Source organism: Lontra canadensis, unplaced genomic scaffold (assembly GCF_010015895.1).
Source record: "Lontra canadensis isolate GAN:19392208 unplaced genomic scaffold, GSC_riverotter_1.0 scaffold176, whole genome shotgun sequence".
Taxonomy (NCBI): Eukaryota; Metazoa; Chordata; class Mammalia; order Carnivora; family Mustelidae; genus Lontra; species Lontra canadensis.
Window position 1 is genome coordinate 360,799 of NW_022631170.1, and position 60,948 is coordinate 421,746.

General features: G+C 50.0%; 3 protein-coding genes across 7 annotated transcripts; 1 reads left to right on the forward strand and 2 right to left on the reverse strand.

Moving 5' to 3' along the window:
• Positions 1–5,248: 5,248 nt before the first annotated feature.
• Positions 5,249–8,386, reverse strand: CLP1 (cleavage factor polyribonucleotide kinase subunit 1). 4 transcript variants are annotated; one of them, XM_032846477.1, is made up of 4 exons: positions 8,338–8,355; positions 8,087–8,163; positions 6,973–7,600; positions 5,249–6,367 (listed from the first exon to the last, which is right to left on the reverse strand). In XM_032846477.1, the coding sequence occupies exons 3-4, from the start codon at positions 7,576–7,578 to the stop codon at positions 5,696–5,698; spliced, it is 1,278 nt and encodes a 425-aa protein (XP_032702368.1). In that variant the 5' UTR covers positions 7,579–7,600; positions 8,087–8,163; positions 8,338–8,355; the 3' UTR covers positions 5,249–5,695. The 4 variants fall into 4 exon arrangements, with proteins under 4 accessions (XP_032702368.1, XP_032702367.1, XP_032702369.1 ...); XM_032846476.1 differs by having other exon boundaries at positions 8,087–8,386; XM_032846478.1 differs by lacking the exon at positions 8,087–8,163 and having other exon boundaries at positions 8,338–8,374.
• A 3,955-nt stretch (positions 8,387–12,341) lies between these two features.
• On the forward strand, positions 12,342–16,620 carry YPEL4 (yippee like 4). 2 transcript variants are annotated; one of them, XM_032846507.1, is made up of 5 exons: positions 12,342–12,625; positions 15,005–15,338; positions 15,486–15,529; positions 15,892–16,000; positions 16,223–16,620. In XM_032846507.1, the coding sequence occupies exons 2-5, from the start codon at positions 15,189–15,191 to the stop codon at positions 16,310–16,312; spliced, it is 393 nt and encodes a 130-aa protein (XP_032702398.1). In that variant the 5' UTR covers positions 12,342–12,625; positions 15,005–15,188; the 3' UTR covers positions 16,313–16,620. The 2 variants fall into 2 exon arrangements, with proteins under 2 accessions (XP_032702398.1, XP_032702399.1); XM_032846508.1 differs by having other exon boundaries at positions 12,358–12,625; positions 15,005–15,329.
• A 28,991-nt stretch (positions 16,621–45,611) lies between these two features.
• On the reverse strand, positions 45,612–57,546 carry SERPING1 (serpin family G member 1). Its single transcript, XM_032846452.1, has 8 exons — positions 57,432–57,546; positions 56,810–56,887; positions 54,948–55,380; positions 53,242–53,376; positions 51,200–51,403; positions 50,870–51,009; positions 47,129–47,348; positions 45,612–46,119 (listed from the first exon to the last, which is right to left on the reverse strand). Exons 2-8 carry the CDS (start codon positions 56,861–56,863, stop codon positions 45,866–45,868), a joined length of 1,440 nt encoding a protein of 479 aa, XP_032702343.1. The 5' UTR covers positions 56,864–56,887; positions 57,432–57,546; the 3' UTR covers positions 45,612–45,865.
• Between the last annotated feature and the right edge of the window lie 3,402 nt (positions 57,547–60,948).

Genomic DNA, 60,948 nt, shown 5'->3' on the forward strand with positions numbered 1-60,948 from the left:
GGGCGCGCGCGACGCCTCGCGCGGGGCACGTTTCTCTCATTCATGCGGCTCGCGATGCCGCGCCCGCCCCCGTTCACTCTCCCATTCACCCCTAGCCCCCACCCCCACTCCGCTCTAGGGCGTGCGCGCGATCAGGGCGACCGCGGCGACCTCGCGGCCTGATTGGCTGCAGGAGCAAAGCGCCGTACGCACGCGAGAGAACGAGCGCGCGCGCGCACGGCCGTCGGGTTCCGCAGGCCACTGGGCGAAGAGGACCGGCGTACTGCGCAGGAGTCAGAAATGGGGAAGTGGCTGGGCGGTCTTCCGTTTTCCTACGTCCTGTTTTCAATCCCTACAGTATCCAAGAAGAAATCCTCGGAAGTAAAATTAGTTATATGTGTGTGCTGGAGATACTCAAAAGCGAGGAGCCACCCTCACTCCTTCTCCAGACCCCCTCCAAGTAAGTGTGGTACGGCCCAGACAGGCTTCTGCTGTGGCCAATCATCATTCAGCCCCGTGGCGCATTGGCCAACCGCTTGGCGACTGAATAGCTTCACCCCTCCCTCGCCTCTCCCCTCGGCCCCCTGGCGATAACTTTATTTAAAGCGCTCCTAATGGAGGACTCCTCAGTGGAGGGAGCTCGGTGGTCCCCGCATAATAATGGGTTAATGGACCGGTCTGGCTGTGACTCCTGCTTGGAAGGCGCGCCAGGACTAGGAGGGTCGTGTGGGGCGAAGTTCCTGCCAAAGGCGCGGGAGGAAGAGGATTGAGAGCGGCGCGAGTTGCGGCCCACCGTAGGGCCACTGGTGGAAAAAGGCTCAGAGTAGGCGCCCCCGGAGGCGGTGGCAGCCCCCCGGAGTGCGAGCAGGCTCTTGGCTTCATTCCCTCAGTTTCTCACTGCAGTACAAGGGATGGACGTCCGTTTCGCTAGCCTCGCCGCAGGCCGGGAACACACTGGAATCCGGCTGTCCCTGGCGAGCTGCTGGCCGACTCTGCATAGATCGCAGCGCCACACTTTTTCCCTAATTAGCCCTACCCAGCTGTGAACCCAAGAGCAAGGCCAGGTGTTCTCTCCTCATTTAGCTCAAGGCCATTTCTCTTTTGAAAGGAGCTCTGGCTATTACATAACAGTCTTTCAAAAGTGTTCCAGCAGCCACTTCTCTGAAGCCAAAGTTGCTCACCTGTAAAGTGTGATTCTAAATCCTGCGGTCTGTCCTTAGGCTTGGTGTCAAATGTTGCTGGTTTAACTGTGGTCTAATGCTTCAGTACTAGGCAGCAAGGTAAACGGGAAAGGTCTACCTTCAGTTTTCTGGGGTCTCGTTCTCATACGTATACCTCCTCTGGCATGGCATATGTATAAGGGTTTGGTTCATTCTTGCTAAGGACTTCAAGCCACGATTTATTGCAACACACTAGAGAGTTCTCTTTTAGTGACCAGTGTGTATTAAGAAATGAAGTTTTCTTTTGTTTTTAGGGTTTTGTTTTTTGTTTTTAATTAAAAAACGAAATTCTTTAAAACACTTAAGCTCATATAAAAGGTAAAGTTATTATAGGAGATAGAGTATTTATAGAGGCTTTCTATCTGTAAATCAGGTTAATTTGTTTCCTTAAGAAATCAAATTTCAGGGGCGCCTGGGTGGCTCAGTGGGTTAAGCCTCTGCCTTTGGCTCAGGTCATGATCTCAGGGTCCTGGGATCCAGCCCTGCATGGGGCTCCCAGGGAGCCTGCTTCTCCCTCTCTCTCTGCCTGCCTCTCTGCCTACTTGTGATCTCTGTCAAATAAATATAATAAAACCTTAAAAAATAAATAAAAGGAAATCAAATTCCATTTTTCTATGGTATATTTTTCTTGGATTTTAAGACTTCCACTTCCCCAACTTCACAAGTTAGGCATCTTACCTTTCCTACTTTCAGCCGTCTTAACTTATAAACTGTCTTGTCTTTTGGCTAGACACTGCCAGATGAAAATAAAAATTCGATCTTCCACCAACCAGTCACACATAATAAAGCTCTCCTAGGACATTGGACTACTGGATGCCAACTTTTTAGCTGGATGAGCACTAATGGTGGCATAATCACTATCCCAAGGTTTAGGCACAATTATATTTTCTTGTCCATTTTATTTTAGGGTTATTTAGCAAGATATTTCCTGGAAAGGATGTTTAATAGAACATAAGGTTTAAACTACCAGCCACTTCTCAAAAATATTGCACAGTGAAATCTAGCTAAAACAAATTAGACCACCAAACTTCAAATAAATTACTTTACTATGTATATAGTATAACACCTTATACTTTTTTTCTGATGTGTACTTTTTCCAGTCCTCTTCACTTGTATCTTCACATGCCTATAGATGGCAAACCACAAGGTCATTTCAACATACCATAAATAAACAGGCAGACAGAACAAACTGCTACCCTTGGGTATAGGCACAGTGAAGTTTTTTAGTACCAAAATTGCCACTGACCTCTTTGGGTTTTTTTAAGTTTATTTTTCTTTTCTTTTAGTAATGCCTGTACCCAACATGAGGCTTGAACTCATGACCCCTAGGATCAAGAGTCGCACGCTTTTCCAACTGAGCTAGCCAAGTGCCCCAACCTTTTTTATGTTTAAATACCACTATGCATGGGGGCGCCTGGGTGGCTTGGTTGGTTAAATGTTTGCCTTCGGCTCAGGTCATGATCTCGGGGTCCAGAGATCAAGCCCCACATCTGGCTCCCTGTTCAGCAGGGAGTCTCCTCCCTTTCCCACTCCCCCTGCTTGTGCCCTAATAAATAAAATCTTACAAATACATACATGCATTCATACATGCCATTGCCTTCCTTCCTGTCCTTAGGCAATCTGCTTGTGTTAAAGCACTTTATCCCTTTGTGCTCTGGATCCCATCCCCTTCACTCCTTCATTTTCTTCTAGATTTTTTCTTTGATGTATTCTTTTTAAGATTTTATTTATTTGACAGAGAGCACAAGCAGGAGCAGTGGCAGGCAGAGGAAGAGGGAGAAGGCGGCTCCCCCCGAGCAGGAAGCTTAATTCGGGGCTCGATCCCAGGACCCTGGGATCATGACCTGAGCCAAAGGCAGATGCTTAGGCAACTGAGCCACCCAGGTGCCCCTCTTTAATGTTCTATTTGGAAAAATACAGAAAAAAGAGAATGATGTCAAGAAGATTCTCCTCCCCCATCATTAAATTCTCTCTCTAGTCTGTTGATAATGCTGAGGCATCCTACCTAAAAAACTAACAGCAAACCCTCTCTTGACCCTACATCCAGCCCCCCTCCCTTTCTTAGCAAAGTTTGTCTATGGAGGTTATCTACACATCTTCACAATAATAAATGTATTTCAATAGGACTTTTGTCCGTACCATTCCAAAACTACACTTGTAAGGTCAAAACTGACATCCATGCTTCCAGATCCATAGTCCAATCTCCTTGGCTAACTCCCACTACACTTCACCTCTTATGTTTGGAGTGCCTTTAAAGTCCATCTCTGTCTCCTGATTTCCACCTACAGAGTCCCTGACTTCATCCAATACTGCTACCTTAAAAAGCCCTCTATAAGCCAACAGCTCCCATGAACCTTCAGCCCTAACTTCCCCAAACCTAGCTTCTTGTTTCCACACGTCCACACAGCATCTCCGTTTGGATGACTAATAAGCACCTGAAACTTAATATTGCTAAAGTAGAATTTGGTATTCCCTCACCCCCTCCCTGAGTTTCTCCAACCTCATATCCAATCTAGTGACTCAAGTAAGAAATACAAGAATCAGCTTTGATTCCACTTTCTTTTCCTCACCACTCCCATCAGCAGGTCCCATCTTATCTCCAAAAGATCCCAACACAATCTCCTGCTCCACCTCGGCTAGTCTAATGCCCCATCAATTCTCACGTTGAAACTACCACAAGTCTCCTCACGTGTCCTTGCTCCTACTCTTCCTTCTATAAGCCATCTTCCACAGAGCAGTGATCTTTTCAAAATCAGGCCATTCCTCCATTTAACCACCTGCTTTGCTCTGGATTATGTCTCCCAAATTCATAATGTTGAATCCTAAGCCCCCAAGATGATGGTATTAGGAGGTGGGGCCTTTGAGAGCTACTTCGATCATGATTGTAAAACTTTCATGAACAGGATTAGTGCCTTTATAAAAGCGGTTCCACAGTGCATCCTTGGCCCTTCTATGTGAGGACATAGCTAGAAGCAGGCAGTCTGCAACCCCAAAGAGAGCCATCATCACGACACGACTATGCAGATGCCTTGACTTTGTAATTTCCTGCCTCCAGAACTGTGAGAAATCTCTGATATTTATAAGCTACCCAGTCTGTGGCATTTTTCATATAGCAGTCAGAAGGAACTAAGACACCACCCCTCTCCCATCCTTTGCCACTGCTCTTAGATTACAGAAGCCCAATATTATCTGGTCTCTGCTGCCCACCTCCAGCCTCAATTTTACCAGTTGCCCCTTGATAACACCACACCAGCCTTTCCCTTCATCAAATACATCATTTTTTTTTTTACTTTCTTGGGATTTTGCATGAAGATGTCCCAATTTCACACAGCCATTCAGGTCTTAATGTGAAATGTGTTCAGGGGAGGCCTTTCCTGACACCAATCTAAAGCATTTTCCTAGTCATTCTGTCTCAGACCACCCAATTTTAACTCCGTGTAGCACTTACCTTTTTTGTTTGTTCTATGAAAGCTCTGTAAGACTTTGTCTAACTTGTTCCCCACCTGGAATGGTTTCTGGCAAAAAAGATGCTCAATAAATATTTGTATTTCTTATATAAATTAATATTTGTGAAAAGAATAAATGGATGAAGGGCATTAGACAGTACTCAATTATCCAGTCTAAATTAGGAACACAAATCATTTGCAAGAAATCAGAGAATGGGGCTTTCCCAGCTTCTTACCACCTGAAAGCTCAGTTTACACTGACCTAGGGCCCAGTTCCAATCAGACAGACAATAGGAATGATAGCTGCAGCTGAGAGCAAATGGGCTAAGTCTGGAAAATGATTAAACCAGAAATCTCAATCCAAGTTTATCACCACCGCCTGTAGCTCCTCAGAGAAACCTGGCATTGACAACAGATTTAGTATGTTTACCTACGAGGAAGGCAAAGGAAAGCCATTATAAAAATTCACCTGCTTGGCTCACAGGTGGGCTCTTGGCTTTCCTCTCCTCTAAGGATTTAGCAATAACTCCTTCCAAGAATATTTCCATCTTGCTTAGGGAGAAAAAACAACATTTAAAAAAATTATACCACCTTCTCTGATATGGCAAAAATATTTATTAAAATTTTCCACATTTAAGCTTTATTACAAAGAGGCCTTCTGATTCATCCTTTCATCCTGGATGAGACAGTAAATGCTATATAACAGAATATAAAGCAGTAATGTTTTAAAAAAAAAAAAAATCCCTCCTAAAAATCAGTCCACCAAGTAGCACTGTGGAAGAAATGGGATTCTCCAGGACCTCAGAGAATTCAAAGTGGCACCTTCGGTGATCCAAAAAAACCAATTATATTCTCATGGTTGTCCTTTTGGTTCAAGATTAGAAGAGCTGGGTTTCCACCACCTGTTTTAAGAGGTAGCAATATGCTTTCTACTAGTTCACTATTTACTCCTCTGCGTGGCCTCAACAGAGTCTCATACCTCAGCCTATCTGCCTTTGGTGATGGCCAGAAGATCTTTAATGTCCAGGCAGCAAGGCTTCCTGCCAATCTCTACTTAAGATCCATGAACCGGATATCCATGATGAGAAGGAAGTTCTTGGGCAGTGGTCGAGGGGCTGGAGAGAGAACAGTAAACACCTGATGTTCCAGGTCCACACTGGTCACCACGATGAAGCCAGCCACACTGGTCTCGGAAAGGTTCTCCTCTGTGCCCTCAGCAGTGCTAACACTCAGGAGGTGGTGCACCATATCTCGGCCAGGTGTGACAGGTACTAGCTTGAGCTGATTGTCCTCCTGAGACATGCCCAAAGGCAAACAGGAGTCTGGAATGGTGGGTGCCCCAACTTTGTAGATTTTCACATCTGAAAATTTGACATTGAAGGCATGGGGATAGAAACAGCCCCGGAATCCATAGAAATACTCACGGATACGCTCATCCCTACATTCCCGCCGGAAGTCTTTGGAACGTTCAACCACACCCCCCGATTTAGGGAGCAGCACAGTGCGGACAAAGTGAGGCAGGTCCCGTTTTAGTTCATTGTACAGTCGTTCTTGATCCAGAACCACTACCACATCGACCTCAAAGGCTGAAGCTGCGTGCACCAAGGCCTGGTACCCAGAGCCCTTGACCCAGCCACAGGTGTTAATGACACAGCCACTCACAGAGGCCCTTCGGTTCACTTCACACCTTTGATTGAACACGTCCGCTAACCGAGATGTAATCTGCAGAAGAGAGCATCAAGGTGAGGAAAAAAACCACAAAACAAACAAACTCATAGCTACATAGAATAAGTGGCTATTAGGTACAAGAAAAAAATGACATTCTTAATGACTGTGGTTTTAACCTGTAACATGGATTTCATTTTTATGTTGCTTCTTCTACTGTTTCATGTCCTAAGTAGAAATTTAGTAAATTACTCAAGAACAGGGCCACAGGGATGCCTGGGTGGCTCGGTTGGTTAAGCGACTGCCTTCGGCTCAGGTCATGATCCTGGAGTCCTGGGATCGAGTTCCCCATCGGACTCCCTGCTAGGCAGGGAGTCTGCTTCTCCCTCTGACCCTCCCCCTTCTCATGCGCGCGCTCTCTCTCTCTCTCTCTCTCAAATAAATAAATAAATAAATAAATAAATAAAAAAGAACAGAGCCACAGAAACGTTTAACAATCTGAGGTTGACTTCTATTTGAAGCTGTCTTTTCCGAAATCATGTGGCCATCATACCAGCTGAGAGGGAGCAACGAAATGGTCACAGACGATTTCAATTAGCACACTTTTGCACAACTTTCTACCCTAATAGCAGCCCTTCCCTCCATCCCACCTTGGCTCTGACCTTATTATAAAGCTTGATGTTGGTGCCAGGAGTGGTGGAGCCAAAATGATATACCAGAGGGGCTTGGATAGAGAATCCCTCTTCAACATCTGCTGGCCGCTCAATGTAGAGGGCCCCCATGGTACCAGGGATGGAAACGGAGCCCTGGCCCACATCCAGCTCCACATAAGTGGGACGGCGGCCCAAACGCACTGCGTAGTTGAGCAGTAGACGACACACTGTGGACTTGCCCACATCAGTGGGGCCCACTACCATCACCCGGGGGCCTCGCTCTTCTTCCTTCTCCGCCTGCCTCCTCATCTGCTCCAAAGCTGTGTGAGTGTTGAGATAAAGCAACATAGGTGTGTCCTTGGAGACGTAAGCCACCTCGGTGCGGCCACTCAGCTGTAAAGAACAGCCATGCCAAGTGAAAACAGCCACCTTGGCACCAGCATCAAAGGTGAATTTCTTGTTTCGGGTCAGCTCTGTGCCAAAGATTTCTGCCATGCCGGCCAGCAGCTCCAACTGAACTGACTGAGATGCCTCCACCTCAAAGCGAAGTTCTGTTTCACGCTCTAGTTCAAATTTAGTTGTTGGCTTCTTGTCATCGTTGGCCTCCTCTCCCATCTTTTCTGTGTAGCTGCTGTACCTAGAACACAAATTAATTATCAGATCTAAACGGAAGTTACGACGCTGTTCAAGATCCTCCCATGGATAGTTTCCCTTACCTTGCTTTGTTTTTCTCCCTACGTGTCTCACTATGTATTTGTTTATTGTCTGACTACCCCCGCTGGAATCTAAGGGTTGGGCAGTCTGGTTTGCTGCTGTATCTCCAGTATTTAGAATAGGGCTTGACAACCCGAAGGCACCTCGTAAATTCACCGAGTGAATAAATGATTCAGACATAAAATTATTTCTACACATTGACCTAAGACTTGATTATATCACCTCCATAGCTCCTTTCGTCACTCTATTGGGATACTCCACTTGAGAGGGCAACAGAAGTCCACTCCCCAACTCTCTTAACAAGAAAGGGCGTCTGCGATCTGGATGCAAAGCAGAAAATACTGGGTTTGGACTTAGAGCAGTAACGCCCCGCTCAGCAACTGCCAAGTACCGTCGTTAGACAAATCACCTTATCTCTCTGGACCTCTTCCTCGGCTGTCAAGTGGAGGCACTTAGGCTTCCTCTCACAAAGTGTTGTTCCGGGCACTGCTGAAGGAAAAAATTACTTCGTGGTCTAGAAAACGCCGAGAAATAGTGAAGAATGATCTCCGATCGCGAATCGCAGCTCTAAGTCCAGTATCTGTCCCGGGACCCCCAGACGCCGAAATCCGTCCTGGCCCTAAGGGGGCGACGGTTGCATTCCCGAGCCTGTTATCTCACCTGTGCAGCCACAAACCCAAACCCGTAAATGGAAGAGACCCGAAGACACCTAAACCCAACAGCACTCCACGCTCGCCCAGACGAACGCCGGAAACAGAGGGGGTTCCGCACTTGCGCAATGGAGAAGCCGAGGTCGCGCGATGCCTCTTGGGATGTGTAGTTTTGCCCGAATGGCCTCAGGCTGCTGTGCTCGCGCAGCCGCTCGGCCTTCTGGGAGTTGTAGTTAGGGGATTGTTTTGCTCGTGACGCCAAAGGTGGGCGGGGCGGCGGCCGTCATTGTTAGCGAAGTTGGCCAGCAGTGGGTAGGAGGAGAGGCGGTTACGCCCCGCACGAGGCGGGGACCCGCCAAGGAGCCAATGGTTGCCGAGGCGCGGCTATGTGCGGACTCTAGCACCAGTGTTCCCGCTCACCTGCCGCGGGGGAAAGAGAAGGGCGGTGGAGAGGCCCTTGGTGGGTAGCGGGAAGGCGGGGGAGGAGGAGGGTGTGGAGGGGAGGAGGAGGGTTTGGGGGGCGGGAGGGAAGGGGCTGGTTAGGCTCGCCATCTGGGTCCCACGACCATCCGCTTGCCTGGACCACAAGCCAGGAGGTGGGGGGAAATCTGGGAGTAAGGAAAAGTGGAGGAAAACAGCCTGTCAGAGGCAAACCTGGGCTGTCCTCCCCTCTCTGACACAGCGCTTGGCACCTAGAGGGCATTAATTTTTTTTTTCTTTTAATAAAAGAATAAATATCCAAGAATTTCTTCCAGTCATTACCCAACAACGTCTCTCCTCTTGAGAGGGAATTTATGTTGGTGACTCGTTTTCCCTCCCTGAATTCCTGACAGTTCTACAAAGCCAATCATTTATTCCACAGGCGACAGTTTGGGCCACATCTATAATCTTCAGGAGCTTGGGCTTTGGAATCTTGTGCTCTGCTTTGCCACTTTCTTGCTGTGTGACTTTGGGCAAATCAGGCATAAATGCTCTGAGACCCAGTTTCTGGTCTGTAAACAAGGATAATAACAGTACCCAACCTCTTAAAGTTGTTTTAAAGATTGAATGGGATGATACTGTAAAGTACTAAGCACAGTGTAACAGGGCATCTGATGTTAGCTTTTAAGTTTTTATTATAGGCTGAGGAGGGGGAGCTCTAATAATACCGTCCATTTGTACAATAGTTTAAAATTTTCAAAGCCTTTTCCAGTATCTTCTTTCACAGCCAACCTATAAGGTCAGTTTTATCATCTCCAATTTCAGATGAGGAAGGAGACTAAGGTAGGTGAAGGGACTTGCCCAAGTTAGGACTCAAGCCCAAGATTTGGGATTCTGAGTCTAGTTATTATAGTAGCAAACACTTACATAGTGTTAGATGCCAGGTACGATTCTCTGAGTTTTACAGGTGTAAATTCATTTAATCCTCACAGGAGTCCTATGAAGCACATACCATAATTAACACCCCCCAGTTTACGGATGAGTAACTTCCTTCAGTCCAACTCCCATGGTTACTCTGGATCAAGAAGCCCAGGACGATTATTTTCTGGGTTGCGTCTTTCACACCCACCTTGCTTTAGCACTCATTCTGTCCGAGTGCCATCCTCACTTCCCAAGGCTTATTCCTTAATGGTTTGCTTGAATTCATTCATTCACCACACATGCATTAGTTCTCCAGCGAACTTTCAGGTATCCCATAACTTTTCACCACTCTTCAAAAACTCAGTTCCAGGTTTCTATTTGCAAATTCTCTCCCGGAATAAGCTCAGCCTCTCCTCTTTCCCTGCAGTCTATTTCCCAGATCTGTTTCTTCACCTCCACACTCTGTCCCTTGAGGCAATTTCTTCCAATTATCTGAAGGTCATCTTTATTTGGCTTATTTATATATCCATCTCAAGCTGAACTTAGGGAAAATAAACTCTTCTTGCCTTTAGATTATCTCCATTTCACTCCCCCCCCCCTTTTTTTAAGTAATCTCTGCCCCCCATTGTGGGGCTCTGACTCACAACTCCCTTCCCCCACCCAGATCAAGAGTCACAAGTTCCACCTACTGAGCCAGCCAGGCCCCTTCCAATTCACTTCTTAAACAGAGTGAGGACACAACATTTACAGCATGCATGCTTGCCTACACTCTCTCATCTTCCTTGTCATCTTTCACCAAGCGTTCCTGCCATCTCCACTCCCACCCCCAAAGAATACTGTCCTCATATGTCTTTTTCATTATCCTCTCCAGTTAAACCCTTGATCATTTTCTTCCTGAGTTAATTGGTATCCCCTTTTTTTTCCTCCAAACTTTCAGTCCTTGCCCTAAGAACTACTCACCTACCTTTCCCCCACTTCCCGATGTTTTCCTCAAGAATGGTTCCTCAAATTCCTCCCCCCACTTACCTTTCCTCTTTCATCTGCTGCCCAGACAGAAACAATTCTTTCTTTACCCAGTTATCCCTCTCAGTTCCAGTTCCAGACTTCTGGTAATATCACTCAAGACACTTGCACTGTGTTTTCAGAATTTATCTTAAACCCCAGAATCTTCCCAGATTAAATAGAATTACTTTTTTTTTTAAATTTTATTTATTTGAGAGAGAGAGAGAGAGCACAAGCAGGAAGAGTGGCAGGCAGTGGGAGAGGGAGAAGAAGTCTTCCTGCTTAGCAAAGAGATCCTGGGATCTTGACCTGAGCAAAAGGAAGAGGCTTAAGCGACTGGGCCATCCAGGTGTCCCTCCTGGTACTTTTTCATACCCAGCTAGCAATGCCTCCCATTACCCACATTTCCCTACTCCTCCCTTGCCTTACATGTGAAAAGACAAAGGACCCATGAGCTGTCCTTTCTGAGTACCTATCTCTGTCACACTTCATTTTCTAGATGGTAGCCTCTGTTAGAAATTGGGGCTTTTATCTTAGAGGATATGTTCCATATCCACACACTTCAGAGATACGCACAGGACAGCACTCCATGAGAAACAGAATCTGAGTCAAATGAAATGTAATTGGAAGCTGCTAGAAAAATAGCCCTGAAAAGTGTAAGTTCTTCATAAGGTATAAAGTTGGTATGTGTCTCTTGAGATGTCAGAATTTAATAGTAAATCCTCTCTGGGGTTCCGGGTATGAAGCTGAAAACAGTGTTTGGAAATAACTACAGTTTACTAAGTGTGGATCGTATGCCAGTCACTTTTTCGGTATTTACATGCTACCTCACTTTACTTCACATCTCCATGAGGTAAATCTTAGGAGGAGTGGAAAACTGGCGGCACAAAGATCAGAAACTTGTCCAGGGATTCCTGGTGAGTGTACTGGCCAAGATGGTACTCAAACTCAGGTCCCTTTGAGACCAAAGCCAGACCCCTGGACCTTGTCTGAAGATGCGGCTCGACTGCTGTTTTGTGATCATCTTCTCTGGCAAGGCTCTGCACTAGACATTGCAGTCTTGGGATGCAGAGAGGAGTTTCCCAGAGGACCTTTCTCAGAAAGTTTACAGCCCAGTAGAGAATCTTACGTAATGTGGGTGTCTCTCTTCCCGAAGCACAAGTAACTTGGAGGTAGCTGAGGAGAGGTTCCTGCTTGTGAGAGGTCATATTCTGTCTATGACTCCTTGAGGGGCATTAAGCTGAGGCTACGAGGCTTGGAAGTGCCCAGTTCAAGCTTGGGGAGCACAATGTAACCATCAGTATGTCTTCTCCCTGTGTCAGGGCTGGTGTCCGGGCTGAGATGGGAAATATATCCTCTTGAACGTGTGCACACGCCTAGTTCTCTGCATCCATCTCTCACTGTCACTGCCTGGCCACCTCCTTCCCTCCAGCCTGCCACCCGTACTCCATCCTTGCCCAGCCCTGTCCTTCCCCCAGGTTCCTTCTGTCTCCTTGGCCACACTGCCTTCCTCCTCAGCAACCAGCCTCTCCTCTAGCATCCCTCCTCCCGTCCTATCCGTCTGCTCCCACCCCCCTGCTCCCTCCCCTAGACCCATCCCTCGACGCCTGCCCCCTCCTTTCCTCCCAACCCGCCTCCTGTGTCTCCCAGCCCTGCTCTGACGTGGGAGGTGAGGGGGTGGGGGGATGGATGACTCACAGTGTTATGATGCAGTTCCACAACACACAGCTACATTCACCCACAGACCGAGGTACAGACGAGAGACAACCTCTGGCCCCCCCAGCAGCTGGCCAGCTTGGCAGCCCCAGTCTCCAGCCCCTAACTACCTTCCCCCGCCCCCATCCCCTTCCCAATTGAAGGAGCGGAGAGAGAAGAGAGAAGAGTGAGCAGAGAGATTGAGAGAGAGAGAGAGAAAGAGAGAGAGATAGACGGAGATCTCTGGAGCAGACCTCAAGGTGAGGGGGCAGCCCTTCTCCAAATGAATTTTTTTCCCTTTCGCAAATTTCCTCCTCCTGCTGCGTGTTGCTTTCTCCCCATTGCAAAAGCATTATTCATCCACCCTTTGTCCTCCCTTCCCCCTCCCCGCTGCCTCCGCTCCCTTCTCAGCTCCTCCATCCCTCTCAGGGCTCTGACGGTTCCCGCACTTATTTTCCGGCAACTTTGGCTGCTGCATCAGGCCTCACTGTTTATTGTTTTGCTGCTGGTGCAGACCCCCAAAGCCCGCCCGGAGGCTGGCTGCGCTGCTAATTATTTGGACCATACCATGCCGAGAACGCCAGCCCGGGAGGGGGGGGGCGGTGAAACCTCGGAGCAGATGAGAAAATCCATTGTGAGCAGGTGTCGTGTCCCCCACCCCCAACCAGGCACAGGATTCGCACCTGGTTCCTCAAGTCTCCGCCTGGGCGCCTCTGCTGTCAGCGCTGGTTGCTCAGCACCCCCCTTCCCCCAGCGCTCCCTCTCCCCCACCTCCCACGGTCCAGCCCCATCTCACTTGGGGGAATATCCTCTCCCCTGCACTCAGCTTGCCTTTGTTTTTTCCGTCATTTGCCCAACTTGATTCTTCCTGTGATCTGAGCCAGGGAAGCAATGACCCCAGCTCCCCCTCCTGTGAGTGAGTCTCTGGCCTTCTGTGCAGCCTCTCCTTGGCCTGATGGGGAAGCCGGGGAGAGAGAGGGAGGGAGGTGTGTCGGAGGCCCGGGGAGGAGATAGAGAGCAAGGACCCAGCCTGGCCCCCTGGCTTGGCCCCTGGCAGGTGCACTAGGTGGAGCGCAGCAGAGGGGAGCTCACAGGCAAAGTTGAAGGCAGACCCGGGAAGTGGGCGCTGAACAGTGGACGCTGGTGAGGAGGGCCCCTCTTCTGCGGCCAGAGCCCAATGTCACCCTGAACTCAGCTCAAGGTGTCTTTCTGGGGCCCAGCCAAAGGTAGAGGACCTCAAACTGATGATGAGCTCTGTCCGGGGTGGGGGTTCTGTGGGGAGACTGGCCTGGTGGCCCCAGGAAACACTGGAACGGCTGGGGCGCCAGTGGCCACCACAGGGCACAGGATGAGAGCCTGCTTGCCCAGGCTACTCGCAGTCATGCCACTTCTGCTCTGCTTAGTGGCCTTGTGTTGCCAGAGTACCCAGCTGGCACCTCGGAACCGGACTTGAGCTAAGTCACCCACGGCAGGCCTCAAGGCCCCATGGAGGAGAAGGCAGAACCTCACCCGTTTATCAGAGCCAACAGGGGGCCCCTCCCTTCTTATCCGCTGCCTCTAGCACCCTCTGCCACTTTGGGGTTGGAGTCTGGGCGGATACTGACCTCTCCCTCAACATTCCTAATCCAAACCCAGCAATTTTATCTAATGTCACCCACAGAGTCACTGCTGTTTGTCCCTACTCCAGGGAGAAGGTGGAAACGTTCTCCTCATTGTACCCCCACACCTAGGTTTTGAAACTAGGAGTCCCCCCCACTTCTGCAGTGGACGTCGATCCAACACCACACCACACAGCCCAGGAGGGCAGCCATCCCTGCCGTGATCCCCATTACCCATTGCTTCCAGCTGTTAGATTTGCCTGAAGGAAAGATATTTTTCTCTCCTAGGGCTGGATGTCCAAGTCTTTAACTGAGGCTAAGGCAACAGTGAGCAAAGAGCAGTAGAGACCAGAGGGGCTCAGAGGCTGAGAAAAGAGCCAAATCGCTGTTTCTGAGCAGGAACGAGTGGACCAAAGTGCAGGGCTGGCAAGCGGCCACGTCTGAGGTCTTTGGTACCAAAGGAGACATCCATGAAGTTCTAATTCCCAGAGTGCAGGACCCCAGCCCCAGGACAGAGCTAAGCAGGGTGTGTGTGCCTGCCTGCCTGCCTTTTGGGCCGGCTTCTCCCCTACACAGAATGTATGAAGGACTGATTGCATTGCAAATGGAGGCCGCAGAAGAGAAAAACCGCCAGGCTTCCCCAACTTGTCAAAGGCTCTGAACCCGAGCCTAGCAGCACACGTGGGGTGCAGACCCTCACAAAAGGGCTGAAACCCAGGAGAGAGGACACTTGCCAATGACGATGCTCCCATGGCAGCGTTGGTACCAGCAGGCTGCTCTCAGTGGAAAACGGCGAAGGCTCCTCCTGCCCCAGGAGGGAGAGACACCACCTCTCCGGCTGTGGCATCAGAGGCCTGGAACAGCTGCCAGTGCAGCCGGGAATCCAGGGGACTGGGCGATGGCGCGACTGGCACACTGAGGGTCCCTGGTGGGGGGGGGAAGTCAGGGCAGGGCGGAGCGGAGCCCATCTTCCCCATTCCTCCTGGGGAGGGGCTCTTCTGGAGGTCAGGGCTCTCCTGATGCGCTCTTTCCTCTTCCCAGGTGACTTCCATTTCTATCTGGTTCACGTCTGGGGGGGCCCTGGCCGGGCAGCCCCCCCACATTTCTCCTGCCCTGAAACACGGCTCTAGCCAACCTGCTCCGCTGCTTCACCTGCGACCGTCTGTGCGGGGGCTGCACGGCACCAGCCCCTCCGGCCCGCCAGGGCATTGTCCTCCAGCCTGTCATGCCCAGCTGCGACCCTGGCCCGGGCCCTGCCTGCCTCCCTGCCAAGACGTTTCGCAGCTACCTGCCCCGTTGCCACCGCACGTATAGCTGCGTCCACTGCCGCGCACACCTGGCCAAACACGATGAGCTTATCTCCAAGGTACGCCAGGTGGGGCTCCGCCACGTCTCTCCCACCAGGACTCACCGAGGGGAGAGGCAACAAAGGCTGTCCGCCCTCTCCCTCGCCCCTGGGGGGGGCTCAGGCAGTGGGGCCAAGGGCAACCCAGCAGTCACTATCTGTCCTATGTCTCCACAGTCTTTCCAAGGGAGCCACGGCCGAGCCTACCTGTTTAACTCCGTGTGAGTCTACCTCTCTCTTTGTGTGTATGTGTGTTCGTGAGTCCGAGCAACTTTCCATTGCGGAGAAAGGGGGTGAGCCATCAGCAGGTGGCCTTGCACCTTTGGCTCTTGCCTCTCCTTTTGCCAAGGGGTCCAGAAACTCAGTCCTTGGTTCTCTCGTGGAGAGTCTGGGCAGAACTGGAACCGCTGCCCTGGAGAGGAGAGGCCCAGGCCCTAGGCATTCAGGGGTGGAGTGTGGCCGGCCAGGGCTTCCCATGGGGTGGGCTAAGTGCTCTCCAGGCGGAAGTTCCTTTGGGCTATTTGGGGGCCTAACTGACAGAATGACTCCACTGGTGCCGGGTCCTTCGTGTTTCCTGAGACAGGGTCAACGTGGGTTGCGGACCCGCTGAACAGCGCCTCCTGCTCACGGGGCTCCACTCGGTAGCTGACATTTTCTGCGAGAGCTGCAAAACCACCCTGGGCTGGAAGTATGTAAGTACCTAGAGAGGGGGCCACCCTCTCACATGGACGCTCGTCATGGCCCCCTGAGCCCTAGGGACCACTGCAGGCTTTTGCATGGTCCAAAGAAGCAGGGAGCTCGTTGCTGGGCCAGACTGCGCAGGGGCTTTGGGGGGGCAGGGGTAGGAGCCCTGGTAGGAGGAGGACCTGGAGGGGGTTTGTTTTGTCCTACATTCACTGCTTCCCCTCCACCAGGAGCAGGCTTTTGAGACAAGCCAGAAGTACAAGGAGGGGAAGTACATCATTGAAATGTCACACATGGTGAAAGACAACGGCTGGGACTGAGGGGCTCAGGCAGGCTGTGCCCTTCCTCCGCATGCCCACCCTCCCCACACCTGTCCCCTGGCCCTGCCAAGCAGTCCATACCAGCATGAGTACTGCCCCACCCCTGGGGGGGAAGCCGGCTCCCACCACCCCTCCCCCCCTCCACCTCATCACCCCCAGGCCCCTTTGGAAGGGTGGTCTGGGGTACCCCAGGGGTGTTCAAGGCTCAGGAGTGGGCAGCAGTCAGGGAGAGAGAGCTGGGGAAAGAGGATAGTTGTGGGTCCTTCTAGCCCTAAGGTCCTGAAAACGGAGGTGATGGCAGGGCATAGGTCAGGCAGAAGACCATGGAAGGACCCATTTTTGCCCTAATCTCATGTTTGAGTGAACGGAGGACAAGCCTTAGGCATGGGGCTGGTAGGTCCCAGGCCACAGGACAGCAGATGAGAAGGGGCTTGAATTGGAGTGAAATTTTGGCCTCAGACACCGAGAGACACCAGTCTCTGAGGGTGAAGTTTCCCGCCCCCATTTGTAGGAGAAAGGATTCGGGGGTGTAAGGGGAGAAAAAAAAAATCCCAGATCCCAAGCCCTGGGAAATAAAAGAATCACAGGGGTTTCCATTTCACTCCACTTTTTAGTTCATCTTGGCACTAAAGAGGCACTTTCGAGTATCTTCGCCAGTGGGTGGGGTGGGGAAAGCTGCTCCTGTAACAACCCCCACCCCAGCTGGCTGTTTCCAGCATGAGCAGGCTTTCTGGGCGTTCTCTGAGGCCCAGTCACTGCTCTCTGGGACCCAGTCCCTTGGAGGGGAGGTGGGACATCAGTGCCACGGGGTCAGGCTTCCTCGTGGCTGCCACCAGCGAACGAAATTTTTGTATGATATATAAAGTGTTTGGGTCTATTTTTAATAAAAAGGGGAAAAGCAACTGTGAGGGACTCTGTCCTCTTGACTGTCCTTCCCGTGTACCTACCATATACTATTCTGTCACCCCCCCCCCCCCCCCCCCCCGCCCCCCAGGGGCCTGTCCCTTCTCACCACTAGAGGGCAGCAACTGCTTTGTCTGTATCAAGACCCCACTTGAGCTTTAACCAGGGGTTGGGTCTTCAGGTGAGGTCTGCTTAGTGAAGAGGGAGCTTTTGCAAGCTGTGTTCCAGCGGGAGCGTCCAAATCAGCTCCTCTTCCAGAGCCCTTGACAATGAATCCTGTTTTTGCCTGGATCCGGGACTGGGCACCTGGAAGGGTCTCTTCCCTGAACAAGGGTGTCCTTGAGTCCTATTGCTTTTCAGCCTGGTTTTGAAATGTCTGGATCAATTCGTGGCCACACTTACAGCTGAAAGGAAAATCGATGAACGCAAGGTGTTGCCCCAGCACAGCAGAGACCAAGTGGAACGAAATGGCTCAAAAACCGCAGCATCAGGGCCACCGTGTGACCCACGCGCAATTTCTGGCAGTGATATGAAATTCCCATTGTTATTTGCTGGGTCATTGACAACTGCGGGGAGGACTGTACACATCATAAAAATACTTTTTTTTTTTTTTTTAAAGCTAGCTTGTATCCAGATTCGTTCACTGATATCGCCGATCTTTGTAGAGCACCCGTGACCTGCCAGGCATTGTGTTCAGCACTGAGGGGGCAGTGGAGAACAAGGCAGCTGTGGCCTGACTTCGGGGGACTTTCAGTCCTTCCTGCTAGGGAAGACAAACAATATCGAGCCAATTCTAGGAACAGGGGACAAGGGCTCTGGGCAGCATTTTCTGGAGCTCCTAGGAGAGGCTTAGCCTAGATTTGAGGAGTCAAAGACAGAGGTGATGACTGATGGCACGTGGAGGAGGAGCCCTCGGGTGGGCATAGGGGGAAGTGGGGAGGGGGACTGTTTCAGACACAGAGAACTTTGTGTGTCAAGCGGCTTAGCTTAATTTGAGGAGGGAATAGAAGTTTCCCAGCGCTGGAGTGGAAATGCCAGTGGGTGAGAAAGAGGACACAGGAAAGACAGACCATTTAGGGATCTACATTTCATCCCAAGGGCATTGGGAAAACACTGAAAAATTCTTGTTTTTCTAACAAGAGTGGCATGACATCATCAAATGGCTGTTTTGTGCCCAGAGAAGAGGCTCAAACAGAAACGTTAATACATGGAAGAAAGAAAGAAAGAAAGGAAGGAAGGAAGGAAGGAAGGAAGGAAGGAAGGAAGGAGAGGCTGTCTGGGCAAAAAGGTAGGAGGGAAGTAGAAGATGCAAGACAAATGCAAGCCACGAAAGGATGATGTCCAGCACCTCCCTCTGGGAGGCCTCAGAGGGCTGCCTGCAGGAAGGGATCCAGAAACCCTCGCAGTCCCACTTCCCGCATCAAAGTCCAGGAAGTCTTCTCTTCTCAAGCCCCAAGTGCTAACCCTGAAAATCAGGCACAAATTAGCAACCTTCTTAAAGTTCCCCAAATCAGCCCCCTTTCTGTTTACTTTCACAAATGTACATTAAGCTAACTAGACACTGTGGGAAACAGAGAAGTAAGTGGAGTACTCACTGCCCTCAAGTTCTTTGTAATCTCTCTGGAAAGAATCATTCTGTGGCCTTGGCTCCAGGGGTGCTACTTACTCTTCAAGGTCAGGCCATGGGCACTGCTGTCTAAACCTGGAATGCCCAGACAGGTGTACCCCGGAGAAGTATCGTTAATTGCCCTGTAGTTCCCATGGGGTCATGCTCGGAACTGCAGGTCTCCCTTTCATGCCCTAAAAGCTGCAGGTGTGGAATGCCAGGGGGCACACAGGTCCTTGTCCCTGGTGAGCAGTCCTTCCAGGTTAGCCCTTTTTCTTTGCTGTGTATCCACTTTTTGTCATGGAGGTCTACTCTGGTCCTATGAGCGATCCTCCCAACTTTCTCCACCCACCCTCCAATCCCAGCTTGAGCCTGGGAACTCTTCCTTCTGAGACAAGCCACCACTTTTGTCCTTAAAGGTTTGAGGTTTTGGAAGATACCCTCATACAACCAGCAGGTGGCATCAAAACTTTCCAGCCCTCAGCTCAGGCAGCCTCCCAGGGGACAGAACCGACTCAAATCTCTCCAGATAAGTCTACCAAAAAATGGTTGAGCTGGCAGCCTTAGGACAGGGTTACATCCAGGCTCTGCAGTCTAAAAAGCTGTGTAACCATGGACACCGTGCTTAAGCCTGTCTGGATCTCAGTGCTTTCATCTGTAAAATGGGGGTGTTACTTGCCAAGAAGTTCATTGGCTTCATCATCGAGGATGAAGTGTCTAGGACATCGAAGTGCTTCCGTTCATGTGAGCTGTTAGCATGGCTACTAAGAGGCTTCCCAAACTCTTACCAGGAAGATAGCTGATTGGTGCCCAGAGGGGAGAGGAGGTCTTGATGCTGAGGAGGCAGCCGGCGCTGGGTAGCACTACGCGGCCAATGCCCTTTTAACATTGCACTGCTAGTGGTAGGTGCAGACAGTAGCACAATGTGAAAAGAGCTCCGGCCCGCAGCAGACGCATGCCGGCCCTGCCCCCTCGTCCCTTCTCCCAGGCCCCGGCCCACTCAGCTCTCTTGGCCTCCCTCGGCCCCTTCTCATTTTTGAGACCCCTTTCCTCCCAACTCAGTGCTAACCCTCTATTTTGTGTCCCCTTCCTCCTTTGGCCTCCTTCCTCACATCCTTCCCATCGAGACTGCCTTTTTCTTAAGGTTTTGGGCGGGGGGGGGGGGGGAGACAGGGTCCATGGAGGGAGCTAAAGTGGAGACCTTAAGCTTGGCCCTCAGGTGGAAGGGACTGATAGCAACCACAAAAGTCTGGGGGCCATTCATGTGAAACTGTGTTGCCCTGGACGTGATCTCGGTCAGCTTCTCTTCTGGAGGAGCTTGCTGACCAGGACCACAGCACCATCTATTCTCCCCTACTCGAAAGCTCTCCCTCCTTAGTAGATAAAGGAGTTCTGGGCCTCAAGGGAACCAGTTCAGATGTACCTCCAGGACCAGAGTGTGGAAGAGCAGAGTCAGAGGTCCCAGCAACACCATGAAGCTTTCAGGTCTAAGGGTGGAAGCCGCAGGGGGAAGCCCCATCCATGGTCTTCAAATCCACCATATGCATTCAACACAGAACAAAATCGTGAGGGTGGTTCCCTCTCTCGTAGTGAGCATTAGGGATGGGCTTTCATTGGCAGTGAGATCAAAATGTGAGCTGTTCCTGATTTTACCCAGGGACTCCGCTTAGAGTCTTCAAGCTCACTCACAACTTCGCCATCCTATCCTATTCAAGCGGGCTTCAACATTGGATAAACAATCCTGAGACTGATCAAAACCCAAAACCAAAGGTTCAGAGCTCCAGCGTGGCCCATTCCTGGCTAAAGTGCTGGTCTCAGAAGCCTAACTCCAGTTCTGACCTGGTAAACAGTGCGCTCCCCAAAGGGGCAGAGGCTGGGGGTGGGGGTGATTCCTCAGGCACACCAATCAATGAAGGCCTCCATGGGATGGAGCCTCCTCTGGGAGATGCTCTCCTCCCCACTCCACAGCCAGCAGGAGGCCCAGAGGGCAGGCTTCCAGTTAGGAGCTCTTCCTCAGGGCTTCCCCTCCAGCTTCCTCCCACCCCCCCAGGAAGCAGGAGCCTTTGCTCCTGTGATGTGCAGACACGGGGCCCTGTCCCACAGTTTGCACAGTTGCAATGACGGAAACCAAGGCCCCGCTAGGGTCAGTCACCAGGACTTTGTGTTAGGCAAACCAGCCCCAGCTGGGAACTGGATCAGGCCAACAGGGAGCAGAGAGGAGTAAAGGCAGGACTGCCCAGTCTGCTTCAGGGAGGCTGGTGGAAGGTTATTCACCAAGGAGTGGCCAGATCTTTTCTTGGGCAGAGCAGGGAGAGGGGGCTAGGGCCCAGATCCCCTCAGCTCTCACACCCACCTCCTTCCAGAGCGGGCCCTGCGATTCACCAGCCAGCAGGGCCCCTCCCCCACCTTGGGCCCAGGAGCCATCCCCCAGCTCCTTCCAGAGGCGGGTGTAGAGACCGAGGAGGAAATGGGGGAGGGGAGGCCCCGGCTCAAGTTCTCTCCACTCCCCCTCCTCATTGGCCACCATCTTCCGGCCCCTGCCCCCCCAGAGCAGCAGGGGATGGGGCCCAGCCTGTGGAAGGGAGAGAAAGGGCAGGTGGAGGGTTAGCTGGAGCAGCAGGGGCAGGGGCTGGCCCCAACTGTCTCCTCCCACCCCCTCCCCGCAGCCATGGCGACAGGCGGAGGAGACCAGGAGGGTCGTGAAAGCCATGTTCTGTGAATGGGATGAGAGGGGCAGGGGGGAAGTGGAGGGTGAGGGGCTCTCTCCCTCAACACCCAACTGTGCCCCCCCCACAACACACACACCTCCAGGCTGGACCACACACGCGCGCACACAAACTCCCAGCCATACTTGCCACACAGCTCAGCCCTTACTCCACACTTACCCAAACAGCGAGCTCTGGAGTGTGAGCACACAGCTCCCCCACAACCCTGCACCCCTTAATACCGCACACTCTGAGCTCAGCAGCGGGCCTCCCACCCACTCACAGCCCCTTGGCTCACCCCACAACTTCTCAGGATGCAGAACTCCCTGCCCGGCTCCAGCCCCTCAACCCCTGCGTTCCCCTCCCCGCACACCCCCGCCAGGGCCCCCGTGCCCCGCACCCCCACACCCTCCCACACACGCTCGAGCACGGACAGATGGCCCAGCCTCAGCCCTGCCCAGCCGGGCCCCCCGCCCCTTCCCCACCACACCCCCCGCTGGAAAATGACAGGGAAGCCACCCCGGCGAGACATGCCCAGTGCTCCCCAGTCCGCCGTGGTTTCGAAAGGAGACCCCAAAGAGATGCCCACGAGTCGGGGAGCGTAAAGGGGGGACGAGAAGACGAGAGAAAGCCCAGACCAGCCCCTCCCCGCCCGAGAGAGAATAAAACCGAGAACCGCCGGCGTTACCCTTCTGGGAGCTCCCGATACCTACACATTGCTCTTCGTTACGTTCCTCTGCCTGCCACCTCCTTCTTCCCGGGCTCTTTCTCTGCCCTTCCCTCCCTCTCGGCTTCCCTCCCCGGCCTCGCTCCGCGTCTCGCACGCCCTCCCGCAGCCCGCCTGCCCTTCCCCCGGCTCGGACTCCGGGCCCCCGCGCCCCCGCGCCCGCCCCGCCGCCCGCCGCCCGGCCCGAGTCCCGAGGCCGGCCGGCCGCGGCGCCCTCGCCTCTGCCCGGCTCGCTCTTGCCCCTCGCCCCCTTTCTCCTTCCACACTCCCTGCCGTCCATCTTGAATACTTGGGATTCTTGAATGGAGTGAGCAGGATCCGCTCCCCCAGGCTCCCATTGGCTGTGGGTTAACCCTTTTGAAACGAGATCCTCCCTCCCATTGGCTGCCAGGCTCCCCTCTTCTCCCCCAACCCCCATCCCCTCCGCCTCCCAACAGCCGGCGGGGTCAGGGCGCTCCCGGGCGCCCCCTCCCCTGGCCTCTCACCCCCTGCCCCCGCCCCTGGACGCCCCTCTGCCCGCTCTTTCCATCACCCCCCTCCCCCACCCACGGGGTTGCAGGTGGAGGCAGGTCTGGTTCCCGCCAAATGCGGCCCCGAAGCTGGGGTGGCAGAAACCCTGTTCCCAGATGCCCCTTGTGCTGGACTTGGAGACCTTGTTCGATGTAGGGGTGCGATTTCCTGTCCCCCTGCAGCCCCTCCTGGAGCAGAAGTACCTCTCCAACAGGGAATCCGTTCAGCTTTCCGCCTCGCCCGGGAGAGCTGAGAGCTCCTGAGCCCTCCCTAACTGGGCAGCCCCCTGGGCTGGGCAGGAAGAGATGGCAGCCCGGGAAAGATCTGAGGCTCTTCGGAAAAGCTAATTCCCTGAGTGCCGCGGGGCAAGGTCTGACCCTACCAGGAATGCGCAGCATCTGGAGCTCTGCTCAGTCACAAACATCCCCTGGGACCAGCCCGGCCTGGCCCACGTGCTAGGCCCACTAGGGGCTCTGAGTTGGGGGAGCCCAGAGAGGCATAGAGGAAGGAGGCAGCAGGGAGTAGGGTGCGGATCAGACCTGGCAGTGGGGAACCTTTGTTCTAGGCCCACATGTACCCATAACAAGCTTGCGGATGTCCTGTTTGCTCGCTGGGTCTCAGTTTCCTCATTTGCAATAAATTGGTCTGGCAGAGCATGGTCCTGTAGGAGTTTCTGTGTGAAGATGGAAATGTTCTATATCTGTATCACCTGATATGGTATCCACTAGCCACACGTGGCTATGAGCTCTTGAAATGTGGCCAAGGTGACCGAGAAACTAGCTGTTTAACTTCATTTAATTGTAATTACTTTTATTTTAAGATTTTTTTAAAGTAATATCCACACCCAATGTGGGGTTGGAACTTACAACCAACCCTGAGACCTAGAGTGGCCTACTCTGCTGACTCAGCCAGCCAGGCACCCCTGTAATTACTTGTAAATAGCCACATTGTAGCCCACTGGCTATCATATTGGACAGCATAGGCCTAGAATCCTGGTCCTGCTGGTAAGTAACATTCCATGATTCTTGTTGGGTGGGGGGTGGTTTGGCAGGGGGATTCTTTCTCTTCATCCTCAGGTACAAAATCCTCTAGATTCAAATCATGGATCACCAAGGCCATCAATGTCCAGGAACCGAGGTTCAAATCCCAGTCACCTCTCTCAGGAATCCTTTCCTTATGTTAATCTCTTCCTGACAAGGGAGATGAGATATGGTGTGTGTACCCACCATAACAGGGAAGGTTGGGGCTAGCGGGGAATTTGCAGGTTGGCCCCACTGTCTTGTTTTTTCAGGGATAGAAACCAAGATGGGGATGGGGTGATGGTTGTAGATGTCCCTGGCCCAAGGGCAAGCCGCAGGTTATTTTGCTTACAAACTAACACACATCCATACATTTAGTACATGCCTTTGGGCTTCTGCAGGGCCCCTCCACACACACCCTCCATACCCCCACCCCACCCACATACATCATTAAGTTCACTCATTAAATGTACTCTGACCCAGGACAAATGTATGGCTGATATCAAGGGATAGCCAGCTCCATGGGAAGGCCAGACTGGCTCCTGGGTATGCTGGGTTTACAAGAACCTAGGTAGCCACCAGATCCCGCTCCCTCAACCAGTGTGACTGAGTGACTCCATGGTGCCATCGTCTACCATGAGGAGAAAAAGCTGTGGGTCAGGAAAGTGAGAGAAAGTCATCCTTGGGCTGACCAGGAAGCAGAATGAAAGAAGGGCTGGGGCTTCTGGTGGAGGAGGGGTGCAGGGTGTCCACAGGCTCAGATTGGCACTCCAAGCCCTAACCCAGCAGAGGACGAACCGGGGCAGGGAGATAGTAGAGAGCGATTAATCTGCTTTGTCTTTATCCACTTCCCATGGCAGAGGGCCTCTGCTTCTGCCTGGGTAACGTGCCACAGGCAAACAGAAGACACGGTTGCCTGGAGAATGGCTTCTGTCTTCGATACTCCTTTACTTCCAGGTGAAAATTGCTAAATGGCTTCCTTGGGTAACAGACAGAGAAGGAGTTCAGAGGAAGAGGGACGGCCTCCCATGGAGAACGGAATCTCAGAAGGCTCCCTGGAGGAAGTAGCATCAAAGAACAGAAAAGATGTAGAGACAAGAAGATGAGAGAAAGGAGGAGTGTTCGGGGTGGGTGGGAAATTTAGTGAGAACCTAGGATGGATGAAGGGGAACAGCAAGGATGGAAAGGCGTGCTGGGACGGATCACGGAGGGCTTAGACACTTGCCTTTGGCCTCTACTCAGCTCCAAAGATACTGTTTTTCTTGAAGGTGCTCTTCTTCTTTTCCCCACCAAGAGACGCCTCCCATCTCTTCCTCCAACTACCCCACCCTCAGCTCTCGCTGCTCCCACTGTGGTCTGCAGGCCCCTTATTTATGTTCTACAAGCGTTCTTGCTAGGACAGAGTGGACACCAGGTCCCCATCAGGGGAGAAACTGTCCTCTGTCCCTCTCGGCTCAGTCTTCAGTCTTTGGATTTCCTCTGCCCAGGAATGGACGGCATGGAGAAAGCCTCACTTACCACCTTCCAAATCCCTGCTTGGCCCATCCGTCCTCAGGAAAGAGTTGAAAAGGAAGCCAGGAACAGCCAGACATGGTCCAACTTGTTATAAGAGTGTTAAAAAAAAAAAAAAAAGGATCCAGGAGCTCTTTGGCTCCTAGCCACCCCACTGCACTTCCACATTCTTCCCTCCTCCTCTGGGAGTTCCAGAATATCCCATGGCTTTGTAGTGGCCTCCCTTCCCCACTGTCCCCGCAGCAAGTCTGGGACCATTCTAGGTGTGCCCCTTTGTTTTCCTTCCTAACCCCCAGAGACCTATCCAGGGCGTACCACATGGAATTCTGCAATTGTGAGACGGGGAGACCATCTGCCCCAATTCTCCACCTCTTGGAAGGACTGAATTTGAAATGTTTGGGAAGTGGCTCCTAATTCACTGGACTGATACAGGCCTTTCTGTGGGAACCTCTTCAGTTTCCCCTCCTTCCAGGATAAGGGGCCTCTGCCTTTTTACCATCCTGCTTCTCTCTACTACTTATGTGTCTGAGTGCTTCCTGTGTGGAAGACTCTGGAATCATTGCTAGGACACATTCCTGGCCACAGGTGCTTCCCGTTGAGGGGTACCAGGCAGACACACAAAGAGGAAGTCAGACCATAACAGGTGCCCAAATAAATGTAAGAACTTTCTTTATGAGGCAAACCCATTTCCCTGAGGTCTTAACCCTATTCTTGCTTCATCAGTTGTCCCATGTGTTGTACCTCCAATCCCTTTCTGTGAGCCTAGGGCGAGGATCGGCAAACTCCAGCCCACGGGCCAAATCCTGCCCTCTGCCTGTTTGTGAATAAGGTTCATCAGAACCTGGCGGTGCCCATTTGGTTACAGACAGTCTCTGGAGGCTTTCACATTATAGCAGCAGAGCTGAGTGGTTGTGACAGAGACCACATGGCCAGCAAAATCTAGAATAACCAACTCTGTGTAACAAAAGTTTGCCAACACCTCATTCGCAGGCCGTTTTGGACCCTGGTGTCTCAACAAGCCATAATGGAACTCAAGAAAGGCAGCCAAGAAGGGGGGTAGTGCAGGGACATAGCCCAGACTTTTGTCCTTAGCGTACACAGGTGAGCAGGTCTCCCACACCCTCCTGGAAACTCCTCACTGTGCCAGTCGGCTTTTGACCTCCTCCTTACTAATCCTATGCTTCTCTCAATCCCCATCACACACAATCTCTCTCAAGCTTTTGACTCTCCGGACTATGTCAGAAATGCTCGTGGCTTGTGGAAGACTGGTCTCTCTTGGGTTGCCTCCTACTTCTCCAACTATCCCATCTCCTGTCCCTTCCCATGGTCCCTACTTCCCCTGCTCCCTACATACACACAGTCTGCAAGGATTTGTCCAGCCCTCTTCTCCCTCCATACTCTGTCACTCAACAAAATCATACACATGCCTGATTTCAGTAGTCAGAGAGAGAGCACAAGCTGGGGGTGGGGAAGCAGAGCCAGAGGGCAAGAGAGAATCTCAAGCAGGCTCCATGCCCAGCTCAGAGCTGCATGTGAGGCTGGATCTCACCACCCTAAGATCATGACCTAAGCCAGAATCAAGAGTCCGCCGCTTAACCAGCTGAGCCCCACTAGGCGCCTCAGTAGTCACTATGGCTAAGCCATCTATGTGGATGGCTTCCCAATGTACAACCTCTGAACTGAAGGCCAAGATTTCTTTTTTTTCTTTCTTTTTTTTTTTTTTAATTTATCTGACAGAGAGAGAGATCACAAGTAGGCAGAGAGGCAGGCAGAGAGAGAGGGGGAAGCAGGCTCCCTGATGAGCAGAGAGACCGATGTGGGGCTCGACCCTGAGACCATGACTTGAGATGAAGGCAGAGGCTTAACCCACTGAGCCACCCAGGTGCCCCAAGGCCCAGATTTTTTTTTTTTTAAAAGATTTTATTATTTATTTGACAGAGACAGAGATCACAAGTAGTCAGAGAAGCAGGCAGAGAGAGAGGGGGAAGCAGGCTCCCCGCTGAGCAGAGAGCCCGATGTGGGGCTTGATCCCAGGACCCTGAGATCATGACCTGAGCTGAAGGCAGAGGCCCTAACCCACTGAGCCACCCAGGTGCCCCAAGGCCCAGATTTCTAACAGAAGTCAACTTCAGTGCCTCCTCAGATGCATGTCTCACTGACCAAAGTGACAATGTCCAGAGTCAAACATGTCTTCCTCTACCTCTCACCTCACTTTTTTTAAAGCTTTAATTTATTTATTTGACAGAGAGAGACACAGCGAGAGGAGTAACACAAGCAGGGGAGTGGGGGAGGGAGAAGCAGGCTTCCCGCTGAGCAGGGATCCTGATGTGGGCTCCATCCCAGGACCCTGGGATCATGACCTGAGCTGAAGGCAGACACCCAATGACTGAACCACCCAGGCACCCCCTCTCTTCTCACGTAATCACCTTTGCTCTCCTTGCATCTGCCCCTTCACGGTTGCAGTTCCCGAGATCTGCCCTTGACTCTTCTCTCTTTGGGGGCAACTACATCCATTCTTACAATTTCAGCAATCACCAATGCATGAATCACTGTCAAATCTCCATGTCCAGGTATGTTTCTAGCTGCTTCTCTACATGCCCAAACATTTGCAAGAGGTAGACATCCATGCTTTTGCCTACGCAGACTTCATTCCCCTTCTGGTAACTACATCTTAGCTTTCCTTTGTGGAAACACCTATTCTCTACTTTCCATCCCCATGATCCACCTGAGGCTGACCTCATCTACCCCTCCAGGGGCAATCACACAACCCAGGTGTTACTGTCTGTCGCTGTGTAACCATTTAGCCCCAAATGTAATAGCTTAGGACAACACTCATTTACTTTCTCGCAGTTTCTGTGGGTCAAGAATCTGAGCACAGCTTAGTTGGGTCCTCTGGTCATGATGTCTCATGAAGCTGCAGTAGAAGTGTCCCCCATGGCTGGTTTCTTCTGAAGGCTCCGTGGGTGGAAGAATTGCTTCCAAGCGCACTTTCACAGTGGTTGGTAGGATTCCATTCCTTGAGGGGCTCATTTCTTCGGTGGCTGTTGGCTGGAGGCTACCCTCAAGTTCCTAGGAATGTCTCTGTGTCCAACATGGCAGCTGGCATCCTCGACGCCAGCAAGAGAGAGAGTCTGTTAGCGAGAGGGAAATCACAATCTTTTGTCAGCTAGTCACAGGAGTGACAACTCCTCAGGGAGCCTGGCTGGCGCAGTCAGAGGAGCGTGCAACTCTTGATCTCGGGGGGGTGAGTTCAAGCCCCACATTGGATTGGGTGTAGTGATGACTTAAAATAAATAAATAAAATGAACTTAAAAAAAAGTGACAACCTCTCAACATTGCCATATACTGTTAGCTAGACGTCTGTTACTCCAGAGGAGGGATTACACAAAGGTACAAATACTAGGAAGTACTATCACCAAAGGGCGAGCTTAGAGACTGTCAACCACAGCCAACTTAGTCAGTTAAATGACAGTAATTGATTCAAGGATGGGTATCCAGTCAGAGTCCATCAGCAGCAGGCCAGAGATGTTGGCTGGAACCTTTGGGACAGTGGCATGGCCGGGGTTATGCGGGTAGCAGGGAAGCTTGAAACTGCTGGTAGTCATAACTGTTACAATGTGGAGGAGAATCTGCCTAAAATGAAAACATAATAGGGGCACCTGAGTGGCTCAGTGGGTTAAGCCTCTGCCTTTGGCTCAGGTCATGATCTCAGGGTCCTGGGATCAAGCCCTGCTTCGGGCTCTCTGTTTGGCGGGGAGCCCATTTCCCCCTCTCACTCTGCCTGAATCTCTGCCTACTTGTGATCTCTTTCTCTCTGTGTCAAACAAATAAATAAAATCTTGAGAAAAAAAGAAAACGTAATAGAGAAAAAGAAGGCAAGAGATGGGGAGAGACAGATGCCTGATGACATCATTTGAGAACCTGAGACAGCCTCGCCTGCAGAAGGACCTCTTGAGTGTTTATTTAGGTCAGCCGACACAGTCCCTCTTCTATTCACATAGGTTTCAGGATCCTGTCACCCATAATCAGAAGATTCCCAGATGATAAAATATCTCAGAGATACCTTGGGGGTGCCTGGGCAGCTCAGTTTGTTGAGCATCCAGCTCGATTTCAGCTGAGGTCATGATCTTGGGGTTATGGGATCGAGCCTCGAGTTAGGCTCCGCACTCAGTGGGGAGTCTGCTTGAGATTCTGTCTCTCCCTCTGCGCCTCTGCCCTCTCCCCCTGAAATAAATAAAGAAGTCTTTTTTAAGAAATGTGTCATCCAAGATACTTTGGATTCATTTTGCCCGAGCCCAGTTTGATTATCATACCCTCACCTTTCCCACAGACCTGCCTCTCTCCCTACGTTCTGTTTCACCATTAAAATCATAATACAATGGTTCCAGCTGAAAATCTTGGAGTCTTCTTCACCCTCCCTTATCGCTATAGAGATTGGAATGACCTGTGCCCATGGCTTGACTCTACAGAACCAGAGGAGAACCTTCGGCTGTATTTACAAAGGTGGGGGAGGCTCAGAGGTCACCCACTAAAGCACCATGTTCCTATAGGTAAACAGGGAACTCTAGGGCTTTTGCCAAGCCATTAGGATCTTACAGAATTTCTGGATGTGAATCACATGATGTAGAGGATGAGACTAGTGTATCTGGCTCTCCTATCAAAACACACCATAGGCTAAAACGAAATTCTGGCCAACTGCCTAGTAGCTTGTGGTTTGGAAGGTACCCTGGGCTGCATTTGTGAAAATATTCCTTCTGTCTCTAAGACAGATTAAAAGAAATCGTGCAGACGGTGTGTCAACTATACCTTAAAAATAAAAATAAGTAAGGACACCTGGGTGGCTCAGTCCATTAAGCGGGTACCTTTGGCTCAGGTCATGATCCCAGTGTCCTGGAATCGAGTCCCGCATTAGGCTCCTTGCTCAATGGGGAGCCTGCTTCTCTCTCTGTATCCTTTGCCTGCCACTCTGCCTTCTTGTGCTCTCTCTCTCTCTCTCTCTCTCTGACAAATAAATAAATAAAATCTTTTAAAAAATAAAAATAAAGTAAATTAAAAAGAAATTATGTCACTTAAAAGTCAGTCACCGGGGACGCCTGGGTGGCTCAGTTGGTTGGGCGGCTGCCTTCGGCTCAGGTCATGATCCCAGCGTCCTGGGATTGAGTCCCACATCAGGCTCCTTGCTCGGCGGGGAGCCTGCTTCTGCCTGCCTCTCTGTCTGCCCGCCCCCCCTCCCCCCCCCCCCCTCTCTAAAAAAAAAAAAAAAAAAAAAAAAAAAGTCAGTCACCGTTTCTTTTATATCTTCTTCCTGAGGGTTCCCGTTGTAATTCTAAACTTTACCTCTCTTTTCCTTTGCCATTTTCACCCAGTTGCCCTAAATTCTGTGCGTGCTACTTCTTAGACAGTCCTGTTTTCTCCATTCCCCTCTCAGATGAATATCCCTCTTGGGGGTTTGTATCAGCCTCTGAAAACTCTCCCCTAACCACCCCCACCCCCCCAACCAGCTCCATCAGAGGGTGAACCTGCAACACAAACTTCAGATCCTTCATCTGCCCCAAATTGTGATGTCTCCCTGGTGCTTCCTAACCCTTACTGGGTCATGGACCCCTTTTTAAGAAGGTGATGGAAGTTATGGGTAACTCTTTCCAGAAAAGTCTGTGTTTTTTGTCGTTTTGTGTTTTGGTGTACATCTCAAGGGGATAATGAACCCTCTGGACCCCACTTACCTATTTTTAAATTTTTTTAAGATTTTATTTATTTATTTGAGAGAGAGAGTGAGTGAGTACAAGTGGGGGTGGGGGGGCAGAGGGAGAAAGAGAGAGAATCTCAAGCAGACTCCATGCTGAGCAGGGAACCCCACCCAGGGCTTGATTCCAGGACCCTGAGATCATGACCTGAGCTGGAATCAAGAGTTGGATGCTTGGGGTGCCTGGGTGGCTCAGTGGGTTAAAGCCTCTGCCTTCAGCTCGGGTCATGAGCCCTGGTCCTGGGATCGAGCCCCGCATTGGGCTCCCTGCTTGGCCAGGAGCCTGGTTCCTCCTCTCTCTCTGCCTACTTGTGATCTCTGTCTATCAAATAAATAAATTTAAAAAAAAAAGAGTTGGATGCTTAGACTACTGAGCCAGCCAGGCACCCCTAGGTTAGACCTTCTTAAAAAGTATGTAGTCCTGGAACACCTGGGTGGTCCAGTCAGTTAAGCTTCCAACTCTTGGTTTGGGCTCAGGTCCTGATCTCAGGGTCATGAGATCCAGCCCCTGAGTCCAGCCCAGCATGGAGTCTGCTTAAGACTTTCTCTCCCTCTCCCTCTGTTTCTCCCCCCCGTTAACCCCGACCCTGGGCTCGTGTGCTCTCTCTCAAATAAATAAATAAATAGGATGTAGTACAAAGCTTTTAGTACAGCATTCATGGTCTTCCAAACTTATCTCTACCTGCCTTTTTAGCTGCAACTTCTGCCTTGTACAGTTATGTGTTTTGTTTTAAGATTTTATTTATTTAGGGTTGCCTGGGTGGCCCAGTCAGTTTGGCATCTGCCTTCGGCTGAGGTCAGGATCTTGGGGTCTTGGTATGGAGTCTCTAGTCGGGGGGGTGGTTCTTGCTCGGCAGGGAGCCTACTTCTCCCTCCACCTGCTGCTCCCCTGTTTGTGCTGTCTCTCTCTCTCTGACAAATAAAGTAGATGAAATATTTTTTTTTAAAAGATTTTATTTATTTATTGAAGAGAGAGCACGAGCAGAAGATGAGGGGCAGAGGAGAGAGAGACAGTCTCCCCACTGAGCGAGGAGCCAGAGGCAGGGCTGATCCCAAGATCCTGAGATCATGACCGGAGCCCAAGTCAGATGCTCAACCGACTAAGCCACCCAGGTGCCCAGGGTTATGGTTGTTTTATGTCTGATTCCCCACCAGACCAAAAGCTTCCCCAACAGCAAAGACTAAGCCCTTCATTTTCCCTTGTTATAGCTCCCCAGACAGAATAAAACTTTCTCTGGAGCACAAATCAGAACGCCTAGCTTTGGCTAGATAAATGGTTGGCTCACTGCCAGATTTTTATTTTTATTTTATTTCACTGTGCTAAGAACTCTTACCATGAGATCTGTCCTCTTCACGAATTTACACGCGGACGACACAGTATTGTTGACTGCAGACACAACGTCGTCTTACAGCCGATCTCCAGAACTTCCTCATCTTGTTCAACAGACACTTCATGCCAGTTGATCAGTAATTCCTCATTTGCCACTGTTCCACTCCTGGATTCTAAGAGCTTGACTATTTTAGATACCTCAGAGAAGTGGAATCATGCAGTACTTGTCTCTCTGTGTCTGGTTTGTTTCACTCAGCGGAATGTCCTTGAGGCCCATCCATGGTATTGCCCCTTGCAGAATTCCCTTCTTTTTTTTTAAGGTTGGCTAGTACTCCAGTGTGTGTGTGTGTGTGTGTGTGTGTGTGTGTGTGTGATGTTTTCTTTACCTATTCTTTTTTTTTTTTTTTTAAGATTTTATCTATTTACTTGACAGAGAAACGGGCAAAGAGGGAATACAAGCAGGGGAAGCAGGAAAGGGAGAAGCAGGCTTCCTGCCGAGCAGGGAGCCCGACGTGGGGCTCGATCCCAGGACCCAGATATCATGACCCGAGCTGAAGGCAGACACTTAATGACTGAGCCACCTAGGCGCCCCTCTTTTTATTTTTTAAGGTTTTATTTATTCATTTGACAAAGAGACAGTACAAGCAGGGGAGCAGCAGGCAGAAGGAGAGGGAGAAGCAGGCTCCCTGCTAAACAATGAGCCCGACACAGGCTCGATCCCAGGACCCTGAGATCATGACCCGAGCAGAAGGCAGACGCTTAACGACTGAGCCACCCAGGCTCCCCTTCTTTACCTATTCATCTGTCGATAGTAGTAATAATCCCTGGGACAAAGTTGTGACCCAGGAATGGTGGTTTATTATTATTGTGGTAAAACATATAACATACAATTAACCCATGTTTAGTGTACAGAACAAGAGTGTTAATATATGCACTCTCGTGCAACAGATCTCTAAAACCTTTTATCCTGCAAAACTGAAACTCTATGTCCACTGAACAAGAACCCCCTCCTGCCTCCTCCTACCACCCAGGGAACCACCATTCTAGCTTCTGTGCTTCTGTGAAGGCTGAGAACTATTCTATTGGATGTAGACACCCCGGTTCTTTACCCACACACTCTTCATCCGGTGGACATTCACATTACTTCCGCCTCTTGGCTAGTGTAAACAACGCTGGAAGAATGCAAAACTAGTTTGTATCAGAAATTAGTTCTCTTGGGGCGCCTGGGTGGCTCAGTCGTTAAGCGTCTGCCTTCAGCTTAGGTCATGATCCCAGGGTCCTGGGATGGAGCCCTGCATTAGGCTCCCTGCTCCGTGGGAAGCCTGCTTCTCCCTCTCCCACTCCCCCTGCTTGTGTTCCCCTTCTCACTGTCTCTCTCTCTGTCACATAAATAAATACAATATTTAAAAAAAAAAAAAAGACTAGTTCTCTCCTTTCTTTTAATACCCTTGGGGTGAGTTTCATGGTTTATTTGCATTTTTTTTAAAATAAAGATTTACCTATTTATTTATTTGACACACAGAAAGAGAACACACTAAAAGGGGAGTAGCTGGCAGGGGGAGAGGGAGAGGCAGGATCTCCGCTAAGCACGGAGTCCCATGCGAGGCTCCATCCCAGGGTCCTGGGATCATCACCTGATCTTTTAAAAAAAATTTTTTTTTAAGATTTTCTTTATTTATTTGAGAAAGAGAGAGAGAGTGAGAGAAAGCATGAGCAGGAAGAAAGTCAGAGGGAGATGTAGACTCCCCATGGAGCTGGAAGCCTGATGCAGGACTTGATTCTGGAACTCCGGGATCATGACCTGAGCTGAAGGCAGTGGCTTAACCAACCGAGCCACCCACACGCCCCATGACCTGATCTGAAGGCAGATGCTTAACTGACTGAGCCCCCCAGGTGCCCCAATTTTGCTTTTTATGTAAATAATTGTTAGGTTACACACCTCAGGTGTTTGGAGATGATAATTCTGTAGATACTACATATCAATTAGGGGGAAAGGGAAAGGCTCCCCCCTCCTTCCGCAGAACAATAACAGTATAGATTCTTTTTCGGTAGCCCTTTGACTAGATAAAGAAAGACAATCTATCTGCCGGGCTGTCACAGCGCTTAATCCTACAGCTAAAATTCCAGATTCCAGAGGCTCACTTCTATAATGGGTGCAGAGCCATCCCCGCCCCCAGTTCTGACTGAAGCAGCCCATCCATGGAGTCCTAAATCCTGACCCCAGCGATCAAAAGCGGGGGTGGGGTGTGGACAGCAGTAAGGAAGGAAGACCACCCAAATACAAATGTGTAACTCCCTGGTTCAGAGATAACTTGTAAGGCAAAACGCTGGCTGATAATCAGGGCCAGGAGCTGTGCTTTGGTATTCCCTCCTCTAGCGATTTCCTGGGGAGATACGTCAACTGAGAATAACATCAGTGTCATTATAAAATAAAATCTTTACCCAAATATGGACATTGTATACTTTGTGGGTTTTTCTTTAAAAAACATTTTTTTTTCTTAATCAAGTGAGCTCTACATCCACCTGACATGGGGTTTGAACTCAGGACCCCGAGATCGAGAATCTCATTCTCTACAGAATGAGCCAGCCAGGCACCCTTGGGTGTTGCACACTTGGAATCAAAAGCATTTGCTACACATTTATAGGTATACATGGAGCCAGGGAACGACAGTGTGAGTCAGGTTCCCAAGGAGCTTCCTAGTAGCTGGAGTGGAGAGGCAAATACTTGGGGACGTGTGACAAATTACACAAGGCAATGTATGCTCAGTGCTGTGTTTGTCGGGGGCAGGGTGCCATTGGCTGGGAAGAGCAGAGCACACCGCGGGGGGATGGGGGTTTGCCCCGACTCAGAAGAATCTCAGCCTTTCAATAAGTGGATAGGGTTTGAAGAGGCCTTTGGTGGTGCTTTGTTGTCACTGACACGTACTGAGTGCTAGTCTGTACAGATACAATACTGATTCCTGCAGTGGCAGGCTCCATGCTTGAAGCTGAGGATAATGACAAAAAGACATGGTCTCTGCTTTCAAGGAGGCTTTCAAAATTATTTCAACAGGAAATAGATTTGTCTAAGGTGGCCCACTGCTCTGGGCACAGAGACTCCCCCAGTATACTTAGTTCCCCGGAAGCAGATCTAGACAACCGGGGACTGGGGATCCAGGGCAGACAGTCTGGCTCTGACGCTATGTCCTGAAGTCAGCCAAGTCCCACCAGTGTGACCACACCAGCCTGGCCCGGGGTGGTCCTTGCTCATCTGATGCTGGCTCAGTTGCCTTGCATTTTCCACTCAGCCCTTAATCCTTGGCCCTTGAAGCTGGTGTTTGGTTTCCCAACCTCGGGATCCTTTGGCTCTTTAGCTGATTTAGGAGAGAAGATGAGATGAGGAAGGGGGTCTTCCAGGAGGACATGCTCAGCAATAAGCCAGTGCAGGGAGGTGGCAGGATGGCAGTGGAGGGAGCACTGGGACCCGGGGATACGCTAGTGGCCGACTCTGGTTTGAGGACCTTCTCCAGCCCTTCCTGGCTGGGTGACCCTGAGCAAGTGATTTCTTCAAAGGCTCATTTTCTGCATTTGCAAACCTGGCGAAACAGTACCAAGTCGCAGGATTATTGCAAAGTTTCCGCGAAATACTGAAAAGGAAGCCCAGTGCGGAGCCCATGGTACCACGGGTTTGGAAGGGGATAATGCATGGAAGGTGCCCGGGGCAGTGCCCCAGGAGCTCCCCCGGAGTGCAGAGAGAAGAGGCATAAGCCAGCAGCCGAGCTAGCGTAACCCCTACTTATGATTTTGGGCAGGACGGAAGCTACTAGGCTTGGTCCTCGGCGGAGGCATTCTGCGGTCACTCAAGGAGAAAGGGAGGGCCGTGGGGGAGGGGCCGGGAGGCGGCTGCTCGGCCAGCCTGTCACTCGGGGATGATGGATGAGCCTACTCCGTGCCTTGTAATTAGCGCTGACTGGCTCTGAAAGTCTCACGGTGGGGAAATGTTCCCCGCTCCTCCGTGGCCGGGAGGCTCTCCTCCGGGATTGGGGCTGGGCGGGATTGGATGTAAAGTTTGCCCCGACCCTCTGGCACCCTCTCCCAGGGGCTGGTATGCACGTGCTTTTGTACACATGTGTGAATGTGAGTGAATGTGCGTATCTGTGACTCTTGTATCAGCCTATGTGTGTACACACGTGTATGTACAAAAGTATGTATGTATTTACATGTCTCTGAGTGCACATGTGTGCCAAGTTGCCCGTCAAAGGCAGGATTAAATGTGCAAGAACTTTCGGCTGGGAGGAGGGGAAGGCGCAACTGTCTTCCATCATCACGAGTCTGGGTTCATCCCATACTAGCCACCTCCACCATGCTGCCCAAGTTGGACCCCAACGAGACCAAAGTCGTATCCCTGAGGTGCACAGGTGGGGAAGTTAGTGACACGTCTGCCCTAGCCTGGGAGATCAGCCCCCTGGGTCTGTCTCCAAAGGACACTGGTGATGACATCGCCAAGGCAACCGGTGACTGGAGATTGGAAGGGTCTGAGGCTGACTGTGAGGCTGACCATTCAGAGAGGCTCAGACTGAAGTGATACCTTCTGCCTTTACCCCGATTATCAAAACCCTCGAGGAACCGCCAAAAGACAGAAAGAAGCAGAAAAAACATGAAGTGCAGTGGAAACGTCACTTTTGATGAGATTGTCAGCATTGCCTGACAAACGCGGCACCAATCTTTAGGCTGAGCGCTCTCTGGAACCATTAAAGAAATCTTGGGGACTGCCCAGTTTGTGGGCCGCAATGCAGAAGGCCACCACCCTCGTGACATCATAGATGACATCAGCAGTGGTCCAGTGGCATGCCCCACTAGCTAAGAACTGCAAAGGAAAATATTTCAATAAAGGATCATTTGAAAACAAAACAAAACAATATGCAAGGACAGGAATCTGTAAAATGCTCGTCTTTTGTCTGGGTCACTTGAGGCTGACTTTGTATTTCAAGAAGTCACTTGACTGCCCCTCTGAGTTATCTAGATGGTAGGCAGCCCCTGTCCTGAAGGAGGAAGTACCAGAAACATCCATGCCTCTCTATACAGGCTGCCCCTCCCTGAGTAGCTACAGCAGGGCAGGAGGGAAGAGGTGTTCCAACTTGTATAAGAGTTTTTCTGGAATAAGGGGATTCATATTTCCCTAACATTTCTTCCTAAGATTCAAAATTGCAGAAAGCTTTTGGGATGGATGAGTGGAATTTCAACCCAGGCTTAGGGCAAGGAATATCAGTAGGTTCTCAAAGATGGAACCACCTTGGGGGGATACCTGGTTGGCTCAGTCCATGGAGCATGTGACTCTTGATCTCAGGATCATTATTAGTTCAATCCCCATGTTGGGCATGGAGCCCACTTAAAAAAATAAAATAAAATCTTTAATAAAAATAAATAAATTGGGGCGCCTGGGTGGCTCAGTCGTTAGGTGTCTGCCTTCCACTCAAGTTGTGATCCCAGGATCCTGGGATCGAGCCCTGCATTGGTCTCCCGGCTTGGCGAGAGGCCTGCTTCTCCCTCTCCCACTCCCCCTGCTTGTGTTCCCTCTCTCGCTGTGTTTCTCTGTGTCAAATAAATAAATAAAATCTTTTAAAATTAATTAATTATTTAATTAAAATGAAATTACCTCGAGAGAAAGGGCATCAAGGTTTACGAGCACTGGGGTCTACTGTCCACTCCATCATTCATCAACCATGAGACCTTAAAGGAGTAGATTAATTACTTTCTTTTTTAAAATTTATTACTATTCTTTTAGTAATCTCTATACCCAATGTGGGGCTCAAAGTCACCACCCGGAGATCAAGAGTCACATGCTCTTCCCACTGAGTCAGCCAGGTGCCACTTTGTAAAATTAATTGCTTTCTAAGACCACATTTTCATCTACAAAAAGAGGATATAATGGGATTGTGCTTTTATATAGTATGTAAATTTGAGTTAAGCAAATTTGAAAAACTGCAAATCCCCCTTTTTTAATTTTTAAAGAGTTAATTTTTGGTTTTTTTATTTTTACTTATTTATTTTGAAAGATTTCATTTATTTATTTGACAGAGATCACAAGTAGGCAGAGAGGCAGGCAGAGAGAGAGGGGGAAGCAGGCTCCCCACTGAGCAGAGAGCCGGATGGATGCGGGGCTTGATCCCAGGACCCTGGGATCATGACCTGAGCTGAAGGCAGAGGCTTTAACCCACTGAACCACCCAGGCACCCCTAATTTTTATTTTTTAAAAAAAGATTTTATTTATTTACTTGAGAGAGAGAGTGAGAGAGAGAGCATGAGAGGGGAGAGGGTCAGAGGGAGAAACAGACTCCCCACTAAGCAGAGAGCCCAATGCGGGACTTGATTCCAGGACTCCAGGACGATGAGCTGAGCCAAAGGCAGTTGCTTAACCAACTGACCCACCCAGGCACACAAAGATTTTACTTTTAAGTAATCTCTATATCCAACATGGGGCTTGCTTGAACTCATCATCCCAAGATCAAGAGCTACTTGTTCTTCCAACTAAGCCAGCCAGGTGTCCCTTTATAGCTTAACTGCTTTTTTTTTTAAATTTTCAATTCAATTAATTAACGTATAGTGTATTATTAGTTTCAGAGGTAGAGTTCAGCGGCTCATCAGTCTTATATAACACCCAGTGCTCATTAGATCAGGTGTCCTCCTTAATGCCCATTACCCAGTTAGCCCCCCACCCCCATCAACCCTCAGTTTATTTCCTTCAGTTAAGAGTCTCTTATGGTTTGTCTCCCTCTTTGATTTCATCTTGTTTTATTTTTCCCTCCCTTCCCCACAATCCTCTGTGTTGTTTCTTAAATTCACATATGAGATTAACTGCTTTCTAAGACTCCATTCTTCATCTACAAAAAAGGGACATAAGGGGTGTGGTACTATGACATATTATGTAAATTTGAGTTAAGCAATTTTGAAAAATTGCAAATCCCCCTAAATTCTTTTTTTTAAAGATTTTAAGTAATCTCTACCCCCAACATGGGGCTCAAATGCACAACCCTGAGATCAAGAGTCACACGCTCTTCTGACCAATCCAGACGAACGCCCCCAAACTCCCTAAATTAAAAAAACAAAATCACCAAGGTTACGTGATTTCAAAATTGGTGAGTTGAGAGGGCCTGTGCACTGCGCTCACAACCATTATCACATGGCGGTATCCCTTGATAACAGCTATTAATGTTCACATCGTGAGAATGGAGCCATTGTTTATGTTTTCCTAACTTCTGAGAGGGGATGCTAATGACTAATGTGCTGTTTTCATAGTCAGCATTGTCCTTTAAAATATTTTCTGCATCCTAGAATGATATTTTCTCAGAGTTCATTAAGTGCTGGCATGAGTGCCAAAAACACAGTCCAAAATCAATAACTTTGTAATGGAAGTTAGATATGATAAAACACTAGGAAAAAGCCCCAAGAACTGTCGTGACATGCCAAGCAGTTAATTTAGGAGTGCCTGCGCCGGGAAACGTTAGAGATTTTAGTGTTTAGTAAATAAAGACTAGCATAAAGGCCAAAATATTCTGAAGTGGTTGAAGATTCCTCCCCACCCTTTTAGAATGATTCTTCTGGAAAATACAGTGTCAAGTTACTCAAGTCTTGAACTGCCCCACATCTTCGGTAGCATATCCTTTCCATAAGGTGTGATCTCTCCTTAAACGAAATCATGTAATCCACGAGAAATTCTTCATGTGGGGACCGTGGTTGCTGCTGCTGAGGTTACCAGGCTGGTCCTAAGGATTTGCAAGGACTGGGCTGGTTCCGATTTAGCACGTGGCTCAGGTCAGAGGTGGTCTGGAATCTAGGCAAAACCTGAAGGTATTCATCTTTAGGAAATTACAGATGAAGGAGTATAAGCCATAAACTTTACAATGGAAGTTTAAATCCCCATGTTGTCTATGAAAGCTTCGGGACCTCATCGGAAATCCCGTGTCCAAAAGGCTACACAGGACAAAGTTTCAACAGTGACATCATGTGGTGAGAAGGGCTAACTGCGATGGAGCCCCAATCACACTTCAGGGTCCTTTGTTAGAATGTCTTCAATCAAACCTATGTGTGGAGGAGGACTGTATAATTGGGAAAGGAAGCAGGGCTTTGGAACTAGGTGGGCTGACACGCAGAACTTTGTCTATCCCAGGATAGGCCGGCAGGGTGAGGGTAGGGGTCCTAGATGTATGTCTATGTGTTTATGACCTTCTGTCTTTCTCAGGTGACATGTGTCACTCGTGCAAGTGCCAGAACTTGTTGAATATGCCAAGAGAGCAGCAGCAGCAAGAGGAAAACTATATGTAAGCAACTTGAAACTTCATGTAACAAATCCTTTCTGAAATTATAAGGATATAGACACAAAGTCCTTCATTCTTTAAGGAAAATCTCAGAGCAGCAAGTTGCTTAGGAAAGTTGCCAGTAGTTTCTCTACAAATATGTAAGAACTACTACTGTAGACTGGGAAAATGGCCACAACGATTCATGCTCCTTATATCCACGCCCTTTGCAGGTGACTTTGCAGGTCTCTTCTGAGAAGTGGAGACTTTTCCCTACACTTTGATTCTGAGCTGGTCTGGAACGAGGCAGGCGTGTGGTTGTATTACTTCCTAGCTTCTGACTCGAGACCTTGTGTGACTCTGCTGACACTCTCAGACTCCTACGGCCTCCACGAGTAAGTGCAGACTAGCCTCCTGGTAGATGAGAGGCCACATGCAGCAGAGCTGGTCAGCGGCTCCATCTCAGCCAAGATCAAAGACACGTGAAAGAAATCTATGAGCTCAGCAAAGCCAGGCATCCTCAGACCTCCCAGCTAACGCCCCAGCTCACGGCAGTAGGCACATAACCGAGGCCATCTTAAAGCTGGGGGGCCCCACACTGACTCCATGACTTATAAATGTGCATGATTTTCAGGAAACAAAACTTCGGGGCGCCTGTGTGGCTCAGGGGTTTGGGCATCTGCCTTTGTCTTGGGTCATGATCCCGGGGTCCTGGGATCAAGTCCCACATGGGGCTCCCTGCTCATCAGGGTGTCTGCTTCACCCTCTCCCTCTGCTGATCCCCTTGTTTGTGCTGTCAATTAAATAAATAAAATCTTTGGGAAAATAAATAAACCTTAAAAAAGTGACACATGCTCTTTTACATGAAATGCCTCGAGACAGAACTATCTCAATTCTCTCCATTTCCAAACTGAGATTTTCTACTCTTTTCTTGCTACAAGGATGTGGGGACTCATTCATTCAATCATTCAGTTGTTTGTTTGTTTACTTCTGTGTGTGGGTGGGTGGGTGGGTGTTTCTGGATAAGACACTTTGATAGTTTTGATGAGGACACATGGTGCAGAGCATGAGAAAATACAGATCTGGGCCACCTGGCCGGCTCAGTCAGTGAAGGACTCGACTCTGGTTTTGGCTCAGGTCATGATCTCATGGGTCATGGGACTGAGCCCTGCATCGGGCTCTCGAGAGGAGTCTGCCTCAGGTTTTCTCTCTCTGCCCCTACCCCACCTGCATGTGTGTGCACACACATGCTCTCTTTTTCTAAAGTAAATAAATCTTTTTTTTATAAAAAGAAAATAAAATACAGATCAGAGGCACCTGGCTGGCTCGGTTGATAGAGCTTGTGACCCTTGACCTCAGGGTTGTGGGTTCCAACCCCATGTTGGACACAGAGACTACCTAAAAATTTTGAAAATCTTAAAAAAGGGGCACCTGGGTGGCTCATTCGGTTGAGTGTCTGCCTTCGGCTCGGGTCATGATCTCAGGGTACTGGGATCAATCCCTGCGTCCGGATCCCTGACCAGTGGGGAGTCTGCTTCTCTCTGCCCCTCTCCCTGCTTGAGCTTGCTCCCTCTCTAATAAATAAATAAAATCTTTAAAAAAAAACTTTTTAAAAAAAGATTTTGTTTATTTATTTGACAGAGAGAGACACAGTGAGAGAGGGAACAGAAGCAGGGGGAGTGGGGAGCCTGATGTGGGGCTTGATCCCAGGACCCAGGGATCATGACCTGAGCTGAAGGCAGATGCTTAACGACTGAGCCATCCAGGCACCCCTAAAAAACAATCTTAAAAAAAAAAATCTGATTTAAAGTCTAGTTTGGAAAGAAAGGAAGGAAGCCTGACCAAATAAGCTACCCACCAAATTTGAATTCAGATGACATGGGATCAATTGACAGCTGTGTGACCTTTGGATAGTTACTTAATCTTTCTGAGTTTTAGCTTCCTTATCTCACAAACAGGAATAAAACCTGGCTCTCAGCATGGTGGGGAGGGTCCAAAAAATTGGCAAAGGACCATGTTCATGGGTCAGAATCACTTTCCACCGCCTGACTCTGCTTGTCCGTATCTCAGGAGGGCACTGAGGACCACCTTCAAGTTAGGATCACCCCAAGTAGGGAGGAATCTTCCTCAATTTAGGAGGTGGCTTTGCTTTCAACAACCTCTCACATACAAATCAGCCCACACAGGAAACAGGGTCCTCCCAGCATCCTGTGATGGACTTCTGCATGTTGAGAGAGAAAGGCGTGCAGAGAGCACCCCCGCACATCAAGTGTGTTGTGATGTGGTGAGCTCCCTGTGCCCACAGAGCTACAAGTCATCTGGGTGACCCTTGTGGGGTTCACAGCCTTGCCTGGGAGACTGAGCTGCAAGGAAGGCCTCTGACCTGGGACCAGCTGTCTTGAGGTTTGGCTCCAGGAATGGCCCACGTGGGAAGCCAGGCCTGCCTCAGTCTGAGAGCAGGAAACAAGAGCAGGGGATGGATATGACGGAGGAAATAAGCTGGGAATACCCCTCATGTCTTCTTTCTGCTTCTCCGAGGAACTTCAGCTGCAACCAGAACATGCATGAACTAGAGTACACTGACCAGTCTGGCTCCTGGCAAGGAACGTGCTTGCTGTTCAGAACCTATCATCACGCCAGTCCCACCAGCGCTTACTGAAGCTCGTGTCACCTCACGCTGCATTCAGTCCCCATAGCGAGGGGAAGCAGCCTGAAGGGAGAGAGCGGTGAGCCCCGTTGCAGTCCCCAGCTAGCTCAGGTTTTGCATTGCCACCCTCCCCATGCCTCAGTTTCTCCTTTTCACCAGGGTATTCCTTGAGAGTGTGGTTGGGGAAGCCAGATTCTCCAAGCAGCTTAAGTCCCTAGTGGCAGGCAGTTGTCATGCAAGCCCACATCCTGGAGGCTCTGAAGGCCTTAGGAGATCACACGCCCTTCAGACACAGCTCAGGCAAGACTAGCTTGACCGGAGTCAAGACCCTATGGGCCCATCAAATCTTCCTGCACGGCACATGCTTGATGGAGATCCGTGGAGCAGGGCGACATTCAGAAATCTGTCCTCATGTCTGGGTTGACAACACTGTAACAGCGGGAGAGGAAAGGGGGGGCTGGTGCAGACACAGTCCTTCGGGGATTAGGGACAGGGGACCGAGACCAAAATGGGATGAGAAGGCAGAGAAAGGGAAAGAGGGAGGTAGAAGAGCTACAAGTTGGAGGGAACATCGGTGAGTTGAAGGGCAGAAGCTAGAAATGAGAACATACTGAGACACCTTCAGAGATGAAAAGAACACACAGGCAGCACCTGGCTGGCTCAGCCAGAGCGTGCGACTCTTGATCTTGGGGTTGCGAGTTCGAGCCCCATGTTGGGTGTAGAGATTACAGAAAAAAAATACTTTAAAAAATACTAAAACAAATAAAACCTATCTTCCTATTTGTGCCATCAAGCTGTAGGTTGTGAAGGCAGGAAGTGGGGTTAAGTCCTCTTTGCACCTCTGCTGCTTGGCGTCATGCCCATTGCAACCCTAGGCACTCAGTGAACAAATCAATCAGGTATTTAAGCCAGATTTTTCAGACAGAAGGGCAGAGAGATAGAAGAGTGTGGCTCTGAACTTCAGAGTCAAACACATGCTTTCACATCCCCGTTCTGCCATTTCCCAACTGCGTGACTTTGAGCAAGACTTCCCCTTGCTGAGTTTTCCATGTGACGCAGAGGCAAGGAGTAAAGGTCTGCAAGGCTCGTGGCAGGCTGCCTGTGTAAGTTCCTGACATTAATGCCTGCTGTTTCGGTCATAGTCATTGCAGACAAGGGACACCCAGACTGCAGTGAATGCATGGCTCTGGGACACCTGGGTGGTTCAATCAGTTAGGCATCTGACTCTTGCTTTCGCTCAGGTCATGATCTTAGGGTCGTGAGATTGAGCCCTGCAATGGGCTCCATGGCAGGAGACAACTCTAGATTCTCTCCTTCTGTCCTTGCCTCTTCCCCACTCACACATGCGAGATTGCTCTAACAACAACAAAAAAGGGCAGTAGTCCCCGATTAATGACCTCATCTGTAACTTTGTAGTGCCTTTCCATTCCAACTCTAGGTCCAGTCAAGTGAGCTGCTCTGGCTGATGGGACAAAGGTATAAATTTGATGCAAGCGAAGGTATGGAAAACACTGCTCCTTTCTGGGGCATCTGGGTGGCTTAGTCAGTTGAATGTCTGCCTTGGGCTTGAGTTATGATCCTGGGGTCCTGGGATCGAGCCTAGCATAGGGCTCCCTACTCAGCGGGGAGCTTACTCATCCTTCTCCCTCTGCCTGCCATACTCCCTGCTTGTGCGCTCTCCCTCTCTGTCAAATAAATAAGTAAATAAAATCTTGGGGAAAAAAAAAAGACAGCTTCTTTCTGAGGCCTTTCTTGGAACTCTGCCATTGCATGGTAGCCTGCTGGCAGGATGCAGGAGTCATGCAGAGGACAGCCAAGGTGTCCCAGTTGAGGCCATTATACATCAGCCAACCCCCAACTATTACAGATGCACGAGGAAGCCCAGGGAAGGTCAGTCAGGTGGAACCAGGTCAGCAAGACCATTCAGCCAATCCCAAGACTTACATGAAGTAAAAAATGGTTGCTATTGGGGCGCCTGAGTGGCTCAGTGGGTTAAAGCCTCTGCCTTCGGCTCAGGCCCTGATCTCAGAGCCCTGGGATCAAGCCCCACATCGGGCTCTCTGCTCAGCAGGGAGCCTGCTTCCTCCTCTCTCTCTGCCTGCCTCTTTGCCTACTTGTAATCTCTCTCTGCCAAATAAATAAAATAAAATCTTAAAAAAAACCACTATATATATATTATACATATAATATATATATTTTTTTAAAAAATGGTTGCTATTTTAAGCCACTAAATTGAGAGTGACTTGTTACACAGCAATACTAGCTTTTACAGGGGCCATGGTTGTCCCCATCCTCTAAAATTGAAAGTTAAGCAAGAGAGGAAGTCATGGTCTGCCAGGTTTTATTTGTACAGTCTGGTGAACTTGAACCAGAGGAAGCTGTGAAAAGTGCTTTGGGGAGCCACAGGGAAGGGATGATAGAAGCAGGTCCCTTCACCAGACCCAGAGTGAGCCCTTCACATGAAGAGCGGGGGACACCTAGGGTGGGAGGTGGCCATGGGGCCAGTCCAGACAGGGCTGCCCCTGGGAGAGCGAGGCTGGAGGGGGACAGCTTGCCTTAGCCTGGTGCCCTGCGGGTCTCAGATCCGGGGGTCATACACCCGCCCCATGAAGACAGGGAACCTGTGCCGCTGGTCCCAGAGCAGGAAGAGAAAGGGCTGCTGTACTTCGAAGACCAGCAAATTGCGGGCCACAGAAATCACCGAGGCCGCCGCCGCCTCCACCCCAGACTCCGTGAGCTCCAGCGTGGTCTGGTGCTGCATCGCGGAAACCTGAAGATCCATGTCCTCGGTCAGCCCGCACAGGTTGAGGTCGTAAAGAAAGTCAAAGAAATCTAGAGCAAAACAAAGACAAAAACAAAGAGTCAAAGAGCAGCAGGAGGGGCACCTGCCTGGCTCAGTCGGTGGAGCCTGTGACTCTTGATCTCAGGGTTGTGAGTTCGAGCCCCATGCTGGGTGTAGAGATTACTTTAAAAGAAAAAGGAAAAGACAGACCAACATGAAAGCCTCAGCTACTGGAGACATCTGTCCTAAATTTTTGGAATTGGTCCGAAGTCCCAGTGTTCTCTTTGTCCTCCTCCCCTGCTTGTCACGTTATATATTTTGCCTTCTGGTACAGTTCATGGGATCCTCTATCAGTGGGCCCATCTTCATTCCCACCACCACCTTCTCTGACGAGGTGAGAGGCCTTGCCCTACCCACCAAAGAACCCTGAGAAATGATGTCCTAGTTTCCAAGGACCCCAGAAGTGAGGTCATATATCAGAAAGAGGTCATGTTTTATCAAATGAGGTCATATACAAGGATGTAATGTCATATACTAGGAAACCAGTTCACCCATCAGAGAGTCAAGTTCTATCACAGAAAATGAGGTCAAGATCAGGAAGTGAGGCCAAAGGTTAAGTAATAGAGTGTTGCCTCCTCCAAGCTCAGAAGGGTCCAGACTGTATCATCCAGACAGCTTCTTGCGTAGCCCGCGGGGTGGTTGAGTGTTATGAATGGTCCTGGGGAAGGAGTGTCTATGACCCATCCTGGTCACCTGTCCCAGTGCCTTTGTCACAATGAACCACGGTGGAAACAGTCGAGCTGGAGACCTGGGATGGTGTTCTTGCTTGCTTCTAACCAGCCCAAGGGACCTTGGGTAAGTCAGGTAAATTTCAAGTCTCACTTCCCTCAAGGATCCAATGGGATAACAGCACCTTCCCCTGTAACTCACGGGACTGAGGCATGACCTGACATTACGGGTGTATACAATACTCTAGAGAGAGCTAAACCACGCTTTAAGGACAGCCCCACCCCACCCCACCCAACAGCCTAGGAGCAATCCTGAGCTGCCAGGGCTCACTCAGTTTCTCCATGATGGTCAGCATGTCCTGGTTGCTCTTCACTTTGATGCGGGGCAGTGTCAGGAGGGTGGGCTGGAACTTGCTCATCTCCAGCTTCTTCATGATGGCCTTGAAGACAGTGGGGTTGAGAGACTTCTCCAGGTCTTCGAGATGGTGTTTTATGCTCTGAGGCATCAGGATCACCAAGCTCAGGTTGTGGGAGAGCTGCAGCTGCCCTACCTGGAGAACAAGAGACGCACCTTATCCGTCTTCTCCCGGATCCCACCCTCTAAGTCCCAAGGCTTATCTTCTGTCTGCTGCCACTGTTCATGCTATCACAACAAGCCACAGTTGGACCTGGGCTCCCAAGCTTTATGACAAAGTGGGGATGGTAGCTGGGTGGACAGTGCTGGTCTAATTCCATGCACATGAGATACGGAGGAACAAGTATGGATTTCTGGTCACACAGGCCGAGGATGGCACCCTGACTCTACTTCTGATTAGGTAATACAGGCAAGCGATTGGATCTATCTGAACCCTGTTCCTTCCCCTTCCAGTGTGCTGTGCATAAAGTGTGTAACAGGCAGGGACACCTGGGTGGCTCAGTCGGTTGAGCATCTGCCTTCGGCTCAGGTCGTGATCCCAGGGTCCTAGGATCAAGCCCCACATTGGGATCCCTGCTCAGCGGGGAGCCTGTTCCTCCCTCTCCCTCTGCCCTTCTCACAACTTGTGCACATGCTCTCTTTCTCTCTCTCAAGTAAATAAATAAAATCTTTAAAAAAAAAAAAAGATTTTAAGTAATCTCTACACCCAATGTGGAGTTTCGAACCTATAATGCCAAGATTAAGAGTCGCATGGTCTACCAACCAAGCCTGCCAGGGGCCCTGGTCCTTTTAAAGACTTTTTTTTTTTAAAGATTTTATTTATTTATTTGACAGACAGAGATCACAAGTAGGCAGAGAGACAGGCAGAGAGGAGGAAGCAGGCTCCCCTCCGAGCAGAGAGCCCAATATGGAGCTCGATCCCAGGACCCCAGGACCACAACCCGAGCTGAAGGCAGGCTTTAACCCACTGAGCCACCCAGACGCCCCCTTTTAAAGACTTTTGATGGTTCTTTACAGCCTACAAGATTAAGTATAAATGTCTTAGTATAGCATTTGAGATTATGGACAAGCCAATCCTAGCCTACCTTTCAAGCTTGCCATTAAAAGGACTTCCAATTGGTGGTCAGACAAAAGTATGACACAGGTATAGGACCCATGGGTCTAATATATAGGGATTCTCAATTTGCCCCAGTGGACACTTGACAATGTCTAGAAACTTTCTGGTTGTCACAACTGGAGGAGAGGGGACTCACAGGGCTGCTGTTATCTAGTGGACGGAAGATAGGGATGAGGGACCCCTGGGTGGCTCCGTGGATTAAGCCTCTGCCTTTGGCTCAGGTCATGATCTCAGGGTCCTGGGATCAAGCCCCGAATTGGGCTCTCTACTCAGCGGGGAGCCTGCTTCTCCCTCTCTCTCTGCCTGCCTCTCTGCCTACTTGTGATCCCTCTCTCTGTCAAATAAATAAATCAAATCTTAAAAAAAAAAAGAAGACAGGGATGATGGTAAATCCTGCACAATGCCCAGCAATCGTCCTCCTAACAAAGAATAATCTAATCCAAAATGTCAACAGTGCCAACAGGTCCTGTGCACTGACCTTGAATATCGGACCAAAAGGTTACCAGGTTGCCGTCTTGACTTTTCCAGCCGGTAACCCGACCCTACCGGAGTTGGTAAATCTAACCTCCTTGGTTGGGTAAATGCTCTTAAGTCCCAGAAAGATTCAGAATTAAGTACGGGTATGAGAAAGTAAACCAACTCCATAGTATTTTTTTTTTTTTTAATTCCCTTTTTGAGAGAGAGAGTGAGCTTGAGAGCATGAGCAGGGGGAGGAGCAGAGGGAGAGGGAGAAGCAGGCTCCGCACTGAGCAGAGAGCTCTATCCGGGGCTCCATCCCAGGACCCTGTGATCATGACCTGAGCTGAAAAGGCAGATGAGTAACTGACTGAGCCCCCCAGATGCCCCCCAACTCCACGGCATTAACATCAGGGTACACTGAGGGTAATCTGTGCGTCTGTTATTCAAATAGTGCTTATAATTTTTAAGAGAAATCAGACATACTAGTTTTATGCTTTGAAGCGAAAAGGTATAGGATAATTAAGTGAGAGAAGGATATTGAGATGCTGGTGGAAAGCTGATCTACCTTGGAATTTAATTTTTATTTCGCAGTGGCCTTTGAGGCTTGGAAGATATGGCCAAGCAGGGCTGTCATTCAGCTCTGATGGGTAGCTGACATGCTTCAAAAGAAAATCAAGTACATTAAACTTACCCATGCCATTCTGGTTCTGTTAGTTAGGAGTGGTCAACTATATCGGATAGGCATAGATGGGTGGGCGGAAAGGTGCGTGAACGATTCAGAATGGTCAGAGGTAACCTTTTCTCTGAAGCCTCCTGGGCACCCCTAAGTGGGTTGTACCCCTCACCACCCTCCAGTGATTTCATTCATTTATTCAGCAAACCTGTAATGAGCACTTATTACATGGGGTACTGTTCTGGGCCCCCAGGGATAGGAAACAAGGCAGGTGAGGTTTCTGTTCCTAGGGGAGAGACAATATCTCAGGGAGACAAACAATATTGTAATAAAATAAGCAAATAAACAACCTGATTTCTGATAATGAGAAGTACCATGAATATAATCAAACAGGGCAATGTTTCAGGGTGAGGCGAGGGCCACTTTAAGAAACAGGAAGTTCTCAGGGCTCCTGGGTGGCTCAGTGGGTTAAGCCTCTGCCTTTTGGCTCAGGTCATGATCCAGGGTCCTAGGATCGGGCTCTCCGCTCAGCAGGGAGCCTGCTCCCCCACCCCCACCCCCGCTCTCTCCCTGCGTTTTTGCCTACTTGTGATCTCCCTCTCTGTGTCAAATAAATAAATAAAATCTTAAAAAAAAAAAAAGAAGTAGGAAGTTCTCTCCATTGAGGTGACCTTTGACGTGACACTCAGGAGTGCAGAAGGAACAAGTTACGTGACAGTATGAGTGAGAAAGGGTCCAGGCAGAGGGAAAAGTTAGGGAAGTCTCCCTCCCAAGGTGGACCAAGCCTGGCACTGAATCACTGGGTATTCTCCCAGTGTTTTCTATCTCCTAAATCTGTGTCTTGCTGTCCTAACAAGGCAGAAATATCTAGATATATCTAGAAATAACTAAAATCTTCTGGGATCCAAAGTCAATCTTCCCTCCCTCCCCATCTGCTGAAATTTTACTGCTCAATTTCTGCAAAGGAACATAGGTCATTTACCAAGTGCACACGCATCTACACCTACCACATACATGCACACACGTCTACACCTTCCCAGACAGGGGTACACCCACGCATGCATGCTGTACACAGGCACACATCCACACAGGACTTGCCAAGCCGCCAGGGGCTCCTGGTGGGTTGACAGGAAAGAGATACAGATGAACAGACTCACTTCTGGCCGTTTGACACGGTAGAGATGAAGAAAATTTAGAATCCTGCTCTCCAGCCTAAAATAAACAATGCCTGCCTCGGCCAAGCTAGAGAGGGGAGAAGCACAAAAGACAGGGTAGAAATACAGATGGAAGGAGTAGAAATGATGAATTCATAAGGGTGTAATACCCCAAAGCGATGGGGCCATAGCAGGAAAGACATCAGGACCCGCCAGAGGCTCTGAGACAAGAGTGGGAAGGGCCGAGAACATACCCTGGCCTTCAAGGTCGGGTCATTGAAATGGGCCACAGGGTATTTCTTGCTGTTCATCATCGACGCTTTTATCACAGAGGATTTGAGGTAAAAGGGCTCCATCGAGGTTCTTTTTGGATCAAATGTTGTTTTCCACTTGGCTAGAGGGAAGGAGAGAGAGGGTCACTCTAATGCAGGTGAGAAAGGATGGAGAGGATTGAAAAGCCCCATTGGAAGGGGGTGGGCCGGACTCAGTGGGATCCAGGTGTAGAATTTGGGGTTGGGTGGGCTTTGAAACCAGGAGAGAAAGGACACGGGAATGAAAGACCACTGGGTCCAGGGCTCCCTTACCACTCAGGTAGACGGCATTGAGGAGGACAAGGCGGGTGTCAGAGGGCAGACTTTCCAGCAGCCGTGTGATCTTGTGGTTGGTCTTCTCTGCCACCCAGGCATTGATGAGTTCCGTGTTGACATCACTGTCATTTCCTAGGACTCTGGGGCGGCTGCCATACAGGCTCTGAGAGGCATTCACAAAGCCGTCCCGTAAGACCAGGTCTGGGGGAAGGAAGCAGGTGGAGAGAGGGAAGCATGAGTCCCCCAGACATTCTCTCCCTTCTAAGAGGATGGGAGGAAGCGTGTTTCCTACTGCTTTCAGCTCACTACAGCGAGCACAGCAGGTTGGAGCCAGGGTCCAGCCCACTCCTCTTATAGATATGGCAACTGAGACCCTGAGAAAGCAAGCCCTGGACTTAGGTAGGGCAGGACCCCTCCTAGGCCTTGGCTGTCTCTCCTTGCAGTGTACCTGTGGCTTGGCGAAATAACTCAGATGCTAACTTCCATCTGCCAGTGTTTTCCCTTGTTTCTTTCCTTAATTCATCAGGGAACCCACTCTGCTTCTTGGCCTCAGTGGAAGCTCATGGCAAGACTTTTTGGCTTTTGTTCTCCAAAAGTCAAGTCCACTAAAGAAAACAGTGTTTGAAAGAAATTTTTCCTGGACTGCATAGATAATATCGAATGCAGTTGTATTCTCTAGCAATCTAGCAAGACAGAGGATTAAGTTGATTTCTAGCAAATAAGTAAACGCAGTGTTTCTTGATCACCTCTGACACAGATTTTTCCCATCTCTAAAAGAGGTTTTTTTTTTTTAAGAGAACCAGGCTGGTGGGTTTTTTGTTCCTTCCCCTCCTCTTCCTCCTCCTTTTTCTTCCTCCCTATGTTTTCTGGTTTGTTTTTTGTTTGTTTTTTAAGATTTTATTTATTTATTTGTCAGAAAGAGAGAAAGCAGAAGCAGGTGGAGAAGCAGGCAGAGGGAGAAGCAGTTTCCCTGCTGAGCAGAGAGTCCTGTGTGGCGCTCCATCCCAGGACCCTGGGATCATGACCTGAGTCAAAGGCAGCCGCTTAACTGAGCCACTCAGGCGACCCTGTCTTCTGTATTCTACAATGAATGATATTGATTTTATAGTTGAAAAAAAAAAAACAGGAAAAATTTTTTCCTTTTAAAGAGGGGGGGCAGGGACACCTGGGTGGCTCAGTTGGTTTCATGTCTTCCTTTTGTTCAGGTTATGATCCCAGGGTCCTGAGATGAAGCCCCACATCCGGCTTCCTGCTTAGCAGGGAGCCTGCTTCTCCATCTGCCTGCCACTCCCCCTGCTTATGCTCTCTGACAAATAAAATCTTTTAAAAATAAATAAATAAAATAAAGAGGAAGCAGACAAGATCTTTAGCTTTCAAACCTTTTTAAGGAGCAGACCTGTCCTGAAATAGTCATGTCTGAAGCCCACGGTTAAAAGGGCTCTGGTTGAGGCTGGGTGAGGGCCCAGAGCCCACCTGGCTCTATCTGTTTCCCACAGGAAGTGGTCCCCCCACACCCATTCAGCCTCCCCGATGCCCCTCGGCTCCCATCATGACTCCTGAAGCTGCTCAGCAGAACCCCAGGGCTCTGGGGAAGACAATTTGAAAATACCTGTATCAGATCATTTTGGAAGCTTGTTAATCTTATTATATCTTAATAATGTAATATATGTGAATGACCAGAAATTCAAAGAACACAAAAGTACAAAAACTAGAAGCCTCAAGATTCCCCTGAGCCAGGTTAACAAAACACTGTTTATCTTGAGCTCTCTGGTTCTACTGATGAATGAAAGCAGAAGGACATTCTTATTTTAACAAGCACTGATGAATGGAAACGATTTGCCCAAGGTCTGGGCCATCCTGCTCTCCCTGAGCCAAAGGACATTCCTGCTGAGGCCCTTACCTGTTCTGCAGTCCATCCTTGATGTCCTAGCTCTAACATGCCCTCTGTCCTCTTTCCCCTCTTTCTGAGGCATCGGGTCCTCCTCAGAGTCCTCTCAAAGTCCTGCTGGGCAGCCGCTGGCCTTTACCGGGGTGCTCACCTGGGCTGTGGAAGATCTGAGAGACTGCGGTGAAGCCTTTGGATGTGAAAGCCTTCAGGGCCTGGTGGACACAGGAAAAGTCCTCGGGGTAGGAGAGGAGGCTCTCCAGGTTTCTCTTGGTGCTGTTCCCAGCCCCTGCAACAAAGGGCAGAAATGAGGAAAAATTGCGGGGCGGGGGGGGAGCGGCAGGAGGGGGTTGGAGGACTGGACGTGACACCTGTCATTAGGACAAGGATTGAGGGACCAGGCTGGCATGGGTCAGGGGAGTGGAGTTATTTCCTGCTCTGGAGGGGATCACAAATCATCAGAGTGGGGACGACTGTTTCTGAAGACAATCCAGAGGTCAGGACGAAAGCGGTGGGGGAATGATGATGAATCATCCCAGTTAGGCTTTTCCAGGGCTTTGAATCCTGTTTTCTACCCAATTTCAACCCCAAATTTCTACCCAGTTTCATCCCAGAAAGCCTAGTCCAATCACTTCCTGTTTCACTCGACGGTTGAGTTGGTTTGGGTTTATACAGGTTTACACTAGCTCACCATGAAGAGGAGAAATCAGAGGATCACAAAAGAGCATGGAGAGTCAATACCCCTTCAGTTATTCATTATCAAATATCTATTGTGCCCATCCTCCCTGTGGTAACAGAAACAACTCGCGGAGCACTTACTTGGTTCCAGGCATCACAAGTGATCCTCCCCTATGAGCTCACTGTATCTCCACAATACTTGCCTTTCACAGAAGGGTAATTACTCTCCCTATTTACAGATGAGGAAACTGAGGTTTAAGAGCGTTAGTGATCTGCTCTACTCAGGATCCCAGAGTTAAGTGGAGAAGGGAGACAAGATTCGAGCCATACATTCTAGGCAATAAAGAAATCTACTGAAGTCAATCCACGGCAACGTGCCTCCCAGGGAACACCTGGCAGTTTGGGGGGTTCCTGACTGGAGAGTGTAGGTAGAGCTTTATCCCATGGGAACATCTCTCAGGAAGACAGGGGATTAACATTTTTTTACCTCCCTCTAAGCCAAGCACTAAACGCTCGCTCGCTCTTTCTTTCTTTCTTTCTCTCTCTCTCTCTTTCTTCCTTCCTTCCTTCCTTCCTTCCTTCCTTTCTTCTTAAGCATTTTATTTATTTATTGTGAGAGAGATCACAAGTAGGCAGAGAAGCAGGTGGGGGATGGCAGGGCGGTGGGAAGTAGGCTCCCTGGTGAGCAGAGAGCCTGATGTGGGGCTCGATCCCAGGACCCTGAGATCATGATCTGAGCCGAAGGTAGAGGTTTAACCTACTAAGCCACCCAGGCTCCCCTAGTTTCTTTTTTGAAGTAAGTATAACCACCTCCATTTCACACCTGAGGACTCAGGCTCAGAGAAGTTAAGTAACCTGCCAAGGTCACACAGCCAGTAAGCAGCATTAGTAGGACTTTACTCTCTGTCTATCGCTTATGGTTTCATCTTCCTTGCTGCCTTACCCTGACACACGGCTGAGGACTGGGACCCTGTTTTATATGTTCCCGTGTAGTCCATGGGGTTTTGTAAGCAAGAGAGCCTGTCCAATCACTGTTAAGTGAAGGAATAAATGAATGCTCACCCCCCCACAAAGTAGCCCAGGTTTATAGCCTTCCCCCCAAGGCATGGCTTTGTAGGCATCTGGGTTGGGGACCCTCATGGGAGGGTCCAACATACAACTGGAGAGAACTTAGGTTCTTACCAAGCAGGACCTGGGTTAGGAGGCTGGCAATGCTGAACGGAGAAAAGGCCATGTTGGTCTCTGCCTTCTTCGTCGCTGAGAAGGCATGGTAGAGCTTCACAGAGAAGTCTATCAAAGCCTCCCTCAACTCAGACTCTGCCCAAGGAGTCTCCAACTCAGAGCAGGAAGTGACAGGCTCTGGGCAGAGGGGCACAGTCGTGGGCTGGATGGGTTGAACAGTGGACTGGATGAAGGGTTCAGTGGAGGCTGTAAGGGTGGTGTTGGCTGTTACGATGGTTGAGTTGGTTGGCGACAAGGTGGAAGAACCCACGGTGTATTCGGTGGATGGATTCTTGGTGATCTCTCCCTCCAAGATCTGTCCTTCGCTTTCCTCTCGCCGGCTCTCTGCCGTGGAGCTGGGGCTAGTAACATTCGGATTTGAAGAGGCTCTAACCTGTGATTCAAGAAACTGAGTTTCATTTTTCCTACCATGAAGCACAGTCAAAAACTCTCAAAGCACTCACACTCAAAGCAGGAAGGGAAGGTGGGGATGTGGAAAAAGTCCTGTACCAGAGACTGATTCCCGGGAGAGCCTGGCGGGTAAGGGACCTGCCCTGAAGCTGCCACCCACTAGTTCCTCTGGAGAAGGGGCAATGCAGGAGCCAATGCGGGTTGAGGCAGAGGTAAGGGGCGGACAGGGACTCTGTTATCACTGAGGAATTGCTGCCATAAGGACAGCTGTTTCCCAGACTTCGGAGCTGAGAGTCCATTGCCATTTATTTGTGTTCTTGCAATTTCTTTAAGTGTCTGCCTGTCTTGGCTCACCTGCCAGGCCAGTAGAGAGATTTGAGCTTCTGACCTCTGCATGAGAACAGTGGTTTTTCCAGTGGGTGGCAAGCCATTATAGGAAACTGTCAGCATTCTGGAAGGAAGGAAGGAAGGAAGGACGGACAGAAGGAAGGAAGGGTGAGTCAGAAGGAGATGGGAGAAAGGAAGGAGGAAGAAATAGTATAGACCAGTGGCTCTCAATCAGAGACAATCTTAATCCCTGGAGACTTTTGGCAATGCCTGGAGGCATTTTTGGTTATCACAGGAAAGGGAAGGGAATTGGGGATAGGGCAGAGATGTTAATGGCATCTAGTGGGGAGAAACCAGGGTAGGGCAAAACATCCTACAATGCACAGGATAGCCCCTCATAATGAATTTTCCACCCCCCAAATGTCATGGTTTCTGGGTTGAGAAAACACGTATTATCCCATTTCACTGATAAAAGAAACCAAGGCTGAGATAGTAACAAGCTCAGGGTTTCCCAGAAGCTGCTTGTCTGACTCTGATTCTAGATCCCTCGCTAACCACGGCAGCACCTACAGATTCTCGAAGGGCACTCCCCATGCCAACTTCCATACACTACCCTCAATAGACAACCAAAGCAAGAGTCCACCTTCCTCCTGACTCCCATGCCACTGGGACCTCTCACTGGGATCCTCCCCCAACCCTCCACCCAGACCCAGGAGTCAGCTGCCTTTCCTGGCATTTTGACAGGTGCAGCCCAGGAAGGACTTAGGTCTCTACAGCCAGGGCCCCACCGCACAGCTCAGCTGCAACCCCCTGCTCTTGGATCACAGAATGCTGTCCATCTCCTGGCTCTCTGACCCTTCCGCCTTATTCTCCACTTTATAAACCAGTACAGGTAGGTTCGGAGAAGCGACTTGCTCAAGGCCACCCTAACTGCTGGGCAGCGGGCCGGGATTAGAACCCGGCTCTTGCCTCGCTCTCTCTGAACCCCGGTGCAAGGACCACACTTGCTGATCCCAAGAGGCGCTCTCCTCATTCTCTGGGCCCACAACGGTTAATCCTCAGCCCCCCTCAAAGGGGCCACTCACCCCAGCCAGCAGCAACAGCAGCAGGAGGGTCAGCGTGGTCAGCCTGGAGGCCATCTGGGCGGCGGCGTCAGCCCGGACCTGCGGAGCCAGCCGGCAACGTTGTCAGCGTCGAGCCCTGGGGTCCTGGGGGCCTCCACTTCACTCCGCGGTCTCCAGCCACCACCCTGGGCCCGCCCCCATTCCATTCCGGGACTTAGCCCCCAAGCACGAATTCCCTCCTCCTCCTCCTCCCCCGCCCACCTTCTCCCAGGCTCCTCCCCCTATTTGTTTTCCCCGAACTGCTTCCCTTTCCCGGCACCCGCTGGCCCTTCCTTCCCCCTCCCAAGCCCGGGTCTCCATCCATCTGTTACACCCAGAGAGTCCTGCTCCAGTCTAACAATGACGCCCAGAGGCAGCGGGGGCAGGGGAGGTCCAGAGGGGGCTGGGCACCACAGCTCGGGCGGGAGCGGGGGCACCCAGGGAGGAGAGGCACGTGGGGGCGGAGGGTAGGACAGAAGTCTTCCGTGGAAGCAAGCCTAAAGAAACTTCAGAGATGGGGGGGGGGGCAGGAAACTCGGGGAGGGAAAGGAGGAGATGAGGACACCCCACTCCCAAAGCCCCCACCCTCACCCTATCACCAAACCTGCTCCAAACTCTCGGTGGCTGGACAGCTTCAGCGCAGAGTGCGCGGACGGTCCCACAGGGTCAAGGAGGTGGGGTGTGCGGTCGGGTCGGTCTTGGCTATTGGCTGGCTCGGGACACTGCCCGGTTACAAATTAAGGATGATTGATCGCTGATGTGAGTTCCCGTAAATGAGGATGGGCCGGACCCCTTCGTCGGGCCTTTGTGGGCCGGGCCTGAATTCAGCCCGAGCCCCTCGGCAGCCGGGGTGGGGGAAGCTTAGGTAGAACTTCTCAGCTCCAAGGCACCGAAGCTCCTCTTCCGTCGTCATGGGTTCTGATAAAAACTGCGGAGATCCAAAATGTGCTCTGTAGGTGACAAGCAGCCGGCTTTTTGGGAATTGCTCTGCTCAGCTAATCCTCAAAGTGACCCTTTGGAAACAGGTCCCATTGCGCCCATTTGATAGTTTAAAAACCTGGGCCTTAAAAGCAGTTAAACGTTTGGTGGGTGATCACCCTCCCTTGGAAAACAGCCCGGACTGGGACCTAAATGGCCTGGAGTCCTAACCTCCACCCCGCTCTTCCCTGCGCTGTGTGGGTGTTCTGTTTCTCCTGTTGGAGACTCCCAGCCAGTAGTTATCCCTTTGTGAAGCAGACAGCGTCTGAAGCACCCAGCCCAGCAAGCTTTCCCCTTCATGTGAAAAGCCCGCAGCTGGGGCAGATGCGGTGGGTGTGGGGGGCCGTGGCTGGGAGCCAGCAGACCTAGCTTTGAGGCCTGGCTAGATGCATGACCCTAAGTTGTTTCCCCCTTAGCACCTAACTCGCTTCACAGGGGTTGCCAGATAAAATACAGGAAGCCCAGTTAATTTTGAATTTCCAGATCAACAACAACAAAAATTCTTTGGAAGGATGTCCCATGCAATACTGGGACGTAGGTTAAAATCTTTTTTCTCATTTAGCTGAAATTCTCAATGAACTGGGCATTCTGCATCTTATCTACTAAATCTGGCAACCTTACCTCCTTTGCAAAGCAAGGAAGTGTCTGATGATATAATATAATAATATTATAGCTCTAGAGTCCTATGAGCATCTCACTGCTGGGCCTGTCCTGTTTGGAACAGTCAGGAAAGTTAGCTTCAGAACTGCTGTTTGATGGGCCTGACCAAGGACAGAGGATAGAAAAGGTGTATGTCTCCTTGGGGATCACTGGAAAGGATCCACAGAAACTCTGCACCAGCTTTGCCAGTGCTCCATTCCCTGTGCCGACCTGGGAACCTTCTGAGCCATGGGGAAGTTCCTTCGGCACAGAGACACACACAGTGCCACTACCCCAACCCCAGGCCTAAGCTGGGGGCCTGGAAGGCTCACTGAGTTTGTGGATTCTGGGAAATGGGCCAGCCCAACAAAAAGAAGGTGGTGGAAAGCAGCGTCCTTCATCCTTAGTAATTCTCATGACAACTATGAAATGGGTGCTAATAATAATCTCCTCTTGAATTTAAAAAAGAGAGAGACTCATAGGCATTAATTGGTCCACCCAACATCACCTAGCAAGTAAGTGAAGAGCCGGGCTGTGGGTCAAGTGGGTCTGAGCCACCAGTCCTGTATGAACCCCTGTAAATGACTGACCTGAAGCAGGCATCAGAGTGAACGTCCTCTGGCCAGCTGTAGGAGTGTGGTGGTCTGTGGACCCATCTCATGGTGGACAAGACCCAGTGGAGAGGTTTCCCTGGCCTTTGGGTCTGTCTCGTCCCGCCATCTTACTGAAGATGGCCACTCTGGACATTTAGAGGATGTCTCTGTTTTTTGGAGACTCTCCTGGCTGAGGAAGCTGGTACTGAGGCCACGGACATCAGCATTTTCCCCCAACGCAAATGGCCTCAGGTTGACACAATCACGAGGTTTGCAGAATTTCTCACGAGTATGGGTGTTCCGGAAGTCAGTCAGCTTAGGGTTGTGAATGAAGTCCTTCCCTCAACCTTGGAGGCAGGTCTAGGGTTTCTCTGCCTTGAGAACCTTCCCTGATGGTGGGAAACTCTTCCCCCTGTAGGGCGTGTACATGACTTCTGCCACTGTGGGCTTCCTGGAGGAGGTCCAAGTTCTCATTAAAGCTCCTTCTGCCCTGAGAGCATTTTATCAGGCTTTGAGTGTTCTTCGTCAGGCGGGTCCTCAGATAGTAAAAGTACGAATTACTGTGGGTGGACTCTTTCTCAAAATCTATACACCTGTAGTTCCTCCTCTGAAGAAAAGTGATCCAAAACTTGGAAATAGGACAGAAGAATCAGGGTCATCTTATTCTCAGATCATGGGGAACTGTTCGAGTGACTGTTTTCTTAGTTCCCCCATAGACAGTACACGAATGGGCCGGGCATTAGGGCTTCAGCCTCTCTTCAGAACCCTGCTGAGAAATATCACTGGAAGGGAAGAAGAGTCGCTCTGTCTTCTTATTTACTGTGATCAGGGCCCATTGTCTGTAATGTCAGATGCTGACCTGCCCAAATGGATAAGACACACAAGTTTTCTGTCTGCTATTAATGAAGGTAAAATAGAAACATTTGGAAGAGACAATAATGATAACCCCAAAGGTTGGGGTCTTTTTGCATTATAAGGCAGTAGCCAGTTCTGCTGCTAACTTAGCCGTGTTCTTCCAGAATTCTCTTTTTCACTGAGCGCACGTGCACACACACACACACACACACAGTTTTTTGCATCCTTCTTTGTTTTTTGTGTTTTTTTTTAAAAGATTTTATTTATTTATTTGAGAGAGTTTGTGTGTGTGCACACACTAGCTGGGGGGAGGGGCAAAGGGAGAGGGAGAAGCAGACGTCCCTCTGAGCAGGGGGCAACCCCGTGCTCAATCCCAGGACCCTGAGATCATAACCTGAGCCCAAGGCAGACACTTAATGGACTGAGCGACCCAGGCACCCGCTGCATCTTCCTTTGAACCAGCTTTGTCATCCGGATGTTTGTCTCCTTAATATTCTTGCTGTGTACTATGTGTGAGAATGATGTTTCTACCATTTTGAAACCTGTATGGTGGCTTTCCCTTTTGTGGGGTTATTGATGCCTTGAAAGTAAAAGTGGACCATTGACTAACCCTTGCATGGTATTTCCTACAAACACAGTCCTCTCTGCGGGAAGGCACAGGTGTGGCCGCCATGGCAGGTGTGTGTGGGGGGGTTCCTACTGCAGGTGCTCTCCTTAATCTTCCCTCGTTCCCTTTCTCAGCTGGTCCCACATGGGCTCTTTCCTGCCCACCATTTCAAGGACTGAGCCATGCTGGGAACCCACTAGTGAGTCTTTATTCATGGGACCTTTCTCCCAAAGACCATCTTCTCAATATTAGCACTCCTGGTTGGGGGCGGGAGGGTTCCTGGGTAGCTCAGTCGGTTAAGTGTTCAACTTTTGATCCCAGTCACATCTTGATCTCAGGTTGTGAGTTTTGAGCTCCACTCTGGGCTCCACACTAGGCATGGAGCCTTCTTGAAAAAAAATAATATATATAATTATTAAATTATATTATTAAATAAATATTAATATATA

Bases quoted from the DNA above. Each gene is read 5' to 3' on its own strand.
- CLP1 (XM_032846476.1), bottom strand. From the start codon at position 7,578: ATGGGAGAGGAGGCCAACGATGACAAGAAGCCAACAACTAAATTTGAA. The intron at 6,368-6,972 runs GTCAGAGCCAAG...TCTCTTCTGCAG, and splicing joins ACATCAAGCTTTATAATAAG to ATTACATCTCGGTTAGCGGA.
- YPEL4 (XM_032846507.1), top strand. From the start codon at position 15,189: ATGCCCAGCTGCGACCCTGGCCCGGGCCCTGCCTGCCTCCCTGCCAAG. The intron at 15,530-15,891 runs GTGAGTCTACCT...TTCCTGAGACAG, and splicing joins GCCTACCTGTTTAACTCCGT to GGTCAACGTGGGTTGCGGAC. The intron at 16,001-16,222 runs GTAAGTACCTAG...CCCCTCCACCAG, and splicing joins CCACCCTGGGCTGGAAGTAT to GAGCAGGCTTTTGAGACAAG.
- SERPING1 (XM_032846452.1), bottom strand. From the start codon at position 56,863: ATGGCCTCCAGGCTGACCACGCTGACCCTCCTGCTGCTGTTGCTGCTG. The intron at 53,377-54,947 runs GTAAGAACCTAA...CCTTTGTTGCAG, and splicing joins CCTAACCCAGGTCCTGCTTG to GGGCTGGGAACAGCACCAAG. The intron at 46,120-47,128 runs GTGAGCCCTGGC...GTTTTGCTCTAG, and splicing joins GACCATCATGGAGAAACTGA to ATTTCTTTGACTTTCTTTAC.